The sequence below is a fragment of the Prinia subflava genome, chromosome 3, assembly GCF_021018805.1.
Source record: "Prinia subflava isolate CZ2003 ecotype Zambia chromosome 3, Cam_Psub_1.2, whole genome shotgun sequence".
Taxonomy (NCBI): domain Eukaryota; kingdom Metazoa; phylum Chordata; class Aves; order Passeriformes; family Cisticolidae; genus Prinia; species Prinia subflava.
The window spans coordinates 3373078-3445166 of NC_086249.1; the positions used below are offsets into that span (position 1 = coordinate 3373078).

At 40.3% G+C, this 72089-nt stretch overlaps 1 long non-coding RNA gene across 2 annotated transcripts; it reads left to right on the forward strand.

The window, feature by feature from the left end:
- Positions 1 to 1637: 1637 nt before the first annotated feature.
- Positions 1638 to 42048, forward strand: LOC134548560 (uncharacterized). Of its 2 annotated transcripts, none has more exons than XR_010079804.1 (3): positions 1638 to 1682; positions 27353 to 27466; positions 37561 to 42048. It is a non-coding gene; the product is annotated as an uncharacterized LOC134548560 (long non-coding RNA). The 2 variants fall into 2 exon arrangements; XR_010079805.1 differs by lacking the exon at positions 1638 to 1682 and adding an exon at positions 26954 to 26983.
- Positions 42049 to 72089: the final 30041 nt, after the last annotated feature.

A 72089-nucleotide genomic window follows, 5' to 3' on the forward strand; every position in this document is an offset into this window, starting at 1 on the left:
CTGGGGAATTGATTTTGCCTAAGTTGATGTATTGGGTCTAGCTGGGCAGGAGATAACTTTCTTCATATCAGCCTCTGTGGTTCTGCATTCAGAATTTGTGGCTAAAACAGTGTTGATAACCCGCCAGTGTTTTGGCTCTGGCTAGCCAATGTTTGCACAGTGTCACAGTAACAGCATTTTCCCGCCCCACCGAGGAACAGGCTGATGATGGAAGGGACACAGCAGGACAGCCAACCTGAATTGTCCAGAGGGATGTCCTATACCATATAACAACATGTTCAGCAGTAGAATTTGGAGTAGAGCAAGAAGGAGGTGAGGGCTTTCTCTTCTAAGGTGGCCATTGCTCAGGGACTGGCTGGGTCATCAGTCTGCTTGTGTGAGTTGGTGAGTTATTGCCTTTCAATTACTGCCTTATTTCTTCTTTTCCTCAGCTATTTTACTGTCTTTAGCTTGACCTATGAGTTTACTGGCTTTTGTTCTTCCTATTTTGTCCCTCATCCCAATGAAGAGGGTGGGGTGAGTTAGAGTGTGGTTGCTTGGCTCCTGGCCAGTGTCAATCCACCACTGTAAGAACTTTTTAACTCTCCTCTACATAAGAAACTGCCAGCACCACATTCCAAGATGCTCAGCCTGGCTCTCTGGTCAGGCCTGTTCCCTACCCTCCATTTCCCATCAGAGTCCAGCCCAATGCTTGTTGTATCCCTTCATCTTTCTGATGGCAAAATCCTGTTCTGCATCCAGTAGTGAGGAGCGCTGAATCAGACCTCTGTTTACTTGCTCTACTAAAATCAGCGTTCTCTTAGCTGAATCAGTTGTGGAGTCCTTGAATAAAAATTTCTAAGGGACAGAATGTGACTTGTGATAATATAAACAACAAATTATTTTTGAGTGCTGTGGGGATATGGTGGTTCCTGGCTGCCAGGTTAGAAGGGCTATAGGCTAGAACTTGATAGCAGTACTCCAGCTATATACCATCTGCATTTCTTTTCATGACAAAAATAATCACCAGTTTCCTGCACTGCTGTCAAAAAGCTGAGCCAACATGCCGATCTGGGAGTGTGATCTGGAGTTCTGGTCTGGCTACATCAGCTGTGCTTTTCAGCCAATTCCAGAAGCAGATTCTGTAATATTGGTGAGGTTTGAGCCAGGAAAAGTACAGATGTTGCAGTGTGTTGCAAGTACTTTGGCAGTCAGAAAGATTCAGTCCAGTCCCTGGACCTTTTTCTGTCTCATATGGCATTTGTGCCGTGGAGCAGGAGCAAAAGTAGGCAATCCAACAAAAGTAGGATTTTCCCCATAGAAGCATCCATACAGTTGGACAGAGTCCCTAATAGCTCTTAATATTTACTCTTCCAACATTTGCACTGCCAAACAGAAAAGATATTTCATTGCAACGGTGGATCCTTGAACCAGAGACAATGGTTATAGCTGAAATTAGGGTTCTTTAGGGCCCACAGAAATTTATTAGCATTCTCTTTGCTCACTGTTTTTTCTCAAATGTACTGACAAATAGCTTCCAGTCTTTGCTGTCTCTGAGCTGACCTGGTCTGATGTGCTCTGACAGCCATTACAGTAGTAAACTTAAAATCCTATGTTGCTATTTTGGGGTGAGATTAAAGTACACAATTTATCTTTCAAGGAGAACTTCAGCCAACTGGAGAGCATACCTTGGGTGAACTTGGGTAAGTCTTGCTCTACTTTTGTAATTGCTTTTATCAGAAGTGCTTTAGCACTTAGGTAAATGCCAATGAAGTTGTTTCAACATCTGGCCAAACCAGTCTGTTAAGTGCATTCCACAAGCTTTACATTAACACTGAAAACTTCACTGCTGAGCTTTCTTATGATACATTTGAATGGGGGTAGCCATAAATCCACCCGCTGCACTAGTACTGGTGGTATTAAACCATAGAGAAAGCATCAGTCTTTTCCCTTGCACTTTATTTGTTCAAGGCCATGTCAAAATGAGCCATTAGTTTTATGCAGAATCTCATGAAATGTAGGAGTTAATGAGATTTGCTACATATAAACATAATTTTTGGATCATCCGGGGATAGAAAGACCATAGTAAAGAATGGATGAGATAAAGTGAGACTGAATGATGATGTTAATGGGACTATTCCATCATGAAAACAGAATGGAAAATTCTGCTGAAACAAACCTTTCCAAAATCAGTGATAAACATCTCTTGCCAAATGCAAATGCCTCATTCAGACCTGACCTCCAGCAGTTCCAACAAGGTATGGTTCATAATTTCTGCTTGTGTTGCTCTGTGGAATTTGAGAGTGCTGATCTTGACCTTGGATTTGCTGTTAAGCTTAAGAATAGTCAAAATATTTAGCGCATAGAAATGGAAACCTCTTTTGGCAATGCCTTTCTTCAGATGTCTACACGATTTAAACAAATAACTGAGAAATTTAAGTTTACCTGTGCTACAGGCAGAGAGATGATTCCTATAAATCTTTTGCAAAAAACCTGAGATTCAGCAGGACATGATGTACCTTACTTCTATTCATTTGTAACACTGTAAAGAAACACGGGGAAAATGCTTTTATGAAAAGCAATACTCTCTTCATTTTTAAAAATTAAATTTAAAAAATCATCCAATTGTGTCACTGGCATCAGTCAATGACTGTGAAGCTTTTTACACAAACATTGGTTCTGACAATACCGTATCTCTAGCTCTGCTATTTCTTGGTCTCTGGTGACTCCTTAGCCCTCTCCAGAACCTGGCCACCAAATCTTTGGACACCTTTCCATAACTTAATGTGTGATTTCTCATTACCACCTTCTATAAAAAGTCTCCCCTATCTCTTTTCTCCCTTGAGTCCAAAGTCTTGAGTGCCTTAGAGAATAATTTCAATATTCTGCAATCCTTACACATTATTCCTTCAATTTGTCTCACGTACTCTGAATTTTTATTCACTGCAGTCTATAATAACTTGGACTTGGGGATTTTTTATACTGCACAGAATAATGTGCCAGCACAGCACTAAAAGACAGTTGTGTAACTACTGTAGTGATTGGTAAGAGATGGCAAACTAGGTTCAAACATGCACTGTGCTCCCTCTTCAGTAACAGGAGACTCAGAAAGGTGTAGATAACAGCCTGCATGCTGAAAGCAACATTCACACCCCGTTCAAATACTGCAATGGGACTTAAGATGGTAACATGCAGAGGTGTCTACAGACTTGAAACCTGTTGAACAGTTTTGTTGCATTTTCAACAAAATTTCTTAACTTGTGCTTTCACTGCACTCTAAAATTTTGTTCTGCATGTTCCATGATAATTTTAGATCCAGACCTGTGCTATCTCTTTTAAGATGAACTTCATGGAAGAGTCAGATTCAGGAATAGCAGATGCTAGAGGCGGGGAACAAAGTTCCTTTGAAACCACCATGTCATTCAGTCTCCTCTGCTCCACACATTTCCTAATGGTCCTGTCATAAATAAATAACAATGTATATACTAAAACAACAGCAGCACTACACACAGCTACCTTCTCTAGAGCAGCTGGGGAAGAGCTAACCATTTATAAAACAGAATTAACATGTCATTTAGCTGAATATACTAATTGAAAGGTGAGTGTGTGTGAATGGAGGAGGAGCAACACCTGTTTGCCAAAGGGGGTCTTGGGCACTCACTCACTTTGGACTTGGTTGCTATTGTGCATTTCATGTTAGAGAATCCAGCAGACTCATCATGGGAAGTTTAGAAATTGGCATGCCTGCTGTGGCTATACTGTTTTTTAGGGCAGTGTCTTGGGTTGAAAAATGTAACCAAAAATGTGTATTCTATTTTCATCTGTTGAAATCAGTTGGGAGATATTGTTCTTTATCTCTTGTAACTCTAGGGGAAGAAGAAGGCGAATGCCTTCTGTTAATGAGACACCTGATAACACCAGATAAGGCAGTGCCTTCTTATCTCTTCCTCCACCCATCCTCCTGCAAGGGACATCACCTGTGAATGGGCCAAAGAAAAGGTCTTGGAGTATTGTGGTGCAGCCTTCCTAGCACAGAGAGTACACACTGGTCTGATTCATTTACCTTGGCTCTGGAAATACTGGGCTAACTTCTTCAAGGTATCCCATCTCCCCTGTGTGTCTACTAAATCTTAGAGGTCAAACAACAACAATGTCCAGTAGGTTGAAGATTGCCTTGGGGCTACTGCAGTCATGGGGAATAGACCAAAGTGAGGAAATTTCTAGGGTGGGTAAATCATAAAGAGCTGCTTTGTATCCTCACAAATGGAGCTGAACCCAGAGTTTATTAACTGCAGCTGAAAAACTAGTTCAGAGTAGTAACATGTCCTTTAGTAAGAGCATATATCATCTGAGTTAAAAACAGGTCTCACCCTTCTTTTTTAATGTTCTCCAGGCTGTTGTGATTAGTTCAAAGTACATTTTTCTGCAGGCATTAATTTTCTGTGTCTGCATAAAGACACATCCTTTTAATAGTTCTAAGTGTGCTTATTACACATCCCTGTGGCATTGAAACTTCCAGGCCTTCTGTTCAACTTGAGGTTGTTTCTTGGGCCTCCCAAACTCTCCACAGTTTGCTGGTGGGTTTCACCTCGTTACACCCTTTGGGGACAGCAGAACATCACACTAAAAGAGGCTTAGCAAAACAAACACCCACAGGGTTAAACTGTAAAATATTACCAATCTATATTAAGCATCAGATGACTCTGGTCTTGTCTCCAGGTTTGGTTTAAATTTGCAGGGGAGACCAAGCCTCTCCATGTTGCCCTCTGGCAAGAAACTGACTCATTTTTGCTGAAAATTTCTCTTTTGTTAAACAGTCCCCGTCACTGTTTGGTTGAGTGGAGAACACTGCTGCTTTAACTGACAGTCTCAGCCTGAGTATTTAAGCCCTCACCTTTAGTGTGTTTTTGCAGAGCATGTCCAAAGACAAACACATTCTGCTGGCTGATGGCTCACTGCTTCCTTCCACAGACCAGAGGAGGGATTCTTGGTTGCTTCATCTCACATTTCTGGGCAGCCCTGCCAGTGTCTAGGTCTTCCTACCCAATGGATCATTTAGGTCCCCAAAAATACAGGGTACAGATAACATCCACAGAGACATGTGAAATTCATAGCAACTTTACAAACACTTTTCTTCAAGTACTGCAGTCTGCAGTGAAATTCCTATGGCAGTTGCTGGAGGCCCATTTGATGCACTCATTGCTCTGCTAGCAGTGTAAAGTAGCTCTGCTTTAGTCATATAATGTTATGGTGAAAGAAGTGAGCCTGCTTCTGCAGACTTCCACCCTAGAACTCAGCCCTGTTGCCTGGTTCACCCTGCACATATCTCTATTCAGTCACGAGGTTCCAGAGATGCACCGCTGCTTCCCCTGCTGTGATACACTGCTGTTTGCTGGAAGGGACTGAGAGAAATTTCCTGGAATTGCTTAAATTTCCTGCGAATGAACCTTTGAGATAGTACTGCAACTCTGGTTGTATGCAATTGGGTTTTGCCTGCATTCCCTCCAGTAGGGTGCTTGGGTAGGAAGGAAAATAAATTACACTCACTTGAATTTTGGCCCCTGGTTTTTGGCTGCCACCAACTTGGCTTTTAACCGTCATCAGGCTTTAGGTAAAGGCCTTCTTGGTTGGATGGGATCCATTTCTGAGACAGCAGTTCAGTTTTGCTGGCTTTGCTATGGACACAGGCCTAAGGAGGTAGGAGATTCTTCCTGTTTCCCCTAAAGTGTTTTTAGACAGATCCTGTCTGTCCTCCTCAGGAGGAAAACAACAGAGTGTAAAAAGCACTTGTACTAGAAAGAAAAGATGGACAAGGGCAATCTCAACTTGTAAATGCAAGCATCTATGTGGTGCATTTTGTGATGTGGAGGAGGGTGTGAAGGTACCCTCAGAATTCTGTCTGTGAATATTCAGTTTCACTGCAGATTTTATTAAGTTGTACATTTTTGTTGTGGTAGATGGATTTTGCAGAAAATTTCCACATACTGGGTGGGATAATGGATTGCTTTAAATGAGAACCTTTTTTTGATATACATAAGCTTAACTTTAGTATTTGTTTCTGTGGCTATTAGGAGCTTTAGACATTGATTTGTCTGCTCAGGCTGATTACCAGAACTAAGAGATAGCCTAAATTCTCTATGGCTCTGTCTGAACAAAAGTAGTTTGACCTAATAACATTTCCTCCTTTGTCTACATATTAACTCTAGAATTACATTGGTTTTCAGTGCCTAGCCTCAGGATGTAAAAATTGCTTCCTTTCCCATCTGCTTGGTACAGCAAAATACAAATTGACAAATATCTTCCTTGTTTAGAAGTTGTAAGAACTGATGTTTAAATATACCTCCCAAGAGGATTTCTTGTGCCTTCCTTTCTGCTGTCTATCTACCTGTCCCTCCCCTGTTCTGATGTTTACAAGGAGCTTACTCATTTCAGTATTTTCCAAGCTGTGCAGGAGGAGAGGAACACGTAGCTGTGGCAAACCTCAGAGCTGCTGAAGTTGTGTGGAAGGCAAACTGAAATGCAAAGCCCAGTCTCAGCACCAAAGACCCCAGGGAAGCTGCAGAGCCATGTGGGGAGACTGATGGTGTTTGCTTCTGATGTGCCTGTCCAGGGCAGGTTAGTCTCTAGGAAGCAAAGGAAAGTGTCCATCTGTTTAGTGTTCCCATGAGGTGGAGCAGTGCTATTTCTGTTTTACAGATGACAAATGGATCTCTTCAAAGGCTGACTTCAGTCACTGAACACCAAAAAGCTGGGCTGCTTTGTCTGAAGGAGCCTCTTTGTTTCCACAAGCTGTAGGAAAAACAAAGATTTGCTTAACTATAGGCAACCTTTGGTTAATCTCCCCCACTTTCACCCTCCCCCAAAGAGAATGTTTCTAGGTCATGCAGAAATGATTAAATAGTACCTTGGAGCAAGGAATATCTCCCACTCCTTACAATTGCCAGGCTGCCATGCTGGCCACTCGACCACCTTTCCTGACTATTGTCCAGCTTCATGTAACCATTAAATAAAGTTTTCATGTGGATATTTATGTAGAGTGCCTATGGTACTTCATAGGCAGTAAAGTCTCTCTTGAATCACTCTGTTACCGCTGACTCCAGACTTCTTTAGATAATGGTTGATAAAGTTCAAAACATTAATTTCCACCAATAAACAGGAACTGGAAGCCTAGGGAGTTAATAGGGCTTTTTCATCTCAGCCTAACTCTGTGATCTAATTTCAGATAGCAGAAAATATGCCAACTTTAGCCGCTAATTAGAGTTACTCTTTGGAGATTATTTGTAGCAGACCTCCAAGCTTTTTATAACAAAAATGCACTGACAGTCCTGCCAGCATAAATACATTAGCTGTTTGTAGTGTAGAGGCCATTTGAATTATGCAATGAATTGTTACAAAGTGTTTTAAAAACATATCAGCTTCACAAAAAGTAATTTTTATCTGGAAACTATGGCTCTGTAATTCCTCAGGAATAGTAAGTGTGGCAACATTACCAATTTTGTCTCTTTTCTTGCAGGTGCTGAAAGTTTTTAAATAATAAAGAATGAGGTGGTATTGGTGATTGCATTTTATTTTTCATATTTTCTTTGATCCTGTTCTGGAGAGTGCTCTTGGTACCGTATTCTGCTGAACTCTGGTTATATTCACTCAGGATTAGGCTTCTACTATATTCTAGAATGCATCTTGCTCTCAGAGAAAACAAGATACTTTTTCATCACAACAAACAAATCTCTTCTTGGGGAACTGGCTCTTGATACCCTCACAGTGAGCTGCAGCTTTCTCAGGAAGTTATGCTTCCCAGTGTAGTTATGTTTGCTGTCCTGCAGAAGTAAGAGAGACAGACTCTCACCCAGAGAAATGGAGAATATGAATAAGTGTGTGGCAACAGAGGTGTGATTATAAGATTCATTCTATCAATAGCTTTTCCTCTTGTAGCACTCATATTTTATCCTTTTACCTCACCTTTCATTCAAGGTTGAGCTCTTTTATATGCAGTTTCTGCAACATCTAGGTAATAGTGGTCATAAAGCAGTTTATAAAATTACCAGTCCAAAGACAAACACATTCTGCTGGCTGATGGCTCACTGCTTCCTTCCACAGACCAGGGAAGGGATTACCCCTTTGAGAAATTCCCTGAGCTTTTTGGCAGGTGTAAAGTGATGAGTCAGTGAGAACAACACCAAGAATAGGATCACATTGCCACTTCTACTGCTGTCCACTGCTCATCCACAAAGATGGAAAATGTGTCATTACTGATTGTAACTCCTGCTAAATCAGTAGGATTTCTAAAGAGCCTTCTACAGAGCACTGCTGAGGAACACAAGAGTGCATCTGAGGCAGTGGGAGAAACAGAAACCCACAGGAGAAAGGGAACACTCATGTATGTCCTAGGCATTTGTTGTTTCAGTGTGAGGTTTTTTCATTGCTATTTGAAAAAGGTGTCAGAACACCTTGGGTGCCATATTCCTGGGTACTTCCTCTTCCTTTGTCTTCTCTAAACTAGATTCCCTGGCAAGTCTACCACTTCCAGGGTTATTTTCACGTCAGTAATGATAAGAACTAGACTGCGCAGGTAATTCAGAACAATGAGAATCTGAACTAACAACTACAATATTATTGATATATCAGAAAACGTTTTTAAAGAAAAATATTTTGGCTTCCAGGCTCTTGACCGTAAATATTTAAATATTTGAGTGTAAAACAACTTTTCTAGCAAAAATACTTTGTGGAAAATGTTGTCCAGCCAGACCTGTGCCTCCTTTACAATCCCTCTTAAAGCAGTGGTTTGTTGTATTGTTTTGGCTTTTTTCCTACATGAACCTTACATTTGAAATTCGGGTCTTGTTTCACCTGAAAACCTATGGATGACTGGAGAAGCAAAGAATGACAAAGAAAGCATGCAAGTGAAACCAAATCAACGTGAGAGGTGAAATTGGTTTTATTCTGATTCTCCATTGCTACTCAACTGTATGACCATTTAAACTTTCATGACATGCAAGCACTGATATCAAATGAGACAGGGATTCTGAACTGGTAATGTTTTCTTGCTCTACCTAGTAAACTCAGGGGCAGATTTAGAAGAAGTGGGTTGTGTCTTTGTGGCGGAACAGTTTAAAGTCATGGTCCCTTTCCTCAGTGAAATGAATTTACAAGAGTTAAGAATCTCAGAAGTTGAAATCCCCTGCTGAGCTCATATGCCCTCTTCCTCTGAGCTGTTTCAGTGATCAGGCTGCCTGCCAATGCCTTTGTGTCAGTCAGGCAGCTACAGGTGATCTTTAACTATTTATGCATTGTTTCAAAGATTGTCTTCTCTCTCCTGCCCCATATATTTACACAGCCTGGTGGCCCATGCTGGAGGATGTCTGAGGAGCTGTGAATCCCTATGTGAGTTGTGAATAGACCCAAGTCTGCAAATGACTATGCAAAACATAGGGCGGGAGAGTATCTGGCCCTTTGTTCATTTTTAATTAACCTCTCTAGGAAGAAATACCTTAGAGAAAGGGATTTCCATCCTGACCTTTAATGCAATGATGGAGGAACTGACAATCTAAAGAGAACTGCAGAAGCATAGAGAAAAAAAATACTGACACTCTTGGATCACCAAACACGAAAGGAAGGAAGGCGTGGAAGGAAGGAAGGTGTGGAAGGAAGGAAGGAGTAGAAGAACATAACTTTATTTTGTTTTAATTCTTATAAAGGATATGATGTCCACTCCTTTAGATCACTTTAAGGCAGATATGCAGCAAACTCAAGAATGAAAAGCTTTGCTTTTCTTCATTTGCAGATGTCCATGCCAGCACAGACAGAAACGTAGCTGTGGGCAAGTGTAAGGAAGGGGCCTCAGTTTACAGAGCTCAAAGGTGCTGTGCCACCTGCCAAAGCTGTGTCCCAGCAGAATGATTGCCCTGCAGTATGGATGGGAGAAGCAGGGAGAATGCATGGGATGAATTATATCCTAGTACAGAGGGTGCTTATGTACAACATAAGATGCTATGATGCTCCCAAAGGTAACACAGCTTGGAAATTTTAGTAAATTGTTTCTTGGTCTCTTGGAGAAGACATGAGGGCAAACAATTTCTTTGAAGAAAGGGTATGTGGGTGGTTTGGCCAGCAGCAGTGTTTTGGTTTTGTCTACTGTAAGGAATTACTTTTTTCCCAAACTCCTCCATTTATCTTAATTTAGAGTAGATTTAAGTTACACTAGGGGTAATGAATTAACTGAGTGCCAGGACTGTGGAAGTGAACTTCAGCAACAATGTGTATTGGGTATTGCTTATAATATGAATTCCAGTTTAATTCATTGGAAATCTAGTGTAAGGAGCCATAATTTTCACAGTGTGAAATGAAAAAGAGAGAAATGACAAGCAGTGAGCAGGACAGTGTAAAATAGTAGGTAGCATGTGCATGAGTGACAGTTTTATCTTACTGCTTTTAGCTGTCATCTTGGTTGTCCTCCCCTTTTTGCATATAAACTTGTGTGCCTACTTCGTTTTTAATGTTGTATTCCAGAGAGCAGACATCACCACACATGATCTGTCTGACCTATTAAATGGCCTCCCTGAACTGCTATAAGCATAGGCATAGAGATGGATAGATGCTCTGGGATCACTAAAAGATGTTTCTTAATATTAAAATTAATGTAGTTTAGTCAATAGTATTAATAGGATTTGCTTCCAAGTGTCTGGACAGCCTGATATTTCAAAATTCAACTTTGTCTTACAGGATATTTATCATATCTTAGTTTTCAGAAAGTGGTGAGCTCGCTGAGTGGGAATTGAAAAGAGAGAGTTTATAAAAGGACAAGGCAGGAGCTCAGCTTTGCAGTCTTTAATTTTCAGAGGCCAAACTATGGGCATGAAATGCCCAATTGTAGGTCAATCCCTGCTGCCTCCAAAAATGTCCCCTGGGAGCAGCAAAACCCCCAGATCAGATCCCAAACTACTGCCAGTTTGAAAGCCATCTGGAGATATGCAGTGGACAGAAATGCAGGGGTACTGAAGTGTTCCACTTTTTCACTCCGTTCTCCTATGTAAAAAGAGTGATTGCATGAAACTGTGACTATAAAACACAGGTGTGGATTTCAGCATAGACACCCAATTAGAAATGAGGAAAGGCAGCTCTCAGGGTTACATGCCTGCTTGGCATTTTATCTAAATGTCACTTTCAGTGCCTCAGTTGTCTGTCCCTTTGTACAAAATTCCTGAAAATTAAACTCTTCTTTTTTGTCTTGCTAGAATATAGGAAAACAGAAGTTTCCAAGTGCTTTTCTGAAACTTGAGTGGGTGAATGAATTGCTCTGCATACCTGTCCAAGTGTATGGGGTGTGAGCTTAACTGTGCTTGCCAAGCCAAGGTGCCATGTCAGCAATCCAGTCTGTGTTGGCACTGTGAGTGAGTGAGGAAAGAAAGGTTTCTCCTTGGGCACTTAGCTATGCTCCTGCCCCAGCTCTCCCCCAGGAGCCTGTCTGTCTCCTCTCATTGCACAGAAGGCTGGGGAGGATGGCCACTCTGCTTCAGAGCCCAAGCTGGATCCCAGCGCTCCCTCCTGGCCACTGCTCCCCGCAGCTGGAGGGAGGGTGGCGAGGCCTGGCCAGGCTGGCTCACTGAGCTGAGCTCCAGCTCTGCCCTGGGCAGGTGCAGCCTCCAGGCCTGCCTGACGGGTGCAGCTCCCGGGCTGTGTCCCTGAGTTCGGCTCTGGAGATGCGTCGCGGTGGCAGGTGTGCGGTTCTGACGCCAAGCGCTCGTCCCACGGTGACGGGCTGTCACCACGGCACTGCCGCGCTTTCACGGACCTCGGGACCCCAACAGCAGCAGCTGAGAGCAACAGCCTGTGGGGAGTGATAAGCTGAAGCCATCATTTATTACAATTTCCTCTGAAATCGGCTGCGCGCTGCCTGGTGCTCCAGCTGCACTTCTGTGTTATCTGCCTCCCCAGACAGGAGAACGTGGCAAATGCAAACTCCCAGCTCCGTTAAGATCTTTGTCAAGCTCGCACATTTCAAATATCTGGAAGAGACAATCTCGAGCTTCGAGGCTTTATGTCAGCACTTAATAGTGGGCTTTGAAGCCTGTTGTTATATCTGGGGTTCAAACCAAGAGAGAGCAAATTGGATAAATTGAGATTATTCAGGAAAGTTCTTGGGTTGTTTAAATTATGGGCACTGTCCTGTACTGTCCAAATGTACAGCATTAATGGCCCTTAGAGAAAAAAAAATAGCTAATGAAAATACTTAATTTCTATGCAGATCACTTGTACTCATGCTAAGCCTTGGGATCTTGAAAGTATCATACCCCTCACATCCTGACAGACACATTTGAATTCAGAATAACTTAAATGTTTTATTCACTGTGGGTTCATTATAACTTAATCGCAACTGATAAAATTTTTGTTTCAACTACATGTTATTCAAATTTTGTATCAAAGAAAGAAACGTGAAAGTTTCTTTTAACAATAAAAAATGTCTTGTCCCTTGGGCAGCAATTAAGCTAACCTTCACCAGTATAAGACTGGACTCAAAATATTGGGCTCTTCCAGTCCTGTGCACTATCCAGTGATGGGCCTTTTTCCCAGTCCCTTGTTGACATTTATATAACTAAATCTGAAAATATTTAAATGTTACTTCTGAAACCCTGTGAGAAGTGGTTCCCTGGCCTTCTGATACAAGCAAAGAAGTATTAATCTGTACCAGAGGTGGAGCAGAGGGGCGTGGATGCTGTACAGTATCAATACAATAGTATTGTGTAAGCTCTGCCTCTGATTCAGCACATGACCTCCTGAAGTCCCTTTGACACAGCTTGTCAAAGCCATGGAACTGCCAGCAAATTCTGCCCATTCCAGTAATGCTTTTGCTGAAGACTCTTACACTTCTTCCCAGAGTTAAGCCAGCTTTGCCTGCAACATTATTGTGTAACTGTGTAGCTGCATCTCTATCAGAGATTTTCTTGACCTAGGAAAGTAGGTTGCAAATGAAATGAAGGGCAAATAGAACTGGAGACACAGCATTCAGCTTTTTATATTGCAAGAATTTCAAATGTTAAGCCAGCCAAAGGCTGCAGATACAGTAACCTTACTTCCAAGAAGTTTGAAATACCTCAGTCTGTATAATGCATTTACAGCAAGCCTGCCTATCATTGTTGTTTTCACTGGCTTCAATATTCTGTATTCTTCACTGCTACTAAGCAGAAATTACTCCTGTACAGCAGATGGTTGCAGTTTTATGAAATGTTATGTTTTTCTGTTTCAGAAGAAACACTAGAACTCTGTATATGGCTCCATCACTAGTACAGCAATATGCTGTGGTTGCAGTCCTACTTTTTTGAAGTTTATAGAAATAAGGACTTTGAAGTTTGGTTTTCCAGCTCCTGTACATGTTAGTGCACATAACTATAAATATGCACATACTTATTGTTTTACTGACTGCTCAATAAGGGACAGTTGACTTTGAGGCATGTTATTTGTTTTAGTCATCTGAAAATTAGACACATAGTCTAAACTGTGTATAAGTACTCAGGGCTTCTGTACTCAGTCAGGAGAGATGGTCACCTCCAGGAGATTATTCATCACTTGAAGTTTAATCAGAGGATGATTAATTAAGACTGGATTTATGTCTTTCTGGTCATTAAAATGAATGGAGTAAATCCCCAGTGGCTAAGGAAACTGCCCAATGAAGTTGTGTAAATACCTTTAGTTCTTACCACCGTTCCTTGAGATATGAGGATATGCAGCATTTCAGAGTATATGAAGTATAAGCAGGGCCAAGAGACCTTGAGAAAAAGACAAAGAAAATGTCCAAATATGCAAGACTTGGATAAGGAATGTTAAAGTCTACCCAGAATTGAATCTGATGAAGGACAGGAAGGGCAACAAAAAGACTTCTACAGTAGCTCAGCAATGAAATAAAAACTGGGAAAAAACATGGTCCCAGTGTTAAATGGGAAAGGGCCTTTTGACAAAGAATGTGAAAAGACTGAGGCACTCAATTTTTTGTCTTGCCTTCAGGAATCCCAAGTTTTGAAACCACTGAGGAAGTTTGGAACAAGGGAGACTACTCTTGCTAAAGGAGGATCAGGTTAGGGAACATTTAAACAACCTGGACATACATAAGCCCATAGGAGATGAGAAAATGTGCCCATGAATGCTGAGGGTGTGGTCCAATGTCATTGTGAGACCACACTCACTCTTTGAAAAGTCTTTGAAAAGTTGTGGCGATTTGGTGAGATTCCTGAAGGTTGAAGAATGTAGATACCCCTTGTGTCTTCATGAATTACAAGAATGAGGATCCAGCCTCATCTCTGTCTCTGAAAGGTCATAATAAGGTAGCAAATAATTCTGGAAACCATTTCCAAACATAAAAAGAACAAAGAGGTGATTTGGGTTGTCAGATATTTGAAATGGGGAGTGATGTCTGACCATCCTTCCTAAAACTAGCTGAAATATGAGGCTCCAAGCATTGTGATCAGTGGCATGAGGTACAGGCAGAGACCAGTCCCTAGTGCTGTGCCCCAGGGACCAGTGCTTCTTAATGTCTTCATTAACCATGTGGATAATGGGGCAGAGTGTAAGCTCAGCAAGTCTGCTGATGGTAGAAAACTGGGAGGAGGGGTTGGTACGTGAGACAGTTGTCTGCCATTCGGATGGACCCTGGGGAAATGGACAGAGAAGAACCTCATGGAGTTAAAACCAAAGGATGTGCAGTTCTGCACCTTGGAAGTAATAACCCCATGAATCAGTATCATAATCACGTGTGCTGGAGATGTACTTAAGAAGCTTTGCAGAAAAAGACCTGGAGGGCCTGGTGAGCACCAAGGTGAATGTGAGCCAGCAGTGTTCCCTTGGGTATTGTGGTCTGCATTAGGAAGACTGACACAAGCAGGTTGAAGGAGGTGATGTTTTCCCCCTACCCAGCCTTTGTGAGACCCCACCTGCAGTGCTGTGTCTGTTTCTGGGTTCCCCAGTACAAGACAGATATGCAGATACTGAAGGTGAGCTCACTGAGGGTCCTCTAAGATGAGTTGGGGACTGCAATACCTTCTATGTGAGGAGAACCTGTAAAAGTTGAGATTATTTAACCTTGTGTTTGTTTTAATCAATGTGCTTAAATGTCTGTTGGGAGGGGGAAAAAGTAATCAGAGCCAAACTCTTCTCAGTGGTACTCAGTGAAAGGACAAAAAGCAATGGTCACAAATTGAAATGCAAGAAATTTCACTTAAACATTAGAAAAAGCCTTTTCCATTGGTATTGTACACTGAAACAAATTATCCAGAGAGTTTATTGAGTCTCTATTCTTGGGATACTCAAAACTCTACTGGAAATGGTCCTATATGACATTTTTCAGCTTATCCTTCTCTCAGCAGGAGAGTTAGACTAGACAATCTCCTTAGGTGCCCGCCAGCTTCAGCTGTTCTGAGAGTCTGTGATTGTGGAGAGGTTTAGGAGTTTTCAGAATTGCAGCCAAACCTTTCTTTGTCTCTCTTATCATTAACAAAACAGTAAAAGCTCTCTCTTCTGCAGACAGTTTACTTCTGAAAGCAGAAGAATGTGAAATCCACAGAAATATTGTAGAAATGCAAAATATGTAACTGTTCCCTTATTATTATTAACATGTAATTAATTGGATTTTGTTTAATGACAAAGGAATAAAAAGCTCCTCAATGTGTATAGCTTATGCACAAACAAAACACACAAAAACTGTTGTGGGATAGCAGCTTCACAAAGGAACATCTGTTAAAGGAAATGACCTGCACAAAGTCATTGCAAGTCCATTATTCACTAACTGACTACCTATTGAGAACTAATGACACGAATGGTTATACCCACTGGCTTTTCATCTCCAGCAAAGTGGGCTCAAATCCCTAATAAGGCACCAGGTGAAAAGGAGTCTCTTGGGCCTCTGTTCCAAATCCCTGTTATGCACCATATAAATTAGCACATTAGCAGGCTTGCCTCAAGGGAGAAGCAGGGCTAGGACAGCAGGTGTGGCAGCAACATAATTGAGATGCAGCAGCAGAGCAGGCTGGTGCTTTCGTACAGTGCCAGGCTGATTCACACCACCTCTATTCATCTGTAACTTCCATGAGTGCTAGGCTGGCTCCTAATTCTAAAAGTCCCATCTTCTGCTGCATCGAGGAAGCCCTTCATGGAAAAAGAATCACTGAAATTTATGATTTACTAGACTAAGTAATACAGGATCCTCAGGTATGAAAATATCTGTCAATAAGTAATTTGGAATACACAGTGGCTCAGAAAACAATTGAAGGCCAGTCTGTATTTTTTTCTCATCAAAGGCTACTCAGGCTGTTGTAAAGACTGTGCTATGGGTGAGAGGAGAAAGAGGACCTGTCAGGGATTAGCGTGTTATTGTGCAGGGAGGGTGGCTTTCACTGTCAGTGGGGTGAGAGAGTGCAGTGAGTCTGAGGTAGGGAAGGATGTCTGTGAGCAATAGTAATAAGGAAAGGAAGTACAATCTTAGCAGTACAGCATGAAAAAAAGAGTGTTATTGAAACTTTCCAGATTCTGAGAGTCATTCCCCTACTGCACAGATCAACCCATTGCAATACTGAGTGTTCCTGTATTGAAGGCCATTTGTTATTCCTACAAAACAGCAGAGAGGAACAGTCAGAGGAATTCCTGTGAGCCACCAGGCCTGGCAGCTTGCATTTCCCAACCAGCCATGCTAATGCAAGATGCCATCAGCTCCAGGGCAGGCAGCACTAAATACCTGTTTGATTCAAAGTTCAAGGCTCTTATACCACATATATTTACCTGATAAAGCACCAGAGCAATGTAGTTACTGTCATGAAGTACAGGGAGAGGGTTTCCTGGTAGCTGTATGGTTTCAGAGTCATATTTCTAGGGCTCAGCTAATTATTCCTGTTGACAATGCAAGGTTAACGCGTTGAAGTGAAGCAATGATAAGAGCAGCAGAAATATTTTGTTTGCTCTTACCAGGAGTTATTTGCAAACCTGCCGAACTGGAATAGTCATTTTTTCTCCCCTCATCTTTTGCTTAGCAATTAGAAAACTCTTACTAGTGCATAACTCTTTTTCCTTGTTGATGATAAATAGAGTGTCTCCCAAAACTCTGTATTAAATTGATGTGTTCACTTGCTTTAATCTTGGGGAAGCAAATTATTCTCTCCTGACATTCTGATGACTTTACCAGTATGACATAAAGAATTATACTGGCAGAAGGATGCAGGTGAAGTCCAAAAGCAGAGATCCCAATTAGCTGTTGTGGAATAAATCCCAGCTGCCCTTCAACCTTTCAAACATGATACATTGGATTCCATATACTCTATCTAGCTGTAGATCTGAAAAAGTAAAATGAAAGCAGGTATTGAAAATGCATGGATGACTGGAAGTACTGGGGAATATTCGTAAATATGGTCCTAAATTTAACTCTGCAATTGCCTTGAGTTCATGACAACAAGAATTCTCTTTCATAGAAAAATGTCAGTGTGTTGCTCTTTGTCTCCTGAGACAGAATCAAAGGGAGATCTTCTGAATTTATTCACATAAGAGTAATGGCAAGAGAGAAGAAATATGTGAAAACTGAAGATTAGGAAACAAATGTCTATCATTTAGGTGCATGTAGGAGAAAGCTGCACAAATCTGTGATTTCAATCTTCAGTCTCCACTGAAAATCCAGACACAAGTTTTGAAGACATTATTATTGCGAATCACTTGTGCCTAATTCTGAGAGAGTCTCTGTTTCAGCAAATTAATATTATCAGACTAATAATGACTAAATGCATAAATTACTACCAACCTCACATAATATTGAGAACATCAAGATCTCAGTCTCTGAATAACTTTAGGTATTATGATTGAAAATGTCTTTGTTGAGGTCTTGTTTCTTTGGTGTATGGGGATGTTTTTCCATCTGCAGAGAGAGTTACACAGAAGCTTTCCACAAGGTTGTGGAAAACTCTGACCCTTTACATAGATCTTAGAGGCCCAAACTGGAGACCTCTTCTGTAAAAGTGCATGTGTGTGTGTGGCACTAATGCCTGGACCTCTTGCTGCCTTCAGTAGAAATTTCAGGTACGGAATTTTGCTGTCTAAACCAAGATCTATTTACTTGCCTTGCATCAAGTTTTACAGTGTGGATTTTTCTTGGTAAAGCAGCAGCAAAAAATAATTTCCTATGCAATGAGCCAATAGTTTCACTGAGTCACATCCCTCTGTTAATGCCTTGATTTGAAGCAAGTAGGAAATTTGAAGATAGGAACTCAGCTTTTCACTCCTGAATTTAAGGTTTTGTCTATCAAGGACCATAGGGTCATTATTTTTTAATAGCACGAACTGGTTCTGGTAATATGGTTGCTGTGGAAAAATTAGAATTTAATTTGACACAAATTATGTCTATGCTATAGCATCAAGGTGACATTATAGAGTAGTAATTATTCTCCAGCACATCTCATATAAAATTCTTACCTTGCACATGATCACCACACCAGTTATATGCCATCAGTCCCACAGCAGTCTTTTGAAGGAGGCATACAGCTTGGTGGGCTGCTAACACAGAAGGAAATCATGTCATCAGAGGAAGACCTTGAGACCCCTTTAATCCCATTTTAGCCCTTTAGCAGAACCTTAAATAAGGCCTGAGATGGTCTTAAATAAGACTAAGGTAGTCCATTAACTGTGAACACTTTCTTTGAGCAGGGGAGCATTTCAATCTTATGCAGTTGTTGCTGTCAAAGTTAATTCTTACAAAACAATTGCTTCACTGTTCTACCCAAGATATTGGTGTTATCTGTAGCACGATAATGGGAACTGCTACAATGTCTTGGAGACCACAAACATAATTCTTTGACCTAATGAAATAGGAGATTGCTCTTTTTATAAATCCTTAGGTAGTGTAGGTACAGAAATCCTATTGACAGTCATAACATCAAAGAAATTCATCTAGTGTGTCCTTCTGCCTTAAGGTAGGATAAGCAAAACATAAATTATTGCTGACAGATACTGTCTAATCTTTTTTTAAGGAACCCTAATGAGGGAGACCCCAACATCTCCTTAGGCAATCTATTGCTGTAATTCCCTATCCTTACACTGAGTTTTCAGTGGGGGGAAGACAGTATTTAAAAATAACGGAGAATTGAGGAAGCAAAAGAGACAGCAAGGGTGACAGTCCTAAGCCCCTTCAGCTGAAATTTCTAAAAGCAATATTTTTTAATGTGGGTCATCACATAAAAGATATTTGAGGACAGTGACATGAAGTAGTATCTAGAGATAAGATGGTTCCTGTGAAAAATGGAAAAGGCATCTTTCTTATTTTTCCATCCCACAAACCGGCATTTTACATTACTGGGAAAGCCTAGGAATGCAGAAGAAAATGTATTCTTTGATCACAGTCCTAACACTAAACCATTCTAACAGAGAATTGGAATTGTAGATGCATTAGGAAGACTTAGAATGCCACTCATGGCTAGATTAAAGTGGAAGCTCTTGAAAAATTTTCTCCTTCACATCAGAGCAAAAAACTGATCTCCCAGAAAAATCAAAACAAAGAAAAAATATCCATCTTGACTGCTTTGTAATCTAATTCTGTGTTACAGGCCAAGCTGTGAGGAGGGTGTTTACAGCAATGAGGTACTAATGTATTCATTGGAAGCCAAAGTGTTCTCTGAAAAATACTGAAGTACAAAAGCAATTACCATTAATCATATACAATGCAAGTAGAATTATCGTGAGGTAATAATGCCTTCTGAAATAGCACATTAACACCTAGGATAAAAGAGCAGCTTCTGCATTGCCATTGCTGCTCTCGTGAATGCTTATGACATCCTTTTTTGTATGTTTTACAGTCCAGGTGGGTTCTGACCTTGGTAAAGAGCATGGCTCTCCAACAGAGAAAACTCATTTTTCCATAATAATGAAAAGCAGGGTTATTGCAACCTCTGGGTATGAAAACTGGAAACATTTGCTTAATGCCCTGAAATAGGCTTTTGCAAAGGAAGATAATGGCTTCTGCCCAGCTACTGTGCAGAAGGGCAGTGCCAGCTCTCTGTACCTCTGTACTGCCAATTCCTTAAGCAGAGCACAGGCCAAGGGCTGACCCTCTGCACCAAACATGAGGAATTGCCTGAGTGCAACTTGCAGTCATGTCTAACACTAATGAAGGAAGGTGGGGTCAACCTGAGGCAGCAGAATTCACAAAAGGCTTAGTCAAAGAAGGAGGAGCCTTTATCTGATGATAAGGCAAGGAGTGTCAAGGGAAAATGATCTGGCACCTAACCAGCAGTCCCTGAGGCACCTACAATAACGCCATGGGCAAGGAGCAGCGTTGCCTTGTAGGCAGGTTCAGCATCACTGATGAGATGAGCTACGGAGTAATTTGCCCTGACAGCAAAAGCCTCTCCTGTCCCTGCCCTGTACACTTTGCCAAAATAACAGGGGGATGTTCTGAAGTACTACTCGAGTGGAAATGAGCTGATACAGAGAAGGCACAGAAGATAACAAACAACACTCTGAACTTGAGATCATGCCTTGACTTTTTTTAATCGCTAGGTCTCAGAGGAAAATCAAACCTTTTGGGCACTGCAAGCAGTGTTACTTAAATCCCCTGCAGAAAATGGTGTGCACAGACCTCAATGCAGCACTCAGGGGAAAGCTCATAGTGCCCCTTCAAGAATTCTTCCTAAGAGGTGCTTCTAGGCAAATTCTTTTTATCTGTTTTCAAAGTAATTTGTGGCTCTGTCGATTTCAAGCCCATTATATTAAGGCAGGATGGTTTACACAATTCCAGTAATGAGCAGCTGTAGGTGACTGTCTGACATGCTGCTAGCTATGGTGGAACAGCTTGGGAAATAACTTTATAATTCTGAGCTTTCTGCTTAGACTCCTACCCCTCCAGATTCTCTTAAAACTTGAAATAGGAAGAGTTTCTTTTTCAGAAAGGATTATGCATTTCAGTGCTGTGGAGCTGGGGAGAGAAAGAAGAAAATCATCTTTCCTTCAGGAGATTCATTATGTACATAAATTTCTTGCATTTCTGTTATCTCAGTAATTGCATCCTTATATTTATACAAACACCTTTTACTTCAAGGAACTATTTCAGATTTCAATTAGCTCTGAAATTCAAGCTTACCAGAATGAGAGCAGCAACTGTGTTTAACATCTCACTAAGATATTGTATAACAACTTAGGATAGTATAACATTTTCAGATGTTGAATTTTAGCCTGTGTAAATCACATTTCAAGAAATTCTGACATTTCTGCACATTCCTTCTGTCTAGAGGTAGCTTTGATGATATTTCTTTACCATGGGCTCATTAGAACTAAGCTCTGTGCTGATATATTAGCCTATCCCTGAAAAACAGTTATGTAAATGTTGTGTTGAGTCATTAAACTACCGTAAGTCACAGGAAAATTCCCTGTGAATGATCAGACCTGATACATTCTTGTCTGCTATCTCTGTTTTACACGTTTGGCCCTTCTGAAAGGGCTTCTAGAATAAATATCCTATTGCGTGACCTGAAGAACTTCATGTGTGACAAGTGTAAAACACTATAAAGAATTTTTTTTAGATACTATGGCTTTAAGTAAATTGAGAATTCAGAAAAAGAAGGGATGTCAGTGAGAATCTTTTCAGCATATTCTTCTGTATTTAATATAATAGATCCAAGAAGTTGGTTTCTTCTTTGATTTAGTGATAAAGGTGTTTGCCCTTACTTGTTCAGCCTTTGACATTGTTCATATGAAAAATAGATTATTGGTAGAGCCCAAAAGGAATGTTCTTCATCTGGAGCTGGCTTTGTTATGATTTTGCACTGGCTTTTGGAAAACACTATTTTCTTGGCTTCATGTAAATGTGATTAAATTACACTTATTCAGACTTCAAAAGATGGCTTAATTTTGTACCTACTTTTTTGTACACTTACCTATTGCATTTGGGTTTGTCAGACATGTTAACTTCCTTTCCTTAATATCAATATTGTTTCATATGTGGGTATTTGTGTGTGGAGATAACTGGAGATAACTGCAAAATACAAAACTGCTGACAGAAAAAAAAAAAAAAAGAATACTATATTCATAGTCAGAAAGCAGATTATTTGTTCCCAACAAGGTTTCAAGGGAATTCAGCCTAATATTCCTCCAATTTTGCAACAGTCCTTGAAAATCTTTTACCTCAAATATTTAACACTAAGTAACAATTTAGACATAGCAATTCAAGAGTACAAATTATATTTGCATGAGTTCTCCTCAAGGATTAACAACAGATTTTAAAGCTTTCATAGTCACTGAAACTTTCAGGTGCAGCCAACACATTCCTGACCCATTTAAACAGAAACTTGAGATGATTCTTATTGGAGGAAATAGCCAAATATGTGTGACTAGAAAAGAGTTCTGCTATATTTAGATTTGATTTCTTCTTTCTCTTTCTTTCTTTTTTTATAACAAAAATTAACAGAATTGTCATCTCTGGGAAGGAGGTCACTGGGGAAAGGTCCTCAGTGGTCTCTTGTGGTCTGAAACTATCTGTTATTTAAGTTTTGTGTATTTCTCTAGAGTATTAATTTTCATTCATCCATTTAACTTATTTGCATTTAGGTTTTGGTGGTTGTGTAAAGAATTGTGTAAACACAGAACACGATTTAATTTCTTCCCCCTGGTACTGGATATATGTGAATTATTTAATATGAAAATTCCTGTTCTTTCTGAGCACCTAGTGTAAACCTCAAGATATTTATAGATCACAACCAAGCTGCTCTTTCTTGTGCTTTTTGATTAGTAAGTTGAGGAGAATGAACCCAGCTCCAATTCGTGTCCCAGCTGTGAGGCAGGCATCTTACCCCATTTAGAGGCAGGGATATCAGACCTGTGCAGGCCACTGACTCACCCAGGGTTTCTTAGGGTGCTTCCTACCTCGCTGGCAGCCAGTGTCCTCCACCTCGGGACCAGCCAACCCTCCTCTCACCGATCGAGTGGAGATTCCCATGTAAATAGTGATGAGTTTCCAGTCCCTCTTGCTTTGAGTGGAAAGAGTTTAAGTTGCTTTCTCATAGCATCTAATAGAGGTGCAGCACTTCAAAGGAGGTGATCAAAGTGATGTAATCACTGATATTTAGCCCCCAAACCTGTGACTGGACACCATATTCTTCTAGGGCTAAAACTCAGTACTTCATGCTGATGCCCTTCATGGTTTAGAGCTACAAATTGCACATTTCAGCCACTGCTAACTCGGAGGTAGCGTGTAGCAGCTGGAGCCTGAACTGAGGGGATGTCCCAAGGCCTCACAGTAAATGATGCCTGAAGCATTCAAATAGAGCAGGTTGACTAGATAAAGCTGTGGCTAAGGGGAAATGGGCTAATAGCCAATGCATTCTGGTAAGGCAGTGGAGCTGAAAGAGAAACAAGGCTGAGAAGGTCGATGAGCGTCCTCTGTGATGGGGGAGGAGGAGTTAGCAGGGGGATCTGTGCTTTGCCTTGAGTCCATGTGGGTCTCTGGAGAGAAATGGGAGCAAAGGAGCTGTTCTGTGGATGAGGACACAGCTGCCTGGGGCAAGACCTTTCTAAAGAAAAGAAAAAAACCCTGAAAGATTTCTGACTGGTTTCTGCTGCTTTTTAGGGATCTGCGGTATCTGTGCAGAGTAAGAATGAAGAAAGCAATGCTTAGAAGATACTTTGAAAGGGAAGTCTTGTTTAACCAAGAAGCTTGTTCAGTAACTTTCATAGTTTCTACTGCTGGTTTCAGGTGCAAGTCAGTTTTTGGAGATTTTTGTCTTCACGCTCCTCCTATCAGATCCACAAGTACTGCATGAAAAATGATTTCTTTTGTACCAGTACAAATACTGAAGAAAATCTGTTTATTTCCTGGGAATAGTAAAGATGAAGTTATATGAAATGTGATATAAGTTGCTGTCCAAATATATCAATATATCAATATGTCATTCCCTAAATGGTGCTCTAGGCAAATGTATTGGTATTTCTTTTGCCACTTTCCTGCCTCCTCTGCAGAATGCTGTGTAAAGGGTTCTCTGCTATGCATTTCCTTTATTTTTAAGTTGGTCAGATCTAGAGAAACTGATGGAGAGGTGAGAGGCCAAGTCATGCTCAAGTAAAAATGTATACAAAAAGGGGTATTTATATCACCTTGTGGATTTTTTCCCATATGGCATTCTATGGAGTCTACTCTCAGAGTTACAGTTAAGGGTAGGTTGAAGTGAATTGTCATAGGTAACAAGTTGTGGAATTACTGAGGAAACCAAAAAGATTGAGGATGCATTTGACTGCAGTTTGTTGAATTCGTTTCATTAAGGCGTGGATGGCAACTGAGTTGTCTTCAGCAGAGCCTTTTTCAAACATTTCCATGTGATTGCTTGGCTGAATAAGGCATTGCATCAGGCTGTAACAGCAGTGATGTGTTCTGAGCTGAGGCATTAGGAGTCTTGCTTCTGACGTAGGCTGAGCTCTACAGTGTGCTCACTTGAAAAACTACAGTTTGCAGGACAAACACAGCTTTTAAAACAAAGCACTTTGGTATTTCATCCATGAATATGCCAGGGCTGCATGCAAAAAGAGTAAGGAGTCAAGAGCAATTTAGGGATGGCAGTAGCTTTAGGGGAAAAGACAATATCATCATATTTACAGGTCAAGGGTACAAGAGAACAGAAGCAACGGGTGACAATATGCTCTTACTGCTGAGATAGAATGGGGGATTTACAGCACTTGTAGTTCCAAATCAGACTAGAGATTGATGATAAAAATCATTTGGATGGCTCTGTGAACTAACCTTTGGGTTACCTGGTGCAAAGCTAGGGTCAGCCAGAAGAAAGCTCCTGGCACTTGGTGAAAGGAAGGATTTCCATGTTTTGAGGAATTTGTTTAGTAATGCTTCTGGACTTCTTGCTTGTTTGACATTGCAAAATGTCTGGCAGGGTTATTGTGATACAAATACACTGTCAGTTAGAGCCCCAAACAGATGAAGGATCAAAACCACTTTAGCAGTGGGAGAGAATGGAGCTGTCAGAATTTCAGATTATCAACATTGTCCTCTCCAGGCAGCAGCATTACTGCTGGGGAATTGAGGCATTCCAGTATTTTCCTCTGGAGGAGAAAGGCAAGGCTGTCAGCAGAGGGTATCCAGGCTGAGAGCCAGGCGTGCACACAGCCAGAGGCTGGGAGCTGTGAGCTGCTCCAGCGACAGGAGAGGGCCTGGGGGCTCTCAGCATGGCACGAGCACCTGCAGCCACTGCTGCTGTCCCTGTGCCCAGCTGGGGGCTCACACACACAGCCTCCCTGAGCCCACAAGGCAAGGGAGCCTCTGCACCTTTCTGCTGAACCCTCTTCTGGCAGGCAGCCTGCATGTGGAGGACATGAGTCACAGCTCGTGTTAATCCTGCTATTTATTTTTTAAAAACGTCAAAGCAAAAGAGTAGCTTACCAGCTGAATGATTTCCAAGATAATTCATCCTGGAGACTTTTTTACTGGAGAAAGAATAGGGGATATTCTTATAGATCATGTTGCAGAGGTTGTTTCCTCTGTAGTGAGAACAGGGAAAAAGGTGTATGAGATAAGACTAGGAGATGTAGGTGGCTGAGGTCAAAGCTGGTGCTGACAGACAACTGGAGGAGGCAGGTTAACAAATACAAGAAAAAGAAGATCTAGACAGTGCAAAATCCTCCATTCTTAATGGGGCAAGATCAGTGGGCATTGTGCTGAAACAAGCCTTTTTTGTCTGCATATCCTGCTTCCCAGTAACTTAAATGAGACATCGCTTGAGAAGCATTTCTTGTAAGTTTATCAGTGCATTGTATATGGTGCTGTTCCTGCAGTCAGTGAAACCTGTTGAAATGTATCTTATTACTTCCACACAGAACACGAAGGGCAGTCATTTCCAGAAATGAGAGCACTCTGCATAATTATGGGGAATGTGTTATGCATAATATATACACCCTTCAAAAACAAAGATTATCTGCTCTGCAGATGTCAGTCAATATTAACTGGCTCAGTGCAGGAATCTGTCCACTGGCAAGCAAACAGGAATTGAAACAGCAATAAAGGTGAGGATCATGTAGTGAAAGATGGGAAAGAACTGTCAAAAAAGAAATTGAGATATTTCTTTGTCTTCTGATCAGACATTGAGGATGAAAACTTACAAATAGGACATTGTGTATAAAGTCACCATAATTGAGAAAGAAGGGTATGAAGTTGGGGAAAAGGAAGGGAAACAATATCTACTAGTCAGAGCTAAGTGGCACATAAAGAAAGACATGCAAGGAAACCTCATTTATTGCACTTTGTAAAACTACTAGGTCAAAGAACTTTTAAATGCGTAAAGGTAGAGATATAAGGAGGGGGAAATAAATCTGAAGGTGATCAGAGAGACAGTCCTTAAACACAAGTGCTGTCTTGCCACCATGTAAGCTTTAAAAAGTCATTTTGTAGCCAATGGTAGCCAGTCTCTTGCCCAGTGCCACTACCCCCGCCTCAAATCCTGTTATGGACCCTGCTGTCCCAATGTACCTACCCCACAATGACAGCTGGCCCTTACAGGATGGTATATATATTGATTTTTGTAGCAGACATATTGCCAGCATCACATCATGTAGCCTGACAGACAGGGATTGTGTAAAACCCAGAGTAAAGCCCCTTCCTCAAAATTATTTTTTTCCTGTTTTGGAGACTCTTTATGCCTACTTTGTGCTCTGCATGCTATGTACTTTGTTTTTAATGATGGTATGGAAGAGATAAATATTGTCTTCTTAAAAGAAAGTTTATTCCTGAATTGCTTTAGACATTTATGCTTGTGACTAGATGCTAAAAGAAAAAGGCTATTATTAAATTCCAGTATTGACCAACCCCATTGCTTTACTACACCTCAGAAACAGGGTGATGCTCAGACAGATGTCCAGAATGGCTGAACCCATGGTTTTGGTTTGGGTTGTTTCAATGATGTGGTTAAAGCCAGGCTGGGTCTTCTGGAGACTGACTGTAGTATAACCTTGGCACCTCTTTGCCCCCTCCACAGGTCAGCAGTCTGTGAAACCTTACCTGAAGGTATCTTGGGAAGGGCTGGTCCTTGTTTGGAGTTCAGGTGTATTGCATTTGTTTTCAGACCTAATTTCTGTCATAAGCTATCCTCTCTACTTCCCATATGAAGAATTGATCTCTTTTGCTTTGTACTTGTTACTATAAGGTAATTTGTGTTAAACTTCTCTCAGTTACTTGTAAATTGTTCCCTTTTTGTCTCCAAATGCTCTAGTATTTGGCTACAGCACTTGTACTGAATGACATCTGCTTTCTTCCCTTCTGTGCAAAACAGCAAATAGCAGCCTCTTAAAAAGCATGGAAATTTTTATGTAAGTCAAATATTATTTCTATTTGGGCACTTCCATGAAAGTGAATTTTATTTTTTCTGTGTTTCAGTCACACTGGCAAACAATATCTCTGATGTCTGAGTGAGTCCTTGCAGATTTCATCAAAAGGACCTGGATAATTTAAGGATGTCATTAAGTTTCAGACCCTCAGCATTCTCCTTAGGTATGTTTTCTCTCTCAAAGTACTACTGAAGAAATCACTTTACACAGTTGCTGGTAAATCTGTTGGTATCTCTGTGAAATAATATCCACACATACTTGTCTTGGTTTGAAAGACAGGTATCTGCTAGGAAGGGGCAGGACCTCCCTAGAGATGGAGAATTCAAATCCTCTCCCTCCAAATTATTCCAATTAAAAGGAAAATTAAAGGAGCTTTCAGGCAGAGGTATGGGGGTAGGAAAAACAGTTCTTTACTAGTATATAGGACAAAACGACAAACAAACAACAACTACAGCATCAATAATAAACAGAATCAAGAACCTTGAGGGCTTTCTTTTACAAAAGCCCAGAGCAGTTTGATCTGGGTGCCCCTGCAGGACTCCGAGAGGCCGAACTGGAAGGAAGGAAAAGTCCCGGGCTGGTGGATGAGATGAGGAGCTCTGCGCTGGCAGCTGGAGCAGCAGGGGTGTCCCGGCAGGGCTGGGCAGTGCAGGGCTACAGAGCAGCAGGAGAGCCTCAAAGCTCTGAAGGAGCAGCGGCGGTGGGGGGAGAGGCTGGAGAAAGCGAGTTCAGGATTCCCGGGTACACAGCAGATGACGATAGATTTCCCAGGACGAGGCAGAGGCAGAGGGCAGCCTGACCGTCCTCCTCGGCGCTGAGAGCAAGAGTGCCTCCCCCTTCCCCAGATCTGTCTTTTTGCCTTTCCCAAAGCTCATCCTCTCTCCCCTCTGAGGGACACTCCCAGGGACTCAGAAACAATAGGTGTAGCCTCGTGCTGCCGTATCCCTCAAGTACCCCTTTTTGTTCTGACTAAGTAGTCATTAATGCTTCTTGGAAACTTATGGGAAGAAATTCTGTGAGAAGAAAAAAAACCAAATCTAACCCCCAACAATACTATGACTGGAACTACCTCTGGAGCATTGCTGCCCTGAGACGCCCTTCCAGCAAAGGCCTTTCACAGTGGAGAGTTCAAGGGAGGGCTTCCAATAAACTTACCCCTGTTCCATGCTAGCCTAGCCAAGTGTCACTCAGATTTCCCAGTGTTATCACAATTGTGCCATCTCTTTTACAATCTTTTCCCTTTCTCCTGAGTACCCACCAGTCTGTGCCCATCACAGGGTGCAGTTTTCCAGCTGTGACTGCATCAGCAGTGCACATTTTTCATTCAGTGATATTGTTAGTCATCACGGGTTGCAGTACAGAGGGAAAATGGATTGAATTTTCCTTTTCAAACTGTTTTAGTGCTATATTGAGGCTGGCATGTAGTGTGCACCCTGTAAAGGACCAGGCTCAAGAGTTCATTATCAAACTTAGTTCCTTCTTCCAGCCAAACACTCCTGGATAAATAGAATTCTGTGCTTTGCCATTTTGCTGCTGCATATTAATATAGATTCCTCTGTGGGGGCTGAGAAGCTGAAATGCACTGAATGTAGTTAAACTGCTTTTTCTGTGATTATAATGAGAGGGACCTGGTGAGATCACAGGAAAGCAAGCCACATATACACAGTATTTTCTGCAGTTTACATTAAAATTTTAAATAGCTGCAGAAAAATAGGTTGTTTGGGAGACCAAATGTGTGCATTATTGCCTTTATGGCACTGCTTCTTCTGAACTGTCAGTAGCATTGCACTATTTTCTCTGCAGGGCGTCAAACAGAGGTCAGGAAAGTGGATGTCTGCTCCCAAAGGCAATTTGTTTAAACAGTGCTGTTGAAACACAGCTCAGAGTTATGTTTAATATGAATGAGAATCCGGAACCATTTGAAAAGGCAGATGGGGGATTTTCCAGAACCTGCCATTTTCTGTGTTTTCCTTTTGCATTCTCCCTGTTTGCTGCTCCTGGCAGGAAAGGCACACACAGGTTGTTAAACCACACCTAGTCTTTACCTGACCATGCAAGGAGCAGCTGCCTCAGTATGAGGGCTCGTTTTGCTCTCTCTGTTGGACAAGTTTCAGTTCAAAATCCACAGGACTCTTTTTATCTCAGCACTGACTGGCTTTTAGCTTGTACTGGAGAGAGTAGCACCTGAATAGGGCTGAGTAGCAAGTTCATCATCCAAAGCTGTATAAACAGACCTGTGGACCACCAGAAGTGATTACACACACAAGCTGGTTCACATTCAGTGTAGACCTTGTCCTTGTCTCTCAATGTGAAACATTGCCCAATTTCTGTGGGACAAGATGCCTTTTCCTGCCCAAGAAGCTGGCAGGATAGTCAGGAAAAAGTAGTATATTTTATTTGTTTTCAAGAAGGAAAACAAATCTGGTGATTGATTTTCTGGTGCCTAGTTTTCACAAAAATAACTGAGGGCCTTCATTAATTTCTTATTGAAACAGCAGCAGCGTTCTTTGCTTTAGTTTAACATACTGCTTGCATATAGTTTGATGTCTGATTTGGTTTTGTCTTGCCATGTACAAGTAATATACTACTTGTGAAAGGAAAAATACAGGAGAGAAAATCATGTGAGCAGGTACTCTTGCAAATACACTAAATTTTATTCTTCTTGCTGTTAGAAAGTGCAAGCAGTTTCCAACCCTCATGGTAGCAAAGGAAAGGCTGGAAACACAATAAAATGCACCCTCACCTTTTCATAAAATATCTATTGTGGATATGCTGAATGTTGTGGAAACAACATCACAACACTCAGTTCCTTAGTAGTGCTCATCCACACAAGCCAGCTGCAAACTAATTTTGCCCTGCAACAGGAAAAGCTGCCAGAGTAAGACTTCTGACAGGAACGTGGCCAAGGGGAGGTTGTTTTAGTCCCTACATTGGATGTCTGTGTTCAGTGTCCAGTATGGGTTCTACTGTTGGAAAAAAACCTTTCAGGACTGGCGTAGATGTGTTTGGTCCCATGTGACAACAGAGAAGTGTGTTAGGCAACCTGTTATACCTCTAAATACCTGTTATTTACAAGCCTCCTTAATTCTTGTCAGGCCCATGAAGGGCTGGAGAACTTTCTCTGGCCACCTGAGTGGAGCAAGCCCAATCTCTGAAATAAACAGTAGGAACTTGTTGTGACAGGTAAAAGAATTATAAAAGAAAGGCCTCATAAAATCAGGCCTGCTCTACTAAACTGCCAGAGTTAGCCTGTCACTTCTAAGTAATTTGCAAGTTCCCATGCAAAAAACAATCTTGGTATGAGAACTTGTTAACACAACAACCTATTCCTGGATTGAAAAACCAATGCACCTGTAATAACAAGGGATTTGTCCCATGAGACTCAGTAAAGAAAATATGTAAACAATCCAAGAATGGAGAGATTTGATGGACAAGTAGAGTACCTTTTACTACTCAAAGGATTAAATGGCGAGAAAGCTATCAACCAATTAAAGTTGCACCTGAGGCCTGTAAAAACGGTGTAAAATGAGCTGTGAAAATAAAGAATGGGCTTTTCCCTGGATGAAGATAATGGAGTCATGGCTAACTTATTGCAATAGGAGCAAACTCTTGTCCGAGGAGCCTGTTGATGGCACAGGGAAGTTCAATTGTACTGAAAGGCATCACGTTCCTCCTGGCGTGCCCCAGCCTGGCCCACCTTGTCTGACCTCTAGCTTTTGCCTTGGCTTTGATACCAGGAGGCAGAATTCATGACTACCCCTCTAGAGGGTGGCACTGTTATACCTGGCATAGTGTCTTTCAATTTGCTCTCTCATGGCTGTGTGAGTGGGGTAGAGTTACAGCCTGAAGCTTAATTCAAGCTGTAGGAAGCCCCTTCCTGAGAATCAAAGGACTTGTGTTTAAATGTTGGTACGCAGGATGTGATGTCTATAGTTGCTGGTAATAAAATTTATTTTTGTCCAGATTTATATGTTTAAGAAGCTCAGTTTATAAAATGATAAAAACAGTCAATAGTCTTCAGTCTATAGAGGCACAATTGTTTGCTATGTTCAGTATTTTGGTTGTTCTGCTTATCATGTTTGAGCAGGTCTGAGCTCTAAGTGCTATCCATTAAAACTACACAGCCTTGTAGCTTTGAAGTTGGATACAACATCCTTTGCCTCCTGTCCTGAAGCCCTGCATTAATGAATGTACAGAGGGCATGAACGTCAGCCAGATTTTCTAGGAAATGGGGAAGATATTAGAGGCTTTTACTCGGCACATCATATATGCTTAAAAAAATTAGTTTTTGTGAAAATAATCCTGATGAGCATGATTGTCATGTCTCTTCAAATCATACAAAAGCTTTTATACCCTGCAGTCTTTCAAGCCTTTCTTTATTAAATACTCTGTAACCTGTTCTGAAGTAATCTTCAACATGAGGATTTTGAGTGTAGTGAAAACAATTGCCTCTTATGTGATCCTGACTGGTAACTGAATATAAAGTTATGCTGGCACTACTGCTTTTGGGATTTTTTTCTCCTTAAATTTCTTTATCCCTCTTTCCATTTTATTGTTCCATTACCTGCATTCATCTTGCAGTGCATATCAGAGTTACAGGTCTTATTTTAGATTGTGTATCACTACTGATAATTCTCCTTTAGTCGTGTTTAGACAGAACATCTGAGCTTCATTTTTAAATTAGAAAGAGAGAAGATGAAATAAAGAGATGGAGCATTGGTTAAATGATTAGTCTTGTGAAGCTTTACTTTTCTTTATCACCTCCTTAGACTGTTCAAATCAGAAATTGCATTAATAGGAGAGTTGTGGTGGTTATATTAGTAGGTTACACTTCACATTATTATGTATGTGAGCCTTACAGGAGTTCCCTGAGAGCTGTACTTATATTTGATGAATTAAAAGAACCAATAACAGCACACCTGAAAGACTCATGCTTTTGAAGAGCTGTGGAAGTGTACAGCTGCTGGTCTTCAAAACATTGCAGGCAGAGGATGGTGCTGGTTGGGTTTTTTAACACAAACCAAAGGAGAAGCACAGTTTGCTGTCTCAGGGACTGACTCTGCAAATGATGGAGGAAGGTAGCTGAACAGCAGCTATCCAAGAAAATGGTAAAACCTCCTTTAAGTCAATATGTGTGTTTGACTCCAATCCTTTCTGCCTTTCCAGCTGGCATGTTTACTGCCCCAGCACCTACAGAAGGCTCAGGGACTGTGAAGCATGCTGGGTTAAGTCTGGAGAAACTCCAGCCAATTCTCCAGGCTTCTAATGTCTCATTCCCATTTCTATTGATAGCCTGGGTTCCTGTCCCAGCCCATTGCCAGTAATCTCTTTCTTGCTCCTGCTTGTTGGCAGAACTCCACCCTACCAAGGCTATTTCATTTATATTATACACCCTGTTACTGCTGCTGCTTCCTAACACACGCCTCCCTGAGGGTCTGAAGATCTTACCCTGCCTTATTCACAGCAGCTATTCTCATTCCAGGAGTCTGTGTGAGGGCAGCCAGCATTGCTTGCTTTAGAGAAAAGAGCTTTAATCATTATGAGTGACAGGAAATAAAAGTTGTTTCTTCTTAACCTCCTCCTACTCGTGATGGCGAGGGTTACTCTGCACTGTCTCTGCTTATAGTCTGTTTATATCAATAACCTTTAACTTGCTGTTCTGTCTCTTGTACAAATACATCCTATGAATGTATAAAAATAGATACATCTGAATATGCATCCATATTAGCTCAGCTGTTAATTCTAGTTATTTGTTAATCATATATTAATAGCTGTTCCAAATATTTGTTCCAGTGCTTGCATATCTGTCAAAATCACTGGCATTTCAATGCTCAAAAACTACTCAGTCTTCATTTGTTGTCTCTCTGTGAATATGTAATAACAGAGATTGGCTCAGAAAACCCACTGGGACACAATTCCATCAAAAATGCAATTCTAATGAAAATGAATAAATTTGTTGAGTTGGGTACATAACACTGTAATGTAGTGTTCTCATAATAAGGACTCAAATTTTTATTTTATTTCTGGATCATACTACAGTGTAATAATATAGAAATCAATTGACTCGGAATATTTTAGTCATTGAACATTTTTCTTTGAGAATTTTGAAACACTTGATCTTCATTCCTGTCCTGGAAGCAGAGATGTACTAAAATTTCAAAATCCTTCAGGAAAAAATCCCCCCACAACCTCTTCACGTTAATAAATCCTGATCCTGAGGGTTTAGTTAAAGCTATACTCCCTTATTTTCAGTGAGCTCACATGAAATCCAAGATGTAATGTTCTCCTTAAGTACAAACAGATGGGTAAAATGCCACTGGTTCATAATATGAAACTTTACCCACCAGCCATGTAGGAAAAATTCATTTTCATGGTGTGTGGAACTGTTACATACTCTTCTTTGCAAGACATGTTAGTTGAAAGCTATCAAGCCCATTTACCAGTATTGGAGCAGTCTTCTTTTCCATTACTTTTTTTATGTCAGGCTGCAACCCTCCTGATTTTGTTTCTCATGATCACAGTTTTAACTCTAATAGATTTTAGAAAATTGAGGGATGGAATTCCAGGCATGAAGTCGTCCAAAATGGCTGAGTAACTGTTAGCAGAGAAACTTACCTTGATTGACCCTCTCAGAGTCTGGTCTCATCTTAGCACTGTCTGGCCAAATTTGCACAATCCATTTTAAAAAATGGCACCCCTGCTTTCACCATCAGACTAAAATCAATTACAGACTATTTTAAGGAAATAGCTTCAACACATAAGAAATTAATCTGATTTTTTTTCAACTCATTCTAATATTGTGTCAGTTGGGCATTATAATTAATCTCAGTTAATATAAGAAGTAAAAAGGCATTTTTTCAGTAGTGGAGTCTATTTACAAGCTCTCTGCTAAAATAATTTAGTCTTGACCTCTCCAGCATGACTGTGTAGTGTTCAGTGTCATTTTGACCTCATGTCAGAGCATGTGATCTATTTCCTGTTTGTCTTCCTTTTTTCCCAAATAAGGGTCTAACATTAAAGAACATCAAACACTTTGAGATTACATTGGAGAAAAAAAAGGGTAAGAAAACCAGATGCAGGCTAATTTTTAATCTCTCGTGCTCCTTCTGCAGTATCTGACACAGATCTACTTGATCTGCTTTTCCATCCCACTGGTTATAGTAAGAATATTGGCAGTTTTAGATGGAGCAATTTCTTAATGGTAATTTTTCTTCTTAAAGGTTGCAGCTTGTACATGGGTGTCTTCTATGCCAGAACATGATAAATTTGACTGTATATCTCTGGGGGTTATAAATGGTTTTAAAGATTGATGAGTATAATCTTACTGAAACATCAGAAAAATCTAATGAATCAATTTCTGTCCATAGAACATCAGTTTAACAGCACTGAATTTTCCACATGGAAAAGATCATCGGACTGTAACTTCAGTGCCCTACTTCTGACTCAGACACCTGACCCTGCCTTCCTTCTCCTCCAAGCCAAGGCATCAACCATCCCCTGTATCTAGGCATGGGGAGAATTTCTTTTCTCACATTGTGAGTTTTTTCTTCCAGCTTTGTATCTTTTTGCTCCGTGTCACGGGGCGTATTTCAGTGATTATAATGATAGCAGTTAAAATCATGGAAATAGAAGAGTTTATATTGAGATTTCACACTGTATCTCTTTGTATGGTGCAGCCACGTGCCCAGGCTGCAGAAGAGCCTAATAGATCGCAGAAAAAGTGCACCTGCTTTCTGTGTAAATTCAAAAATTTGCAAATCTTAACTGGGACATAGAGAATAGACAGATCTCATGGGATTCCTCAGTGCAAAATTCCAGACAAAGTCAGGCTAAAATCTCATTCAGGAAGTGATAGACTCATTGCCATGGGAAATGCGAGCAAGGACCACATGCTGGATATCAGGAAGTGTTTTGTCTGCTCTGGATTCCTAGAGTGGCTGAATCTGAAGCTGGAGTCCCATGATCATCAGTAGTGATGGCCTCCCATGTGGAGAGAGGCTCAATACTTAGCTGCTCTTAGCTTGCTTCATGAAAGTCAAGGCAAAAAATCTGTGCTGGGATTTTTGGGTGCTCAGAACAACGATATCCACATTTTTTGTTGTTTTCCCAAGACCTGAGAAAACACATAGACTACATCTAAATTCTATCCATCCTACAGAAGATGGAGCAGTTTTGGAAAAGTATAGGTATTGTAATCATTTTCTCCTGGAACTTTTAAGTAAATAGATACATTATTTATGTAATGGTTATTTTATAGCTTTGTGCTTTATTACGCAGTCTCCAGAAGATGCTGGACTAACCCTGGAGACACTTGCAAGTTTATTCTCTGGTTAGATCTAAACTGGATATGCAGAGATCCTTTCTGACTCTGAGTAAACATCATTGTTCTAGCTCCATCTAAAACTTATGTCAAGATTTAAGTGGCAGGAACATAATGCCTTTATTTTCCTCAACTGTTTATCAAGCTCTGCTACAGAAGTTACACAGATGATACACACTTAAAATATGTACAATGAGTCCATTCTTCCTTCTTTTTAAAATTGTTTGGTTCTCATCTACAGTATGTTTGGCCTTCTACATAGGAACAGGTAAACATCAAGAGAAACACTACACAGTCTATTCATCCTGGATGGCACACTTCTTAAGAAGTGATATTCAGAAAGACTTCTGAAGACATGCAGGCCTGATGAATACATGGCACCCTGTATTCCTGTTTCTATCAGAAATAGACTTGTCTGCTTAGATATAAAATATCTTTCTTTAGTACTCAAAGCCTGGTAAACTGAGGAGATCCTGGAATATGTTTTGCATTTTAGGGCAGTTCATAAAAAGGAAATTACAGTTACAATTCACTGCAAGCTATTTGGCTGTCTGACACTTGAAGAAGAACAGTTAAGCAAACAAAAAAGGTGATGAAAAACCTGTGTTCAGAGATGGTTATGTTCAAAGTGAAAGGAGGCATAGGGCAATATATTAGTTACTAAGGCAACTGTTTGTTGTTTAGTGCTAAATCATTCCCTCATTGAAGGCAGCAGCTTCTGTTTCAAATTAATCCCCTAAGCTGTTGTTGCACCACTCACTCTTACCATGTCTCATGATAAGCACAACCTCTTGCCAACATCTATTTTCCAGCTCCCATCTAATTGTTGAATCACATTTCTCAGTGGAAATCAAGGTGCAGGTCTGAGGCAGAGATTTTGTGATTTGTAACCTTGGTTCTAATCCATCAGCAACTGCACACCCTGAGCCACTGCCACTGACGTACTGGAAAGCAACCTGAAGGTTCAGACACCATGCAGAGGGAAAAAAAGAACAAGGTTGGTCAGGGTTCATTCCCCTGATTATTTTTGAAGCACAGATTGTGACAATGAGAAAAAGTAGGTCTTCATAGACCAGACACTGTACCACTTTCTGAGGGAAACATAATGGAAAATGTCATAGGTTACCATATTAATCCTTCACTTAATCTACTCAGCATGCTCACTAATATATTTTTCTTATTTTATTTATACTCTTTCCTCACCCATTTTATCATTTAAGGGTTTAATTCAACTATCTATTCTGTAAGTAATTCAGATATGCTCCATTTCCTGTCTTCAAATTTGGAAGCTTTGCTTTTTTAAATTGACTGTGCAATGCATGATTGAAAATCTTTATTAGATACAGCTGTGGGTTGGTTTTCTGTTGTTTTCTTTTTTTTACTTTAAGGTATTGTAACTGTACTTTGTAAAATATAGTTTTAATTTTCAGGGAAGAAAGAAGTTTATATAATTTTCATTCAAAATATTTGTATTTCCTGATCTTTTAAGAAAGACTGGCATTCTTATTTATTGATCAGCATATGTTTCTCAGTATCAAATACCACAATTTCATAAATAGTAATGATCTAAATGTGGTGTGTTTACTTATGAAAATATTCATGACTTCTCTGCAGTTTTAGAATTCAATCAGTTTTAGTGTTTATTAAGTAAGGAATTTAGATGAAGAGAGAAATCCTCCATATGTAAGAGCATAGTGAGAACATATGTCAGAACTTGTGCTAAAGCTGCATTTGAGAGGTCAGAAAGGGCAGGAGTAAAATGATAACTGCCAAAAGTCAAGCTGAGATGGGAAATTTAAGCAAATTGTGAAAGATTTTTCAACCATGCAAATCAAAAGAACAAGAAAAACATGGAAGTACTGTGAAATGAGGATGAGGATAGAATTAAAGAGGATATAATTTCCCATGTTAAATGTTTTTCTTCCTTTTCTTTGAAGCTGAATTTGGATGAAAGAGAATGAATGATAGAGAAGATGGCTAATGGAAAAAAGGAAATGGAAAAGTCCACAACTAAGACAAGAAAACCAAATTTTGTGATCTCAGTTCTTTCCAGATCACAAGGACTTTTCACCTTAGAAGGCACTGGCCTATGGAAAATGGATGTCCAGCACAAGGATCTTCTACCACGGAATGAAGTCATAGCAGGCTTCTATGAACAAAGAACAGCAAAAGTATTGCCAATAATTAGACATTGACAGAAAAGGAAAAAGCAATCTAAAAAGTTGCAGCCCTAAGTGCATTTGTACTTATTTGTACATATTGTCTTTGTACTCATTTTGAAGGGAAGAATAATAGAGTATATACACATAAAGGAAAACTGTATCAAATGCAACCTAGAAACATTAAAGGACAAACACAGCATAATAACATATCTTTACATTGTTGGGGTTTTTTTCCAGTAATATGCCTGAATTTTAGGCAAAGGAAATTCAGAAAGTATTGCTTAACTCATAGCAGAGCATTTGACAAATTATAGAACATGAAATTAAGTATTAGGTGAGGAAGATGTGGATTTTTATAAAAACTGTACACTGATAAAATATCTGTTCTAGTGGGGATAAAACCCAGTTTTTTAAGGGAGGCATTCAAGCTCGAAGGATGCTATTAGTTGTGGTTTTTTAAGATAGGTTTCTAAACCAATGCTGCTTAGTATTTTCACCAATAAACCTGGTACAAAATGAGGAAGGAGCAAATAGACTGCAGTGATGACACAGCCAAAGGAAGGGCCATCAATGAAATGCAGGACTGGAGTGATATACTCTGGGAACTGGATGACCTTAAGGACAAGAGAAGAAATAGGATGAAGATGAATACTCAGCCCAGGGTAGTGTGTAAGGCTAGACACATTTAGATTCAGAGCAAAACCCTCAGCTGTTAACAGGATTGCCATCAGTGAGTCCAAACCTGCATGATGAGGGAGAAACAGGCCTGCTCAATCACAGGATGACTAAGAAGCACAAGCATGAGAGAGCAGAAAAAAGGGTGAAAGCAGGGGCAGTTTCAAGATACTGTCAACAGAGAGGAAAAATTTATTCAATTGTGTGAGACTCAGCTGAGGCCTCATCTAGAATATTGTGTGCAGTGCTCTGCATGGCTGGGTAAGATTAAATAAACCTTGACCAAATGGAAGATACCTGAATAAATGGAAATCTATAAGTATTGACTTGGTTAATCTAATGAGGGATGAGAGTAGATTGATTACCCTAAGTAAATACAGTACTACATGAGAGAGGGAGAGGAAGCATGTATAAATCATGTGTAATTGCATTAACATTAAAAGTGAAGAGGAGTTATCTAACCCTCAGAGTAGCAAGTCCTTAAGCAGCCTTTCAATAGGAATGGCAGATGTAAAGCATCCACCTGGTCTCAAGATAGGTCTCAGGTGGCTTGTGGAATGATTTTGTGTTGTGATGCTGTTACAGAGAGGGATTGGAGTCTGAAACCCAGTGTGCTTCCATGTCTGTCCACTTCCACATCGGTCCACAACCCTGATGCAACCTACCAGTTGAACCTTCTGTATCAAATGGAATATTCTGATTGTTCAAGGAGGTCCTGGTAGGCTCTAGGTTTATCTTGCAGCACCCACACTTCCTGTAAGGAATTATGTTTGTTGGCAGAGACAGCACTCTGTAGAATGAGTATTTATGGATAAGCATTTGGGGTTTTGAAAGTAATTTTTGTCTGCATTTTGTACACAATTGCCCTCCAATTCCCCTCTTCCTCCATTTTAACTGTTCTGCCATCTACATTGGTTCATTTTCCTCCTAGTCCACACAAATGGTTTCTTTTCTCCAGGGCTTCCAACTACCTTTACAATATTGCAAGTGAATAATAGTAAAAATAGCTCATTGCTTCCAAGCCGAGTAGCCATCTGTAAAGGCATTGGCATCCTTTCTTTTAAAATAAATAAGTCTTTGTTAAATATTTTAGACTTAGGTTATATCAGCAGCTTAAAAAGATGATGCCAGTGTATTGTATTATTTTTCCCAAGGAAGAAGCATCCATGCCTTACAAGACATTGAGGAGCAGTTCAGAGGCACATCATCATAGCCTTGGTTGTCTGAGCCCTTGTCAAGACTCCTTTGTCCAACTCTGTTTTTCTGTCAGCATCTCTCCAATGCACACAAGGATTTGAAGTAAGACTCATAAAATAGGAAGGTTGTGGCTTTACTGCAGGGCTACCAGCTGGAGGCTTGTGCAGATGAAAGCAAATAAGTCCCTGAAAGACTAGCATTTAAGAGATGCCTTGGAGGTGAAACAAAACATTCACAACAAAGCGGTATGTTACCTACTGTGCTGAATTTTGTGAGCTGTGTGTTGACTACCACCCAAAAGCAGATCCAAATGAGGGAACCCAGTGAGGAAAACTTCTCTTGAATCACAATCCTGGCTTGACTGAAATATCTGGGTTTGTGGTGAGATTTCAGTTTGTGAAGCTTTCAGCCACATAGTTTCACTTCATTCAAAGAAAGTGGATTGGGTTGGGATCAATAGATGAAAATTTATGCCCCATTTGTGTGACTAGTAGGTACATTTGTGGTAACTCACATGAAAATTTACAGTGTGCTCCAAAGGACCCCAAGTTTCCTTTCCTGTTAACATTCTGCAGTATTTCCTATGTCAACAAATCTTCTGAGTGGCATTCAGCACTAAGAGCTTCGATAGTCCTAGGTTTTACGTGAATTTCTGTCTTCTTCTTCTTGTTAAGTGTTTGTGAATATATTATTAAAATACCTAGTAGGAAACGCCAGTAAACTGATGTCAACTTTAATTTAGCTACACACAAATAATTTGCTGTCCTAAGTAGAAGCCTTGGAGGTTGATTTTCATCTCTCTTGTTGACTTCATTTGAAAATATGTATTGTGGCTTCTGCTGAAATAGGTCCAGAATTGTAGGGACGGCAGTACATGTCTGGATGCTGGAGAAATAAAGGTTGTAAAATGCATTGATTTTGCTCTTTCAAGGAGAGCTTATCCTTAGGGCTGATAGATGCAATGTGAGTCATTGTTGTCACTGAATATTGTCCACTGAGTATTGTCCACTGTTTCCAGTAGAAACAATAACAATGACACTGCCTGACCAAGGCACACCTGCCTGATTTTGAGTTCCTCCTGCAGGCAGGTTAACTCTGCATCACGCCATTCCACGTCACCAGAACAGGCCGCTTGTGAGCTAAGAAAAGTATCATTTTATTGTGTGCATAAACTTCCATCAAGAGTCTGCTGCAAAACAGCTTGTGTTTGGAGTTGGAATATTTATGGAGCATCTTGCAAACCATTTTCAAGTTCTGCCGTTTAACACCTTCTTTGTGCCATATGTTCTGCCGTATCCTTCTCGTTTTTCTAACGGAGATGTTAAATCTTGGTGCACTAAATCTCACAGTTCGGGGAAGGTGCATGGGGGGCAAATGAGGGGGTTTTCCTTTTGTTTTAATTTGCAGTTGGCGAGCTAACATATTTGATGCTTCTCTTACCCCCACCCCCAAAATGAAATGTAGTTTACACTTCAAAGCCGTGCAGGCATTTGGATAAAGCGTATCTATTTATGGCTAGCCTATAGCATTTATGCATTTATCCTTGCCTAGCATGGAAGCTGATGGAGTTGTGGGTCCCCGCCAGGACGGTGACTTATATGTTTTCTAAGCCCTGGTGCTTCCTCTCCTGAAAGCTGTCTTGAAGTAGAGCAGCTTTAGAGGAATCAGAGTTTGTAGGATTGTTGTCAAAAAAATCATTACTTATCTCTATTTTAGTGAGGGGTAAGCTGCCTTGGAATACCTTGAATTTTTCATTAAGTAAGAACATCCCTCAGTGCAACTTCCTTCCCAACCTCAGCTCAGCATCTCATCAGACTAGCTTTTCTTGCTGTAACTCTTCTATACACTTCAAGTATATAATATTTGTCTTGTATTTTGTTCAAAAAAGCTCAGCTTTTCACAGCTCTACACCTCTGTTTGCATCACATACTGCTTATAAATAGGATCTAGTTAAGGGATTGAAAGTAGGAAGCGAAGAAGCCAGCAAATTTTTCAAACTATGTTAAAATTCAAGTATTAAAATGTTATGATTTAGGTTCATTTGATGTATTTTTTGGAACATATTTAAGAGCTTATAAACTTGATGCTATTCAGTAAGTCATTTTGGCCCATATTGTTCCCACACTGTTTAAAATTTTGTAACAACACCCTGTTGGAAAGCAAATAAACGTAAAAAAAAATGCAGTTTCTGTATTTTTAAAAAATGGACTTTAATGAATAACTAAGGACCTAATCAGTGTAGCTCCTCTGCTACACTGGGCAAAAATTTTGACCTCTGGCTGCCAAGTGTTTGTCTGGTGGTTTCATTACCAGTCATTCTGTTGTAGGGACTCAGGGCTTTTAGAGCTCCTGAATTTCTAACTTCTCATGTAGGAAACTTTGCCAATGTTTCCAGCAGGTCTGTCTGTTTCCAGCCACTCCAAAGTGATAGTTTTATTCAGAATGATTGATAGGAAGTGTCTTAGCTCCATATCCAAAGCATAACACTGTAAATCACTGGTTTTCATTCGTAAGGAATAAAATTATATTCACCTTTTGCCGCCATTTATCATTCTGAAGCTATGGTTGATCTGTGTTCTTGGCTAAGCTCTGAGAAACAGGGCATGTATCTTGTGAAGATTGTGCATGGCATCCTTTTTACACTTGTATATATGTCAGCAGAGAAAACAGGCTTATATTTTCCTCAATGCTTTCTGCATGTTAATGTGCTCTAGCATATGACTACATAAGCCTGTTGTTCAGAAGGTTACCAAGTTGAAATTTTTTGCTTTTACAAGTACAAACCTCATCATGCCTGCATCTGTGACTTCTTTCCTTGGGGATGTGAAAAAGTCTGTTTATCTGAAACTTTTTATTCTGCAAGCTAAAGAATGGAATAGCAACTGTATTTCTCTTCATGACTTTTCCCTGTGGGAAATAGTTTCCTCTTATTTCCAAAGGTCTTGGTCTAAACCAACTCTCCAGAGATACCTTAGGAGGCAAAACAGGTTATTAGAGATGTCCCTCTGGTTACAGATTCTCTCTAAACCTCTCATTTCACATGTTTTTATTCATTTGAAGTTTTCCCCATGAGATAGAGACTGCGAGCACCATTTCTGTTCATAGATTGCTCTCTCAACTGAGTCAATGCTAAGTTTGACAGAAAGAGTATTAACCCCTTTTCTTTTGACACAAGTGAAGGGGAACAAAACATCCCAGAGGAGCAGGTGTCATAACTCAGGTAAATTAAAGCAGCTTACACACTGCAGATTTGAAGTTGTCATAGACTGAAATACTATTTTTCTTAGAGGAAAGCATCCTGCCTCCAGAATCCCCCAGCAGTTTAGTTTTGTGTGGATGTGGAAAAATTCTGGACTGGAAATGAAGAAGTTATCTCAAGCCCCTGTATCTGAAAAGGTTTGTTTGTTGGTTTGTTTTTTTTTTTTCTGTCAGGATACAGCAAAGTTGAATCTGCAGCTTCCCAGAAATCTATTCCAGGTACTTGAATATCTTCCTACAGTGTATAGTCAGAAGCAGCACAGAGAGAATTCCTGTTGTCTTAAAATAGGTTGAGTGTGAACAGTTAAATTTGTGCTTCCTATACCTAGAAAGAAGTGGGTTTAAGAATGGCAAAGGGCTTTGTGTTTGCTTTTTTGCTCCATTGCCACCTCTGGGAATTACTGATGACCTTGAGCTTGCATCCAAAAATAGGAAACACTTCATACAGGAAAATACATAAAACATAAGGGGAAAAAAATTGCCCTGTGGAATGAAAGATGCAAAACTTGTAGTAAATCCATCATTAAAAATAGTGCAAATTCTTGCAACACTCCACATGCACACATGTATATCAGCTCATAGTCCAATATCTACAAAGTGATTTGTCATGATGTAGATCAACAGGTTACATCAACAATTTAGATCTGTTCCCACTCTATTTAATCTTTAGCATGAGACCAGAATATGCATGGTATTAAAAATAGAAATCAATCCATGAATTTTTCTTCATAAATTACTGGTATGAATAAATTGGAAAGGGACCTTCAGAAAAAACTAAAATTCTGTGTGCAAAGCCTGGAAGAAGTCTACTTTTTGCATAAGAGGGTTGTAGATATAATATTTTATTAGCTTTTATTTTTCAGTGTACTTACTTCTGAAAAAAAAATACCACAAATGGATGAAAGCAAATAAATAAATGAACAAAAACATTTCACAGTAATAGAAGAAGGAAAGTCAAGGAAGGATGGGAAAGTACAGATATGTCATAAACAGATCATATATAAAGGTCAACAAGCTACCTACATGACACTACCATTCTTTTTTTTCAAGTATAGAGCTGATATATTCTCGTTCACAAAAAGCAGGTCAAAAGGATGTCTCATTTAATTACACCCCATGTAACTTCATTTTGTCTTGCACAATGAGAGCACCGAGCACAGGACTGGGCACCAGCTACTGCTCTGCATTCTGAGTTGGCTCCTCTGGTCATTTGGTTTCTCATCCCTCAAGCTGCTTAATTGGGAGCAGTATCGAGCTTGGATTGCTTATGTTTACACAACTGAACCCTATGTGTCCTCGTGTTCATAAGGCTGAACTTTGTCTGGACTGACTGTTTTTCTATTAATTGGAAGAAGGATAAAGCCTAATTTCACAGCCTTTATGACTGTTTTAAATGAATAGTTTGCTTTGTTGTTGAATTTCTGCTGTTCTTCGGGGACCCTCCCTGAGGCTGTATTCCACTTCTGCCCTTGTACTATGGCACTGGTGCATAAAATGCCTTCTCTTTGGTCAGGAATCAAGAAAGTGTCTGCTTCTTAGGGGGAAAAATAATTTTCTTGTAATCTTCACTATCTTTGGGTGTTTGTGATGCATGTCCTTGGTCTAACATCAGCAGCTATAACATAGTTCATATCCTTGGGGGCATTAGATGCCCTGAGGAAGGACTGCATGTGGATATGGTCCCAGTTACCATGAATTATGGAAGCAGACAAACCCTGCAGTGCTGTGTGTTGTTCTTGCAATAAGGATGGGGTGAGGGAGATCATGGTTTGAGCTGAAATGGACATTTAAGGGCCCTCTAATCCAACCCCACTGCAATGTGTAGGGACACCTTCAACTAGACCAGGGTGCTCAGAGCCTCGTCCAGAATGACTCCAAGGATGAGGCATCCACCACCTCTCTGGGCAACCTGTTCCAGTGTTTTACAACCTTCATTGTAGAAAATCTTCTTGTATCTGATCTAAACTGACCCTCCTTGAGTTTAAACCATTACCCCTTGACCTGGAGTGCTGCCCAGTAAGCTGCAGGCTGGGTAGAGCAGGGCTTTGGCTGTGGTTGCCATGGGGTGTCACAGCCCATCGTGTCACAAGGCCAGCAGCAGAACCCTGGGGCTGCTGTGGTTGTCCTCAAGGCCTGAAGTCCAGTGGCTCTGTCTCTCTGAGCTTCCTGTGCCACCACAATAATATTTCTTTCTCTTGGTATGTGCCAGAAGGAAAATATATTCATGCTTATGAGGGGTCACATGCTGCCGCTGCATGGGATGTGATTACTCTAGCTATTAATTTCTGTTATTAGTTTGGACATTTTCCAGTGGGCTGAGGGAGATTGCCTTTCCACAGAGCAAGAAATATTAGCATCACGCTTTTAGATTCAGTCAGTGTATTTTCTTTCTTTCCTAAGTGTCATCTGGTTTCATGAGAAATAAGAAGAATGTGAAAGGGGCTGAATTTTTTCAAAGCTTTGGAAAGAAACTTTTTAAACAGCCTCCAACAAACTGAGGAAGTAGATAACATTTGACCTTTCCAGTCATGTAGTTTCAGAGAACATGAGGATAGGATGAGAGAAAGCAGGAAGGAGGGGACCTGCAGGGAAACCCAGAGCAAACACAAGAGGAACACACATGGCATGTGTCTTTCTTGCCCTTCATTACTTACTATTTATTTTTGAGAGTCAGAAGGTGAAGCTGGGACTAATGAGGCATTTTCAGGCTCAGCTGAGGCCTATAAACTAGCTGCTGAGACATCAAGTTTCTCAGGTCAGTTCACAGGCAAACTCACATTGGCAGAGATGGTGGACAAGTGCTTGAAATGTGGTGCTCAAATCTAAGAGGAGACAAATTTCCACAAGCTTCAGAAACATAAATCCTTAACTGCACAGTGCCGCAATTCTACAGGTGGCTGTGAAGCACACCAAGGGAGTTTTGTCCCAGGTTAGTCTGTGAGTTGATGCAGTTCTGCCTGATTTGAAGAAAATATGTCCATAAAGCAATTATCAAATGTGTATCACAAAAAAAGTCATCTCTAGCTACTGGAGATAACTCTTATAGCCATGCTGTAGTCATTAAACTCCAGTCTTCAAAAAGGATGTGGATCATCATATGGATAGAGTAAAAATGATCTCTGTGTATTCTTAGAGAATAGTTTTGCAATTTTTCTTGCATCTGGTACAGTCAATTTTCCATGAAGTCAGAAGAAATACAATTCAGAAGTTGGAAATAGTGGCAGGGAAGGGCAAGGAAGCTTTGGCAGAACTCTGCTTTTAATTCAGCTGCCAGTGGGACTCATTCAATGTTCATATCTAAATTTACATACTTTAGAAAATAATGTTAGCATAATATCTGCCAAGAGTCGCATGTTTGTTGCATTGCACCTGGTTGTAGCATGAAGCTGATGAATAGAACAACTTAGTGCTTGAGATGATTAACAAAAGAACATTAATCAAAGATGACTCTTCCACTGTGTTTCTTTTTAGGACTTGCCCACATGGGTATGGATGGCTTTGCTCCCATGTGACATTTTTGTTACTTCCACTCTTTGTAGTGATACACCTGTCTGTAAGGGAAGAAGCATTCCCTTAAATCACAGATTAGCCTCATCTGGCAGGATAGTAGTTTAGTAATTTATTAAATAGAGATGAATCTGTTTTTAAGAAGAAGCAATACTATATAGTTTTGAAAGTAAACAAACCATTTGCAGCACTTAAATTAAATATTCTATTTGTCCAATCTTCTTGGTTTTAACTATACGTGCAAATGCCATAACAACATGAGTGAGATATTTGGCCACAATTTGATCAAAAAGTGGAAGAAATGTGGTCCCAAAACTCCATATTTTGGCAGTGCAAGACAGGAACAGTGACTTCCTTATACCTTAAAAAACCCTCTTCGGTTTCCCCTTGCCATTTGAATTTCTGTCACTGTTTTGTTTTTTTCTGGGTTTTTTTGGGGGGGGTTTTGTTTTGTTTTGTTTTGCTTTGTTTTTTTCTCTCTGTTAAGGAAGTTTTACTCCTAGAGGTCAGAAAGCAAGCTCTGCTTGTGAGCTGCCTGGACACTGAGGTCAGGGTATATCATATGCATTTTCTCTCCCTGATTGCAGCAATACAAATGTCCTTTCAGTGCAACAAAACCTTTCCATGACTAAAATCAGCATAGTGGAAGGTACTAGAAAGCAATTTTCTGTCACATACTCTACTCAGGAGCTGAGTAATTTACCCAAAAAGACCTACTAATAGCAGTATGCAGTGACTTCCAAGAGCAAAAATGTTCAGGTAATTCTCCAGTGAGATATCAAATGCCATTATTTCCCCTTAATGTTACTGGCAGACTGGGAGGAAGAACAAGAGGATACTTAATTAAGAACAAATAGATGTTCTGATCTCCACCCCTGCACCATTCCACTCCTACCTCCTTTAATATGACTCAGCTCAGATGATAATACAAGCAGCTGTAAAGCAAAGAGCAGCTGCCCCTTGTCTCTTGCTCTAACAGCCAGACTGTGCTGCTTGGCACTTGCTAATATTTCTTACATCTACTGAAGAATAATAGCATTTCTTCATTATCTCTAAATGATGATCTGAGATAATCCCTCGGGCACAAACTGGACACCCTGTGTCCCAGCACGTCATCTGAAAAGGAGACAAGATAAATGACTGTCAGAAAGTCAGCTGTCCTCTCCCTACATCATCTGACCACCTCACTGCTCCTGTCAGTGGTTCTGTTGTTAAGAGTTGAATGAGGAATGGCTGAAGAGGTTTTTAGTCAAAGCATTAATAACTTTCCATCCCTTTGCATGGCAGGAGCCCACTTAAATGACAATAAAACATCACCAACAAGGAAAAGCATGTCCCTTTAATGATCCCAGTCCCTAAATGAAAATGGAATAGAGCCTTGTTCATAACTCTTACTAAGTATTTAATCTCTTCTCCTTCAAACATCACTCAAATGATGTTTGGCCCTGCTGAGGATGCCTTTTCCAAAATAAGGTATCTGTGAGGGGCTTTCTATTGTGAGAAAATAGAGTAGTCAATACTGCTAATGGTGCTGCAGAGAGACATTGGGGTGTTTTATCTAGAAGATGCTACTGAAAATGGTATAGCTACTGACACCTATTGTGACAAATGGAATTTAATATTGGCTCAAGATGAAAAGTTATAATAGAGTGAAAAGAAATTGCCTGAGCACAGGCTGATGGAACAATATCATTTATGATACCCTGACATTTTTGACTGGGGGTGATTGATTAACTGGTATATGTATGTCTGCAAATTTATGTGCATAATGCAACACAGCCACAAAACATTGCTATGGTTTGTGTATTTTTCTAACTGTCCTGCTTCTGTTGAATGTTTTTCCTTTCAGTTTGGTTCAACAAAGCCCCAGAAGCTGTGATTTAGAGAACTGTTTACAGGAAACTCCACCGAAAGCTGTGTGAAGTTATTGAATATTTTGACTAGAGGTGAAACATTTATGCAGATTTCAATGGTAGATGTCCTTCTGCACTGCTTGGAATCATTGGCAAAATTCCCACCATTTTTAATGATATGAGTTCAAACCTCAGGGCAGTGAGCATTGTAGGAAAAATATTCTCTTGGTTGTTGGCATCCGATGTAGTTGTAGCCACTGGGAAAAGCATCCAAACACTGAACATCTGGAGATGTAACTAAAAAATATAATTAAGAGAAACATATCTAGAATCAGAGCTTGAGCTGAATAGACACTGGGTACAAGAGCAAGAGATAAGTGAATATTTTTACCAAGTTATTTACTAGAAAAACAAACTTAACATTTTCTTAGTTTTGTAGACTACTGAGAAACAGATTCGTTTTCTCAAATTTACTTGATAAATCACATCTCCTTACCGTGTGTTTCAAGGGTATCTTTTTAAGCTTTAAGTATTTAGTTATCCTGTTCTTCTTGAGTTATCTAATTTAGACTACAATTTCTTATGTAGAAATATTTAGTTTTTATAGCATTTTGCTGTTTTAAAAAGTTATGTGATTTTTACTGTAGTCTTGGAGAGCTTGAAAAGCATCTGCTACTTTGTAACCTTAGGGCAAAAAAGAACATCCCCATTTAAATAAGGGAGGAAAATAAACATGACAAAGATACCAGAGAAAATGTTTTGTGTTTCTCTTGTCTCTGGGCCACAAGCCAATTTGGAAACATTTACACAGCAGCAACTATAAAAAACAATCCTAGTGCACAATAGGAATTATATGGGCTGATCCCTACTACTGCCATTTCCTTTAAAGTATTTGGCATTTGCTCTGTGTCTGCACATGACTAAGTGAAGAATTAACCTGAAGGATTGGATAACCCCTATTGATAACCCCTGTGGAGAAGAGATAACCCCTGTAATTGAACACACGTAAAGCACATACTGAACAGCACACATGGTTTGAGTAAAACTGGGCTGAAGTCAGACATTGCTAACCTTGGAGTACACAGAATTTCTTTTCTCTTGTGACATACTGCTCTGTCAATCCTTTCTTTCTTTTCTCTCTCTGCCTTTATTTCTTTTTTTTTCTCTCTCTCTTAATTTTTGCTATTCAGGAAGGAGCCCTCCGTCTGCTCTCCCTCTCCCTTGCATCAATAGTTTTCATCTGGGCAGCTCCTGTTTGTGATCTGCAATACCTGGAACATCCACACACCAAAGTGTGTGCCACAAGCACGGGAAGATCTGACTCAGGCCCCCTCTGACAGGGGCCAAGTTCTCCACGTCAGATCTCCCCCACCCCATCCTCACATTTACAAAAGTTGATCAGATGCCCAAACACATTCAGAGAACTTCCCCCTTCCACAGCAGGCAAGCAATAATCGAAATACAACCCCGGCTGAGCTGTTTTGCAGTGTGTAGTGCTATTAAACCCCTGTAAGCTACTGAGAGTGTTGAGCCTTGCAGGCAATCTCCACTGCTTCTCTCTCTGTAAACATCAAAGCTACTTGAGCTAATTAATTACAGGCTGAGAGATTTTAGTGCTTCAAGATACACATACCCAACACAAAGAGTCTCCCAGTGAGGAAATGAAACTTTTGACTCCATATTTGAGCTAGCTCTTTGAAGAAAAACATTGTCACACTCAGGATGCCAACATTTCTTTGGTGTTACTGCAAAAATTTTAAATTTTCCCTTGAGATATTATTTAGCATCTTCTGACCAGAAGTTTTCACACCCAGAATGCCTCTGACCAGACCTGTTATCAGATAGTCCAGCTCATGCCACCTCTGCTGTCTTGAAAACAAGTAGGTGTGGGGCTCTTTTTGGCACAGTGAGGAGCAAGGACTGAAGTTGGCAGGTTCCTTCAACACCCATCAACTTTGCAGCTGCTGAGGACAGGATGCAGCATTTAGTGTTTCCATATGGAACGCAGACTGAGAGAAATCAAAATAAACCATATTCCTCAAGGGACATGTAGCAAAACATACTCTTCAAAATTCAGAGGTGAGGAAATGTCCAGAAATGTGTAAAGTTTGTACTCATCCCTGGGTTACACTAATATGCTCAAAAATTCCTCTATGGCCTTGAATTAACTTTGCATTCACAGTGATGACTTTGCCCATTTCACTTGTAAATTTAGCCTAAAAAAGTATGTTTATGAATTTTGTCCCTCACATTTCCAACTCTAAACAAGCCCTAACATGAGCAAAAAAAGGAAATTATCTCAGGTTAAAAAAAAGAAAAAAAAAAAAAAAAAAAAAAAGAAAAAAAAAAAAAAAAAAACCACAAAACAAAACCAAAAAAAAACAAAAAACAAAAACAAACAAACAAACAAAAACTCAACCAACCAAAAAAAACCCAAACCAACCTAAACAATTCTCCTCGAGGAGAAATTTCTTTAATACTTCTCTCCGTAAGATGATCCCAGAATTCAGTATCATGTCACACAATGGACAGCAAGTGTATGGGGCAGTCTTGTGTTTTGAAAACAGGGCTGTGGAGAGGAAATTCTTGAGACTAGACTGTCATCAAACAGGAAGCAGGATGCAAATGCCATAGAAAAAAAATAATATATGGAAGAGCCTCAGAGTCTGGGGTAACACTTCTACTCCCTGTTAACAGACTTCTTTTTACAAACATTTGAAAGGTTTTAATGAGTGAATCAATACAGAATTCTCTATTGCCTTTCACTGTATTGATATCCAGTCATGCTTGGAGGCTCCAAATAAGATTGAGACCTGCTGTGTTGGACAGTGTGGATAATCAGCAGGATGAGTGGTCCCTATCTTTAGCTTTATACATAAGACAAACAGAGTTAATATCCTTTTACAGGCAGTTATCTGAAACACAGACAATGTAAGTCATTTAAACAGAACAGGAAAGAGCTGAGATCCAAACCCATGTCTCAACAGCTCCACTCCCTGCATCACCCAGGAGTCTCATTGTACAACAGATGGAGGCAGTTGATATCAATAATTTTTTAGCATCATATAGATTGCATTGCTGAAGCTGAGCTGAAGGGGAATGGGAACAGACCCTAACATTCAATAATATACTGTCCAATTATCATGCCAAAGAAACTAAACTGCATTGCTGCTTTAAGTTTGATCTGTAAAATTAAATCACAAATGTCACTGCATACAAATGATCATGGGCAGAAGAATGAGTCACATTATAACAGACAAGATCTATATGAAATCTGTGAATTTGCAAGCAGACACATCAGTTACCTCTGAATTATTGGCATCAATCTCCAATATGTCTACTCAAATGAAGAATTATCACTAACCTTTGATGCAGCACATGCAAATAAAATATGATGATTCAACAGCAAATTCAAGTATCTAACCATCACAGGTTTAAGATCAGTAAATTTATTTTAGGCATTTCATGAGGCATTTCTGAACTTGGTATTGGAATCCAAGTATTTATGGAATATACTAGCTGACATCATAAAAATGTCAATAATTATGCTATCATTTGTAACTGAATGCTACATGATGGAGGTGCTGAGTTCAAAAATGCATCAAAATATTATTCATAAATATATATACTGCTTCAAAGTTCCAAGGAGCCAGTCAAGCACCGGTAGATGCACAAAGGGAAACCAGAGTGTCACAACCTGAAGCTCAGATAAAAACTTAGTTTACAGACTTATTTTAACTTTCAGCACAACTGTCTGCTACATTTGTCTGTCTTTAGCTCTTGATGTTGTACAGTCTAGAGCTGGAGTAATATGTTACTTATGGCTCAGACGTGCCAGCCCTGGAGGATTCTGTAAGCACAGAACATTACACAGTGAATGGCAGTACGTGACTTTTCCACTATATATTTAAATTTCAGTGCAGATTTGAACAAGGCTTACGTTAAATTTTGGTGAGTCGTTTTCTAATTGGTTCAATACCCTGCCTGGTGACATGACCTTGCATCTTTCCAGAATTTGTTAACCTCAGGCATCTTGAAAAATGGTAACTTCTTAGGTCTTTTTCTGATGTCTATTTGTATCTCTTCCCTTCAAACTAATATGAAAGGGGTCAGCAATTTGTAGAGTCTTTCACTCTTTCATATATATCTTCAGAGATTTTGAGTGGTCAGAAAAAAAAAAAAGGCAATGAAAATATGTGTTGAGAAACCAGCTATTTTTTACCTGATTTCACAGAGAGGTTTGGCTGAGAAAGTGCAATGATGGCCTATTTTAAGGTAAACATATAATTTTATTTATCTCTGGCATTTTTTTGCAAACTTGCAATTGTATTCATCTTTGGTATTATAGGCAGTAGTCTGAAAATGAACATTCCTTCACCTGCAGTTTCAGGAGAGATACTCTTAGACTCAGCAAGGGCTGTGGAAATGCTATTTGCTTGTACTCAGTTCTCAGAAATTAATCAGAAGCAGAGAAGGTGCACATTCCTAATGTGTTAGATGAAACTGAGTCACCTTCTTTTGAGAAGAGCTGCTGCATATGTGGTATGTGCTAAGAATTCTCATGCAGGAACTAAATTAATCCTTTAGCAAGAATGTACCCTTTCACAATTACCAAGCAGTTACAAATGAAGTAGCCAAGGGATTAAGGTATTATTCATTTCAGCTGCCTAAGACTACAAAGAAAGAAACCTCGTCTCTCAGATAAGCACTTCCACCCTATGATTACCTAAAATATCACAGATGCTAGAATGTGTGCCCAAAAACCTGTTCTGAGGAAAAAGCCTAGGTAATATATGCCAGAAAAAAAAAAAATCATTATTTTGCCAGATAACTTCGTTAATGCTATTAGTACTTTCCCTGTTAGTGATATTGTGGTAGGCACACAAAAAAGTCAGAAATAGAGATGTTAAGAAAGATGTGAACTTAAAAATTCAATGTTGCTTTTCCTTTTGTATGGTTGATAATGTGGTATTTTAGTTGTAAAATCAAATTCTGCCTTGAGGCTGTCAATCCACAATAATTCTCCTGAGGAAGAGTAATAGATTTCATGCGCAGAAATTATCTTTATTATTATCTAACATGACTTCTTACAAAATACTGACTTTTTTTCAAAATTTCTCTTATAAAGCCCATGTTTTTGTACTGGAGATGCAGTGAATCATCAGGAAGGCCTCCAGATTCAATTTAAAGATTCCACATCAAGGAGAAATGGCCATATTCCTATGTAAGTTATTGTGGTACTTAAATATCCTCTATCTTAGATGTAGCCATGCAATTTGCTATTAAAAATAACAAATCCCATTTGGAATGGACTAAGAAACAGGGAACAGTTCAACTGTTCCAGGTACATGGGCTGGATCAGCAGTCTATACCTTGTATTTTTGTGAAGGTACATCCTAAGAGGCAATGTGTAAAATCTGTTTTATAGGCTCATGATTCTAGTGTTTCATGGCTCTGATTAAACTTCAGCTTTTAAGTCAAAAATTGTTATTTGTATTTCTACCATCAAAGATAAGCAAACAGAAGGAGAAGAGGGCTACAGTGCTGCTTTTGGGGTTTACTGACAGCAAATGGAAACACTGACATGGCATTTTGAGAATTCCTGTTAATTTTAGCCTGTGGACATTTGGGTCTCTATCTTCCCCTTGTTGTGGAGCAACTCACAAAATGCCACTTTCTGGTAAGTCTGAAGGTAAAGCAAGAGTGGAATATGACCTGTGTTGGCTACCTGTGGTAGCTATTATCCCCATCACTCTTTCTCTAGGACCTTACACTCCTTCTCATCTTCTAATTTTTCCCACGTGAAGGGGAATTTGTTTCCTCTCCTACAGAGCATTTTACCTCCTGAGTAATCAATCATGAAATGTTGCCTGCTGCCCTTTGAAGTGCCTTGCTGGGGACAAAGAATGGCCAGGCAGACAAGTGTTTAAATATTGGCCTGTTGGTTGCATCAAACCACTGGAAGAGAAGGGGTCATGGTGCATAGAAATGGTGATGTCTTAAAGGGTAGAGAGTGCCAGAAAGTAACCTCACTGTCCCCAGAACCTGGGAGTGCTCTGGCATAAAGCCATCTAGTGTATCTAGTGCACAGCCCACCATCCTGCTGGCTGTCTTCGAGCCCTGGCTGGAGCAGTCCTAGGAATCCTTTCAATAGTACCAAAATGAAGCCAGTTCTGGTGAGAAACCTGCCCATCATTCTGTACCAGGAGCTCTGGCTTTCTCTGTTTTGCTTGCTGTCCTACAGGCTATTGCTTCAAATCAGCTGCTTGCACTTACACAAAAATGTTACTTTTGTTTTTTATCCATATAATACCACTAGGAATAAGACCACAGTCAAGATGCCATAATACATAACTGCTGATGTTTCAAGCTGGTGTTGCATTCCATCCAAGTGTTATAGACATAGTTCAAGCCTGCCAACCGTTTGTTATGTTACAGAACAAAACACTGCTTCTCAATACTTGTATGAGTTAGTGTATGTGATGAAAAGTGGTGCACTGGTGGAAGTCAGTGAACAAATGTAGCAGAAACAGCAGCAAGGGAGTATCTGCCTTTTTGGCAATAACACGACTGTAGCTCAAACTCTCATACAAGAGTCTCCACATCTGTGAAGAACTAGAATCTTTCCCAAGTGGAACCAAACACTGCTCAGTCTTCAATTGTCAGAATGAATTTCAGGTGAAAGGCTTTTAATGTCCCTGTCTCAAAGACAGGTAAACTAAGGAACAGAAACACTTGTCCTGCTTTTTTTCTGACTTTGCTGCTGCAAATTAAATTGCCACGTGCTTAGATCACAGGCATTGTTGAAGAATATCCAAGGAAATGCTGTAGCAAGGATGGATATACACTGTGTTACAGCATAATGGAATAGCACTTTTATATATATGCATATATATTCTCCATTTTAGCTTAAACAAATCAGAAGAGATTCCTTTAGAAAACTGGTAAGAGCATTGAGAAGGCATGGAGAAATTTGTTCTACCCTCAGAATTCTTAAGCGAGGTACTGAAGTTTATCACCAAGACAGGAAATTAATAGTTTTGAGGCTGTGTCAGCCTTGTTTCACAATGTAGTTAGGAGTGAGGACGTAGCTGTAGCTGTTTCTCAGTAGCACATATGTTCTCATTTAGCTGTCCTTCCAACAATGCAGCCACTGCCCTTCTCCCAGTTCTGGATTAACTTCGTGACTAATTGTGGTAAAGTTTAGGATGACGTGCAGTGGGCTGTTCATCCGATCAGCCAAGGGGACACATCACCAACATTGAATGACGCCGATTTCCAAAGGAATTCGCGTTTTGTGATTTCTCATCCCCTCCCACAAATCCTCTGCTGAGAAGGCAAGATCAGGACGTGTGCTTTACGGCTGGGGGGGTAAACTGATGTCAGACACAACAACAGATGCAGTGCCCAGAAATGTAGGAGTTGGGCTGATTTATGACGGTGCTAGGGGAGAGAGTATTCCAAAAAGCCTCTTGCCATTTCCTCCTAATGCAATGGCTCTGCAGACAGGCCTTGCAGCAGGAGAGAGGTCAGCAGAACAGAATTACATAAGGCTGCTTGCTATGCAGAAAAACGCAGATGGCCTCAAAGTTTCATTTTTTTAAATAAAGTCACATGCCTGAGAGCTGCAGATTGAGGAAGAAGAGGGGTCTCTGAAGAGCAAGTACGGCAGAAAGTTGTTTCATAGTTGTTTTAATTGAAAATAAGTCTGGAATCTTTCCAGGAAATAAGTTTTGAAGAAGAGTTGGCTCACTCACAGTCCAAGCAATTTAGAGTCACCTCCCATTACTTGTATTTTATCTTCAGGCACTTTGGAGGCGTATTTAGATACTTGCACAGATAGCCATCCAGAAGAAACTAGTTCCAGGTTCAGATGGGATCATCTGGTTGGATTGAATTTCACATGGTGCAGCAAAACAGAGGGTCAATAATTCTCTACTTCTCAGTAGACACAATCACCATTATTTGGTGTAAAATGCACTGCTGGCTTCTCCTGTATATCCTTGATATTATTCTATCACACCTTAATCCAGAATTTTGTGTTTATTAGAAGGCAACAAAAGGTCACGTCAGTACTGAAATTATTACCAGTGCTTCATAGATTTTAAAAAATGTATTTTAGGTCTCATTGATCTTTTTTCATTCTTATTGCATGTTTTCATTTTTTGATGTTTATTACACTCTCACTTAACTTCTTTTTATCTCTTGTAGTTAAAAAGAGACATGATGTCCTGATTTACAATAGCTTTTTTCTCCTTTTACTTTAATTCATTATTGCATATAATATTCCTTTTCTTTAAAAATACATTATAAAAAATAAACAAAGGTAAAAGAAAAGTTACTGTAGAGCTCTAGTCATATCTTTCATGGTGGAAATTAATTTTAGACACAAATGTTAAAGCAATAACATTTCAACAAGTTAATTTATAAATTTAGGGAATTATGGTGCTAGATGTTGTATGTTTAAGCAAACTCAGTGTTCCTGATAAGTAGAATGACAGTGTTATAAACTGAATTCTTCTCTTTAGTGTGACCATAACACCATTTGCACAATACTTCCCTTTCTTTTTGTGAAAAATGTTTTCTTCCTTGCCTTGTCTTTCAGCAGACGCAGCACACAGGGTGCTTGTAACTTTCCTAAGCATCATCCCCAAGAGCTCTCAGTTCTGACAGATTGTTTTGTAGCCTGCTTTGAAACGTGTCAGAGGAGGGAGACTCCATAGTTTGCTTGGATGAATTTTTTTTTTTTTTTTTTTTTTTTAGTATTTTGGTTTTTTTCCTACCCATAAGTATTAATAAGATTTTCAGACTGCCTACCCTACATCTGTATTACTGCAGTTTACTTGGTCCTTTTTGGTTCACCAGGTACATGAGAGTAGGTTATTTTCTTTCTCTTTGAAGTAAGCTGAACATGGGCTTAAAACTGAGAGAGAAGACAGAACAGTATGGTAACAGTGTTGACAAGGAGAAAAACAGTGAACAGTAGAACATCCCAAGTTTCTGTGTATTCATGTATACATAAGATAAAAGGAGTATGGGAATAAAGTGGAGGGTCAGGGTGTCTTCTGCATGATCAACAATATGTCTGAGAGAGGTGGTCTGAGCTGATGTTTGGGAATATTTTTTTAGAAAGATTAAACCTGTCAGGAAGGTGCACAGTTGGGAGTTTTCTCTTAGTTTTCTTTTCTCTGCATCAAACCCACCCAATTCATCAAATATTTCTTTGCAGATCTTGTCTTTTGAGCCTTTTCTAGTTTGTTTGGAGTTTAGCTTTTTGTTCTCTGGAGGATTCTCTTCAGGTGTGAAAATATAATGAACAGAGAGATTGTCTTAGAATTAGTCAGAAAACTGGTCTCTGAACAGTGAGATGCTTCTTTTTAAATGAATGTCTTTCACATTTGCCATGTGAAAATGCTACAGCTGGAGTCCTAAAGTGCAGCCAGGCCAGGTCAGCATCAGCATTTTTCCATGGCTTCTACCAAAAGTGCCCATTAGCACAGCTATGATGTGGTACACCTGCTCAACAGGAACAGGCTCACATCTCCAGTTCAATGAGGCACTCAAACAGACGCTCAGTAGCCTTGAAGTATCTCCTTCCTTTCAATGGAACCATTCAAAGTTCATGCCTGAGGAAGCAAAAGGGTTCCTGAAGTAATTAAGGAGAGTTTGTAGCCCCTTAGTCATCCACAAACTAGTTACTCTGTTAGCTTAAATGGTGTCTCAAAGAAATGAGAGTGCTCTGCCTGGCTGCGTGAAGGAAAGCCTCCCCAAAGCAGGAGCCCAGACAGGGATGCAGCATCAGGCAGCAGGACAAGGATGTGCCACGCTTTGAGGCGCGTGGCCGCTGCTCATTGTCGCCTTTCCAGCTGCAGTTCAGCGTCACGGCCTCCCCTCTGCAGGGGGACCCCGTATGCCCCAGGAGCACAGCTCGGGGGGGATAACAAACCAGGGAGACCGGCTGTGCCTGCCTGGAAAAGCCAGGCAGCAGGAGAGGGGCAGCAGCAAGGAGAGGGGCAGTGAGGCGAGCGCAGGCTTGGCTGCACAGAAGGATCCTGAGGCAGAGCCAGCTTTGTGAGTGGCACTACAGGAGTAGTCACTATGGGGGGTGAGAGCTCTTCAAGGGAGAAGATGGAGGAGAGAAGATGGTGTGCTCATGCAGTATTGAGTGATTGAGTGATGAAATCTGTGCGAGAACCCAGATTACTGTGCAACAGGAAATAATGTTTGACAAAGGAAAAAGAAAGGTGTTAAACAGTAAGCGATGCAGCCTCTAGCAGAATTGGTGTGGTGTTTATAGAGACACAACAGGTCTGCAACACCTGGCAAGCAGTGTGTTCAACCCCTCACACTGTGCAAAAAAATTAAGCTCACAGAAAATAGGACTTGTTTCTGGGACCTCATTGGATGTGTACACAAGGATTTCTTGGCAGGTTTTGGATAGAGGGTGGAGAGAATAAGGGTTTGTTGCAGAATTGAAGGCTTAATACTAGGCTAATAAATTCTGTAAATGTTTCATTTCTGCAGCCAAGAAGCACCTTGGAAACAAGCCGGGACACCTCCTCTGATCTCCAGTTGCTAATGAAATCATATTGTGCTATTGCTTTCCTATTAAAAAAAAAAAAAAAAAAAAAAAAAAAAAAAAAAAAAAAAAAAAAAAAAAAAAAAGCGCAGACCTGCAATATTTAGGTGCCAGATTTTTTAGTTTTTCCTTCCTGCATTAATTCCTAGGTTTAGGTCCTGCCGGCCAGTTCCATCGGGAGCTTGTTGTTCCGCTGGAAGGACAGCAGCCCTCTGGAGGCTGCAGGAGCAGGGCGATGCTGCTGAGCCCCCGCGCCCGGGCTCCCTCCGTGCCGCGGGCTCGGCGCTGCCGCGGGCGGCGGGCTCGGAGCGCCCCCCGCCGGGCACGGCAGCCGGGAGCTGGACCCGGGAGCTGGAACCGGGAGCTGGAACCGGGGACCGGGATCCTCCCCAACCTCCCGCCGTGCTGCTGCTCAGGATGGTAAGGACTGCTCTCCCGGACTCTGGCAATAAGCTGCGTGCCCTGCCTCGGGAATTCCTCTGTGGAGCAACAGCACGCTCCGGGAGGGCGCTGAGGGTTTTGTTGGTTTTCAATGTGGTTCTTTTCTCCTTCGAGATTCTTCCCTCCTCCAGGCAGGTCAAGGTGAATGTCGCAGGGCTTTCACACAGAAAGTTATTTGTGGCTCAAGGGACACAATGGCTCTCAAGGAGTTGTCCTGTGGCATCCCTCCCACTTGTTGGTCCTATGCCCTGGTTACCCCCGGCACAGACACCCACACCACCCTTGGGTTATCACCAAGGTGTTTTGGGATAGAAACACCCTGAGTCAGTGAACAGATTTGTCTGGTGTGTCACCTTCCAGCCAAACTGACCCACTGATAGACCGGGCACACACACTTAGGGAGGATGGAGAGGTCTTTGCTTCTGACTTACAGAGTTTGCCAATGGATTTTACCAGAAAACGCAAACAACACGCTGAGTTTGTTCCAGCAGCAGCTCTGTTCTCTGTATCCCTCAGACAGCTCTTACAGCAGCTGCTTTTTCATGCAGAGAAGCCGTGCTGCCCGGGCTGACAGTTTGTTGGTATCAGCTCTACAGTAAGAGCCTCTCAGTGCCTGACATCTCTGGAGGCTCTGCTGCTTCACCTTTCGAGGGGGATGTGGTCTGTTTATCTGCCAGTTGCTTCTGTTGAAGTTTTTTATTCTTCGGCCAAATCAGTTTTGCAAAATTCTTCTCTTATCTGCTAATTAACCCTTTTCCTCATCAGGCATAAATAATACTCCTAAAATATAATTTAATTTTTTTCCCATAAGTCCACATGTTTACATTTCCTTTGAGATTTCTATTTTCTGCTGCTAAATTGTTCTTCCTCATTTCCATTCTCCTCATGGTTTCCCTCTTTTGATTAGTCCCACATTTTCAAAAAAAATTCCTTGCAATTACAGGATCAGTTGGGGAAAGGGAAAAAAATGTAGCCAACAGCTGAATGTTGTCCTTTCTATCAGCTGTGCCAAAAACTGCTTACAGCCTCCTGGTTTCATTCAGAGACTGCCAGTTAATGACCTCTCCAAGGGTCAAGTATTAACAGGGATTGGTATTCACGTACAGAATATTTTCAACAACTGTATCCTGAAATGGGAATTACAGTATTTTGTTTTCCAAGATACAACATCAAGACTGTTTTTTTGTCTGACACCTCAACTCACTTGAGGGAAAGTATTTTTTTCTGAGGATGTACTTTATCAAAATGTCCTTCTCTGTGGGTGAGAAAATTTCAGTGAATTTTGGAGGACTAAATGCTTTCCCCCTCTCCATTTTGTGCTGTGTTTGGTATTATCTTGGCTGCAGTTTCATCAGAAACTGTGAGCAAAATAGTGTGGCAAGGCAGTGAGCAGAAGACCTTCACAGGAAAATCAAATGACACAAGAAGTGGCATTAGAGATTTGTAATGAGGAGGCTGCTGAGAGGCAGCTACCAGCATAAATGTCAGGGAACAAGCATGCTGTGAGAGGTGTGATTGCTCAAATGAGCATTGAATCTTCATGGTTATGAAAGCCCCACGTGCCATTTTCCATGAAAGTAGTGACGTTAAAATCCAATGATCCACCAAATTCTGTCATCACAAGAAATGCCTTATCTAGCTGCAACTAGATGTACAATCCTTCCTTCTTTGTGCTTTACGCACAAAGGAGCTCTCAGCACTGCAGAAAAAGCAAATTTGTTCCCATGTGTTGTGAACAAAGCCTGATTAAATTTCCTAAATAAAACGCTTTGGACAATAATGGTGACTTTGGCAGTAGTCAGTTTTTAATATGCTTTTTCACATGCTAGTTTTAAAAATTTGAGAGCACAGCTAAATAGATCCAGTTGGTGAAAACTTGAATTGGATAGTCCAAAGGAATTGGCTGATGTCTCAATGAATCAGTTTGGAAAATGGGTACATTCTTGATGCAGAAGAATTTGAGCAGTTTTGCAGCATAACTCTTTGGGTGTAGGTCATCTCCAAACTCAGGCTGTAGGAACTCCCTTTCTGGATGAAGGGTGCATTTTAAAAAGTCACTTTTTTAGCATATATCATGGAATCTGCAACCATGACAGTTCATCCTTCAGTAAACTCTGCCATCAGCAACCACTTTAATGTATCCCCAAGTCTTGCATCAAAATTTTGCTTGTCCTTTATAGGGTATCTCTGTTAAGCGACTGATTGTGCTGGTCCACAAAGAGAGGAGCTGGACGAGTGAAGCACTACTGCCAAGTAAAAATCCTTGTTTTGTCCTCTGAAAGTTTCAGTTTGTGAGCTGACTACTCCCTAGCCAGAGGGCTCAGCCATGAGGGTGCTTCTGTCACCCCACGCAATCTCCCCTCACTCTCTGTGTCCTGGAGAGGACAGGCCTGATGAAGGACTCTTGCAAGAAGAGAGCAGAAGGTTCATCTCTGTTCTCTCAGAACCTGAGGGATTTACATGTGCAGATAAATCGAGGCTCAAGTGAGCAACTACCAGCAGCCCTACTTCCATTTTGCTGGGGAAAAAATGGGTCCTGTGCCTTCCCTCTCCTCCAGTTCCCCTTCACTACACCATATCTGGTCCAAGAGAAACTCTGCAGCTGTCCTGGGAAAGGAGAATGGGCTCCCCATGACCAGACCCACCAGCCCACCCTGGCAGACTGACAAAGGAAACTGGGAAGCACCCAGGTAGGGGCACATTTGGGTAATGCTCGATATATAAGAGGCTTCGATTGGTGCTGCACTGCTCAAAAGTCCTCAGGCTGAGAAGAAGGGCAGCTGGAAAGAAGAAAAATAGAAATTATTTTGGTCCAAAAGGAAATATTTTGTTCAACTTCATCCTTAGTTTTGGTGCATAGATAAAGGTAATATGAATTCTGTTCAAGCTTTTGCCTTCATTTTATGTCAACTTTAAATCAAATTAATGTGAATATGACTAGGATTCAAACTGAAAAGTGCAAAACCAAAGAGCTCCTTGGAATTGATAATAGTAATGAAAAAAAGTATTTTCTAAACAAGGACTTTATGCTGCCAGCATCTAAACGAACTACTTCAAGGCTTTTGAAATCCCTCAATACACACATGCACCCATATTTCTTATGGGCTGCATGCTGAGTTCAATCATGTTTTAAGGTCATCTCATCCTGTGCTTATTGTTTGTTAAATGCAGGTGCCAAACTGAGTAGGGAAATTACACAGACTAGTGAATGTAGAATGATTCTGAGAGGAGAGAGAGTAAGCTTGGTCCTAAGACTAAAATATATGTAATTAATTGCTGTGTTTATTGGAGAAATAGCAGGGAGCATAAAATTAATCATCATATGGGGACTACCAAGGAAAAGAAAAAAGCTTAACTTTGTCAGGAAGCTGAATAGTTCCTACCCCAGGGGCTCAAATCATTTGGCTGTACAAATCTGGGAGAGCTGGCAATGCTTCATCAGACTCACAGGAGGTAAAGCAAGAAATAACATCCAAAAGCCAGACCAAAAGTTCAGTGCAATCTCTGTCCATATTATCATGTGGGTACTTTTTAAGGAGGATTAAAATCCTCGTGTTTTTGCTGGTCTCAGTAATTTTCTTTCAATAATGCCCTGGTATGACCCAGTGTAGGGAACATAAGTCAAGTGCCTTAATTTTTGGCAGTTATAAGGGCTGTAACAGAAAGTATTACTTTTATTTCACATCATTAGGTCAAATTAAGCTTATCAGCTGGAATTCATGCTGGTGACCAGGGGATGTGAAGAGCCTCTTCATACTGCTTCTTGGTTTAAAGGGGGGAAAAAAAATCCTCTTTTCTCTTAAGACTGGTGCATGTTGCAGGGGCTCAATAGACTTTTCCATGACATTTTTCTTGAATGGTCCATGGTACATTGGGAGCTGTGAAGCAAAACTAAGTGAGCCTCTTGTTTACACTTTTTCCTCTCCTTTGTCAGGTTATTGCTCCCTTCTGGACCTAACTTTGTTTCCATGTTTTCTCTTTCAAGTAGTCCCTTATGAATCCTCTTTCTCCTCACAAATCTTCCATGGACTGCCTTGTTTTTCCCATGTCTGTAATAATCATACCTATGAGCTGTTTTGGTGGTAAAGAGGCAGTTGCATGGAGTAAAGATGTAATTAAGAGGTCAGAGCTTGCACCGTGAAATAAATGGCTCTCTGATAAATCACTTGGCTCTCAGTGATTGTTGAGCACTAATAGTACTGGAACTAAGAACCACTGTTAGCAATTTGCCTCTCTGAAACACCTGGAAATGTGGATGGTGATGGGAATGTGTTCAAATAGCACTAGGAGTTGTGGGAGCCACTGACAAGGAAAACAAGCAGAATATAGCCTCATTTTTATGACAACAGATAACTCATATTTATAATATCTTACTGTTAACTCAGAGACGACTAATTGATATTCCACATCCCAGAAATCTGAGGAGTGAGTTCTGCACTTGAGGTAAAAGTGACCTGTATGAGAGACAGATTTTAAACAGTGTAGACAAATAAAAGGATCCTACAGAAAAGAGTATTTCTCTTCTGAGGCTAAAGAGATGATTTGCAATGGACTGCATGAGATCCTGATCAGTTCCTATGATGGGCTTTAAGGGAAAACGTTAAAAGAGAGACTTCAGGAAACCAGAAATAACCTTCAAGAAAGTGTGGGGTTTTTGACAGGGAAAGGCAAACACAAGTGCAGAACTGAGAGGAGATCAATGTTCTGACATTGGGGCATCTGCAAAAGCCCATAAAGGAGTTGTGAGGGAAAAGGGAAGTAAAGCTGAAAGTCTTGACTTCACAAAACCAACATGCAGAGCTGTCTGGGCTGGGACAAGGAACAAAAAGCCACACACTCTGGAAAGCATCCAAACATTCTATTGTACTACCTTGACTTCCACAGTTTTGCAAATGCTGGCTAAGCATGAACAGGTTGTGTAAGAGGACACCAACTGCACCATTTATGAAAGGCAAACCTTCACAAGAGCAATAGGCAAGATTTCAGTAGAAGATAAATGAGCTCTTACCCAGAAAGTAAATGGAACATTTATTAGTTTTAAGCTGTACACAGGTGTACAAGCCAGTGTTTTCTCAGAGACAATGATAGTTGCAAGGAAAGAAGAGCCCAGGTAAGACAAGTGGATGAAATCCAAGTTTTTAGTTGTGAACTTATTGCCATTAAGAGCATGAGTGAAGTAAATGTATGAGGAAATAACATACTGCAACAATATGTAATAATACCAGGGACAAAAGTATCTTTTAGTGATTTTAAAATGTATCAAGTTCTTCATCTTATGTGGTGCTGCTTCACCTCAGAAGAAAAGGTGACAAAGTTTTAAGATGTTTAGGATGATTTCCCTGTGGAGAAGAGCGCATTCAGCAGAATACACTATACATCTGTTCACTGTCCAGTGAAAAAGGAAAGGAAGAAACTGGCTAAGATTACTGGCAGGGGGGGGAGAGAAAAAGGTGCAGAAGAAACAGAACATGGCAGTCATTTTCGGTGGAAAAAACCCAAGAAATTCTCTAAGCAATAGGTTGAAGAAATCTCATAAATTATGTGTCTTGGTTAAATGTGGGGTTTTTCACTGAAATATGCAAAGGTATTCAGCTGTCTCTGCAAACACCAAGAACATTTTCCTCCGTTTTCCCTATTAGCTCTCTGCAGAGAATTGACAAACTCTGGGTTGAGAGTTGTAGAATGTTTGGCTGTAGAATTGCCTGAAAAGATAAAAAAAGAGGAGAAGTGAACTTCCAAAAATTCTAATCCCAGTCTTCCTTCTTCTCTGCTCTGTCTTGCAAAAAATCTGTAGGAACCTTTAAACCCTCTTCCTTGTTTTATAACTTTGGAGTAATACACCAAGGCACACACACTGCCAGGGTGTAACACTGTGGCTGTTTCTGCAGGAAATTAGGCAAACTCCTTCAATGTATCATGACTGAACATAAACACAGCATCAACACCAAAGTGACAATAGAAGATAAGGAGATCTTAGGTAGGTTTCTGTAGCCAGCCCATCCACATGGTTGTGGAAAATATATTTAGAGAAGGAAAGCACACGTGGCATGTAAGCATGGCCTTTGAGAGACACTGTTTCTCCAACAGATTTTTAGACTGTGTCTGAGGCCAAGTGTTTTGCAGTGAAGTACATAAAATGGAATTTGATGGGATTAGCAGAGTAGTTGCTGTAGTTTAGCCAGATGAAAAATCTTACTGCATGCTTTATATATAATTGAGAATTTATCCTTGGATATATGAGTGGCTCCTTTTTTTGTCTACATGCTGACCTCTTCCCCCAATTTACTATATTTGCTAAATATATGACTACGTGTGACTACGTGTAAAGTCTCAGCAGTTTAATCACAAAGCCTAACCAACACAAAAGATAAGTTAGTATGCAATACTGCATTTCATCCATTAGTGAGCAAAACCAACATCTTCTCATTTTACAGGCATCTAATATTTTTTCTGCGGTTCTGCCAACATTATCTCTTCAATGGATTTTCTGTGTTTTCTGATTAAGATCATAATTTAGAAATTTTTATTTCAGCTCTAAAAAGTTGAGTTCTCTAAGTGTCATTAATGTGATAAAAATGAGGATCCTCTTATTTTCCCACTTTTTTTTTCTTTTCTTTTTTTTTTTTTTTTTTTTTTAATTACTTTTTGAGCACAGGTAATTTTTTATCTTTTTTTAAATCAGTAATATTCTGTGCCAGGAAGATTCCCTGGGCATTACGTGACAAGCGATATGTTTTGAACTTGACACCTGCTAGTTTTCTTTGACATTGTATGGTTCTTTTTTTGGAAGAGAGAATGAATGGACCTTCCCTGTTCATCTTTACTTAGTTTCTGCTGGGTGGGCAGCATTACCCTGCCTTACCTGCTTAATGTTCCTTGAGTATAGATTAAAGTAGGTAGCAAGGGGAGCTATGTGTCATGCAGTGGTGCTTTCTTAAAATAATGTGTGGGAAGAAGGGAAATAGCCTGGAGTTTTCCACTCCCACTAATTGCCTTTTTCACCAGCTTACTGCAACTCGTTCCACACCCTGTGGTTTGTGTTCATGCTGCCACAGAAGCGAGCTGACAATATTTCACTGTGAAAGGCCTTCTGTTGTGTGGTGAAGCTCTATTATTTGTCCTGCTTTTTTGGAAGATAAAAACTCCTAACTAGCTTACTTTGTTTTTATTCTGCAGCTGTGATAGCCTTAGCTGTCTTTCAAGCCCACTAATCACATTCCCAAACCAGAAGCAGGGCACAGATGTAGAAAATTTTCTGTCCTGAACTCACAGTTTACCCAACCTCAACAACCAAATTAAAACCATCAGTTCCAAATTAGAAATGCAGATAAGTCTTCATAAGCTTGCCTCTCTGGCTATAGTCCTTTTTTCTCAAAAGCCAGAAGCTCTGTTGATCCTTTCTTTCTCTGTGTACCTTTGCAGTCAGGCAGCCTCTTCCTGCACTTCTGTTCCAGACTAAGCCTGCTCTAGTAATGTCCAAAAATGGATATGGAGTGAAATGGTGGCTTTTTTGCCTCTGCCTATAGGGATAAAACATCAACAGCTTGCCAAAGTTTAGGGGAGATCACATCACAACCAGCCTTATCCTTGAGTTGAGACTTCTGTTTTTCCTATGTAATTATTTAAATTAAAGCATTTCTAAAGAAACTAGAATTGCAATGTTCTAATTTAGTCTTTTGGTTTCTTAGAGAGTCTTTAATTAGGAGTTGTATTAAAGATGTGAAAAAAATGATAACATTACTGTTTGCCTGATTTGTTTTAGGATGGGTGTGTACTCAAGACTCACACTTTCCCAGAGAACCTTTTTCTGGCCTCCCCTCAAGTCATGGTGAGTTCCATGGTGAAACTGGAGTATGTCCTTCCCTTTGTTCTAAATAAGTTTGCAAGCTGATATGAGGTATCTTGGCCATTTGTTAAACAGAGGGCAAAACATCAGGCCTCAACTAGATTTTTTTTGCAATAGTACCTTTCAGAATTAGCAAATTTAACTGCTGAATTCTCTGGCTTTTTTTTTTTTTTTTTTAATTCTAGTGTGATTTAATCCTTCTATCCCAGTGTGCAGAATATAAGCACTTAGCACTAATACCACTTTTTATTACGGTTCTTTCAGTTTGTAGGCAAGTTTTTAAAAGTGGTAGGTAGCATTATGACACATTACTTTATACAGCATGATAAACTCCTTGTTAATCACCTGCTTCCAAATGTTACCCTTCATCCTTACTTTTTCCTCATCCTGTCCATGTGACCAATATATGTCAAGGGAAGCACGAGGAATTTGAGGTGAGAATGGAATAATAAATTATTCCTTCTTTAGTAAACTGAGCCTGTGCTTGTTACCCTTAGTCCTCCCACAGAGCTGAAGGAAGAACTAAATGCTCAAAGGGAGTTGGTCTTGGAGGAAAGTTTTTCAGTGAGGAATTGCAATAGGAGAAGGCTGTAACTCATGAGTCTACATTGAAAAAAGCAGGCAAATAAGGATTACTGATAGAAATTCTGGTTGAAGCCAGCATGGTTAAACTTCTGTAAACATTAGGCAGCTGTCCAGAGCTAATTAAATTTCCCAAGAGTGGTGCCCAGTGAGAAGGGATTAAAACTGACTTAGTCAGAAATACAAAAGTTTTTGAAAATATTTTACTAGAGCTATTGATTGTTTGGCTTCCTGATTTTTATTGCAGCAATTTCCCAAAAGCTCCATTTTGACCAAATAGAATCAGTTGTTTTCATTCTTTTAATTACCTCTCTGATGTTCCTTGTGGGCAGAGGTTCTTTGTTGTTGAGTGCTAGCAAGAGCTGTAATCACAAACTGCCAAGTCAACATCTTTCCATAAACAAAGTACCTAAGTTTTTACACAGCTTCCATTACCAAAAGATCTGTGCCCTGAGTCATTCACTCTTTGTGCTCAGTGCTGTTAAGTATCTCTGGATCTCACTGCACACAATGAAAAACTGGCAGCATAAGAGTGATGAGAAAGTACAAGCAGCAAAAGGTTTGCCAGCAACCAGCACAGGTCAGATGTTCAGAGACTAATGTTAACACCCTTGTTCAGTGGTAGTTGAAATATATGGTTGCTTATACATAATGACCCCAGACTAGGAAGTCAAAGTGGGGACAATAGAGCAGACCACATGCTTTTTCATATTATGGAGATATTCTTTCTTCAGATTTTTTTTACCTTGTTTAGTGCCATGAAAGTGACAAATGGTGCTCACTGCTGCCAGTGATTAGAATTTCATAATGGGATTACTTCTTCTGTTACACAGGGCACAGATGGAGTCAGACCTGTAGTTCCCTTGTAGATTCTTATGCTAATACTATAGGGAGAAACTGGGGGCGGAGTGCAGGTCAAAGAATCGTAGTAGGATGCAGGATCAATTCTGTAATTTTGTACTTTAAGAAAAACTCAAGGTGCTCTTATGCTACAGGCCTGTATAGAGATGTCATTTGGGGCTGGCTCTTTGACTGGTACACATAAAAGCACTTGGGTTGGAAAAGACCTTTAAGACCATAGAGTCCAACTGTTAAGCCAGCACTGCCATGTTCACCACTAAATCATGCCCCAAAGCACCACGGCTACTTATCTTTGGAATATCTCTGGGCATGGTGATTCAACCACTGTCCTGGACAGCCTGTTTTAATGCTTGACTTTTTCCAGTATCCATTCTAAAACTTGTGCCACAACTTGAGGAATGTCTTTCCTCTTGTCCTATTAGTTCTTACCTGAGCAAAGAGACCAACTCCCAAGCTGGCTACACCCTCCTTCCAGGCAGTCGTAGAGAGTGATAACGGCTGCCCCTCAACCTCCCATTTTCCAAGCTAAACATCCTCAGCTGCTCCTCACAGGACCAGTGTTCCAGACCCTTCCCCAGCCCCACTGCCCTTCTCAGGATATGCTCCAGCACCTCTTTCTTGTAGAGAAAGGCCCAGAACTAGACATAGGATTCAAGATGTGGCCTCACCACACCTTCCCCTGGTCCTGCTGGCCACATTATTGCTGATACAGGCCAGGATGCCATTGGCCTTCTTGCCCACCTTGGAACGCTGATGGCTCATGTTCAGAAACTGTCAGCCAGAACTCCCAGGTCCTTTTCCACTGGGCAGCTTCCCATTCTTTCCAAAGCCTGTAGAATTATGTGGAGCTGAAATGACCCAATGGCAGACCCGACGCTTAGACTTTGTGAGCCTCCTACGTCAGCTCGTTGATCCAGCCTGTCCAAATCCATTTGGGGAGACTTTCTACCCTCAAGCAGATCAAAAAATCCTGCCCAGCTTGGTGTTAGCTGCAAAATGACTGAGGGTGCACTCAATCTCCTCATCCAGATCATTGAAAAGGTATTAAACAAAGCAGTATATTCCAGAAGACTTCAAAATGAAACTGTATTTTCCAGGAGACTTGAAAATTACTGATATAAATAAAAAAGTTGGAAATGTTGTTGAGATAGTTCAAGTAGTAGTTCTTGTTTTCTCACAGAAAGAGGGGAACCTTTATATCCCAAGGAATGCTAGACAACAAATGACTGATTTAGCTCTGCAGTTTTCCTACTCATGTCAGCATCTGAGCTGTAGTGTAGAATGCAGAGCAAGTTCTAAAAAAAGTGTAATTACAATCAGAGATAAAGGAAAAACAATAGTTAATAAAATCTTCTACTAACATCCATTGCTCTTTTCAAACATCCAATATCCTCTGCAAGCAGCTCTGCAGCAACTCCCCTCTCTGAGAACATCATATGTTTGCTGTCTTTTTACAAGCTCTATTGTGTGCTGTATTTTACTTAACTCGCTAGGAAGATTAGGAAGTACAGAAAAAAAATCAAAACCTGCACGTGTTAAAAAATTGAGGTACTTTTGTCTTCTGTTTCCGTAAGAATAAGAAATTGCCTAAAGACTTTGAATTACCTAGGTTTCTTAAAGTCAGTATTCTTAAAGTCAAAAAGTCAAATTCATACTTTCCTCTATCTCCTGGTGTGGAGGGCATTCCTGGGAAAAGAAATTTATATGTCTGTATTGCAGGTGGTGCTGCTGGCAATTGGGTATGAGTTTGAGCAGCTGTAATCTGTGCTGGGCTAAAAATCTTCCTTAGGTGTCTTTAAAATAAAAACCTATGGAGAAAAAAAGAAAAATAAGAAAAGCTGTGAAGTTCATCTTAGCTCTTTTCCACAGAGTCGTAATAAGAACCCAGCAGCTGAAAGTGCAATGCATAAACATGAGCATGAACATGAATACCAGTACATGAATTCTACTGGTTTTCAGCCTCCTTGTATGAGATGTGACATCCCACTGAAGTTCTCAAACTTTGTGTTCAGGAACAGAACAGTGCTTTTGCTGTGATAAGACAATGGTTTTCTACGGCAGAAAAAGGGCTGTTCTCCAGGGTGATTTTATCATTCTTGCAGATGTCTAGCACTTCTGGAGAGAACTGGAAAAGTGTTTTCTTGGGCAGCGGCAGTACTGAGGTCTGGTTCTCAGTGTTCTGGAGTCCTGTGGTAGCATTCTTGTGTCACAGTCAATAAAAATATGACTGCAGACAGAAACTTTTCTCATGTTGGGACACTCAGCAATTCTCTAGCCTCACTAAATACCCTGAGGCTTAGTATGAACTGAGGTTGCACTGTAACTTAGTTCAGGCAAGGGATGGCCTTTCATCTCTACCTAGCTACCTGTTTCCAGTAATTTTGTAGAAAATTTGAAATCCAGAATATTGAGACCTACTTCAAAGACCTTTACTCTCTCTTCACTGTTGCTGAAATTGGCTTAAGAGTTACTTAGCTGGATGAGAGAGGCAGATAAAAATACACGCATATTCACAACTGAGTTTGATCAAACTAGGCTAGAAGCAAACACCAGTCCTAGCTGGGTTCTTTTGTGTGTGGGGGCCAATGCATATTTAGAATTTTGCGATCTCTTAAATTACAAATCAAAACTTTCAAAGATAACCTAAAGTTATTCTATTTTGAAAAGTAATTCTACAGAGAGCTTCATGGGATACCTATGTTTTTATGCTCCACTGGTTATCAAAGCAATGTGAAAATATTAAACCCTTCAGCAGTAATAAAGATCATGTTGCCTGAATAGATAAGTCCTGCAGAAAAACCTCAGAAGGTCAAGGTTGCACTTGCACTCATGCAAGATCGAATAATTAACTGTTCTTTATGTAGACTATGGTGTACATGGCTTGGCACACTTCAATTCAGTCAGATAGAAATTTGACTAAATTTTAAATAGTCATCCAGTACTTGCATGTTCTCTTCTTTTAAATTCTTTCCTTCATTTAATGGGTAGGAATATTTCTTCTTCTGAAGTGCTCTCCCCCTTCCCCTCAGCCCCTTTAAATTCTTTCTGCTGTTTTGCAGACAGTGGGTAGTTTGTACACCACAAGCCACGATCCTCCGGTTTACAGGCCAGCCTGTAGAGCCCAGACTGTGTTTGTTTGTTTAGCAGTGATAGGAATAATGGTGAAAACTCATTTTGTCAAACAGTTTCTAGTACTTGCAGGAACAAGTTCTGTGCTGTGAGAGGTTTTCCTGATACATTGAGAGCATAATTGAATATCAGAAGGCAGAAGGACAATGTGATTAACATTAGTCTAAAGATCATTCTTAATAGGTTTGTATCTACAAACGTTAAAGAAACCATCATTTCTAAAGATTTGAGTTTTAGCAATTAAAAAAGAAAGCAATATGTAGTAATCTCAAATGAGTTGATATTCTGGATCACTCCTCTAAAAATGCACTAAGAAAACTATTTTCAAGTGTCATTAAGTGCATAGACATTCTCAGTTTTACTGAATTATTTGTGA